Genomic DNA, 72089 nt, shown 5'->3' with positions numbered 1-72089 from the left:
ATTCTTGCAAGCATCTGTGCCTGCATATCTGGCGGTGGAGGAGGTGGAGCGTCTCTCCCCTCCTCTCGAGCCTCTCTATCCTCATCCCTAGCTTCCCGGTTAATTATGCCTCTAGGAGACATACTGTTCCAACAATCTACCCAACACGTAAACCCAATATGTACGCATGAACATGATATCAATGGCATAAGATGGATGTAAATTTAACTTAAAAACATGGACATGCTGAAATCATGACTTAATGCTTAATACATAACATAATTCAAAACTTTAAAACTTACAGACTTGAGGTGTGGCTTCGTGAGCTTCTCGCAACTGGCAGTAGGCATAACCCTTTACAAAAACCTGGCTCTGATACAAATTGTAACGTACTATATTTTGAACTACTTGAAATTCGCGGAAAAATAAAAATTTTTATAAATAAATCGTGAACCTTCAAAATTCGATAAAACAAACTGTCCATCCCAAAGTAGTTGCACAAAAGATCTCAAAGTAAAGTTTGCCAAGAGTATTCGTTTAAAATCTCATAAATAGTACATAAATCAGAGTATTTTTGAACATTCATAAAAGCTTAAAACATGGTGATCCTCGGGTTTAGCCTCCCGCTCAGTCCAAGCCAGCTCACTGGTCCTCACCCCTCGTCTCCTCAAATGCATCCTCATCTGCATCGATCAAGTCTAGTGAGTCTAAAGACTCAACATGTATAAACTGGGAGTAACGAGTACTACCTAATAAAATCACATGCAACTTCAAAATAGAACATACATACTAGAACTTGAACGTGCATATAAAAGCTTGAACTTACATACATACATAGACGTGCCATAACATGAAACTTTTTTTAAACGTGATTGCATACTTGTACATACATGAACATACATAAACTTCATCATTTTGCGTAGAGGCATGTTTCAAAGCAAGTGACCCATACATAATACGCCTGATCAGACTAAACCACAATACTGGGCTGACAGGGAAAATCCACTTCCACATACATGAGATCCCCGTTAATGCTTTAACGGGTGGATTGGTCCCTGGTCATGTTTTACCGCTTTCCAATCCTGATCTAAACCCGTTCATGCTTTAACAGGGTGGAGAGGTCCTCGACCACGTTCACCGACTTACAAACCCATTCATAAATTGGTCACATGACATTTAGCATACCTAAAAATAAAACATTTTCTCATTTGCACGTCGAACATACTTACTTGGTGTCGAGGGATTCGTTGGATCTCTCTTGGGGCCACTGCTGCACTTACTAACATGAATTCGAATACTTAACTGGTATAACTTAGACGTAATAACCATGCTTACACCCAAGTTCATTCATTTTCCTTAGGACTTCTAAAATTCCCGGGGCTCGACCTTATTTAATCATCACACTAAACTAAGACATAGAACCTCAAAGCATTCAATAAAATTTCCCAAAAAGGTGAAGTACACGGACCCTGTGCCCGGGTCCGGCTCCGGGTCCGTGTAGGTACTATAAAATGTGTCGTGCAGAAAAGGGAAGGCACGGACCCCGTGCCTAGGTCCGTGTAGATATTGTAAAAACACACCGAAAAGAAAGAAGGGCACGGACCCCGTGCTAGGGTCCGTGTGGAGGTTTGTGTAGGCTCGCAAATTTGACACTTCAAAGGAAACAAAGGCACGGACCCCGTGTAAGGGTCCGGGTCCGGGTACCTGCGCTGACTGAAAACCCACGAAAATTCAATACATGAGTTGCTTAACATTGTAAAATGGACCGACACCTAGAGACCCTTCCTAGGATGCTACTACATTGATACAACCGGTACAAACACCCCGAAACACGACGCCCATCCTAACACAGTACAATCTCATAATCACGAAAATTGACACCAAATCGTTTCCTACTTTTAATGAATTCAAATGCCTATCGACACTAACCGGCATACCAAATACCAACCAAACATCATACTAAACATACCTAAATGCAGCAACGATCTCCCGTCGATCCCCAACGAAGCCTGCAACAATAAAACTTCAAGAACACATCAATAACATAATTTTTCAGAAAACGCAGTTTGAGCAGTCCCACGTAAATGAACATATCTCACTCAATTTTTATCCAAATATTTCGAATTTTATATCAAAACGAAGTTATCAAAATTTTCTACGTTTCATATGTTGAAAGTTTTCCCAAATCTCAACCGAAAATTCGCAGTATTTAAAAGATCAGTAAAAATGAGATTTGAAATCCCAAATATGATTTCAAAAGTGATCCAAACATGATTGCTCAAACTTCTACACATCACACACGTATTTTCTCGCTTAAAAACATCGCAACACATAATATGACTAGATCGACGCAGGAAAAACAGAATATACATGCCTTTAAATCTTTAACGTTACGGAAATGACGACTCCGAAGCAGGAAGGATGCGAGAGACGATCCGGGACGAACGTGGCGTGATTTTCTTGCAATAAAACCAAAGAAAATTTGCTAGAAAAGAGAAGGGCAAGGGGCGGCTGCTTTCCTCTAAAGAACCCTAAGGTTTGCTCTCTCAAAAATAAATAAATCTGAATTGGAATAACTGTGTGTGTGTTGAACGGTTTCAGTGTGTGTAAAAATAGGTATGTGCGTGTGTTTAGGTAGTAAATTAGGGAAATAAATTGCTTAATCATCAATTAGCAATTAATTTAAAATACTAACTCTCCCCTAATTATAATAAAATCTCTAAATTTAAAATAACTTGCACAATTGTCAAAACTTTTAAAAGTTTAAAGATCATAAAATACTACATAAATAATTTGGGTTTTAAAAATGATAAAACCAAATAAATTATTTAAAATACCTCATCCTTAATTTAAAATAAAACACTACGCTTAAAATTGCCAAACTCGTCGTCGGTCTCTTCTCCTCGATCTCGTATCGGATGATCGCATGAAACATGAAACTCGTAAAACATTTAACGTGCATAACATAAACATAATTAATTTAAAATAATACATTTAAATAAATCATGACCACTAAAAATCATTTTAAGCTTAAATGAAAGATTTAACAATTAAGTAAATGCATGAGATTTACGTGTACTGATTTTGGGCTCTACAATTGTAATCGTCACGGTACAATTTCTCAAAATGTTTTAGCATCTTGTAACTTTAATTTAGAACTTTTATATGTGCTCAGTGGATGAGAGGAATCTGCCCATGATTTAAATATATTGACAGATGCTTTATCAAGAAATAACGGGCTTAAGGTACCACAAGGTATTTTTTTGTTCTATATGCTACTTATTTAAAAATGTTGTAATTTTCCGAAGATTACATATGTTATTCATTGGTTACTTGATTCTATAAATACTGTTCGATAGGTAAAAAAATTTTAGTGGATTGTGGATATGCAAATCCACGTCAATTCTTGGCTTTTTTTAGAGGTGTTCGTTATCATCTCGATAATTCAATGGCCAAGGTTGTCACCCTGAAGATGTAAAAGAGTTGTTCAATATTCGTCATGCCTCATTGGAAACGTCATTGAGAGATATTTTATATATTTAAATCGCGGTTAAAAATATTCAAAACTGCTCCTCCATTTCCATATACAACATAGGCGGAGCTTGTATTGACTTGTGCTGGATTACACAATTTTTTTCTGAAGGAATGTCGATCTAATGAATTTCCAGTTGAACTAGATAATGAAGTTCCACAACCTTCATCAAAACAAGTTTACGAAGATAACTTTGATCAAATATTTGACACTCAATAACAATAACGAGCAAATACAAACGTATGGAGGGATATTATAGGAAATCGAATGTGGAATGACGTTGATCATTGACAACAACGAACCTTAGAATTTAAAAAAAAAACTACTTAAAATTTATCAAATTTAATACTGTTTTGATTAGTTATTTATCTATATTGATATAAAATTTTGTTATATATATATTAAAATTTTTATATATGCTTATAAATTAAAATTTTATTGATTAATTATTTACGCATGTTGAATAGACTAAGGGAATGAAATTTTGATTTCGTTAAATTGAATTTTGATTTTTTTATATATTAAACATATATACTTTTTTAATAAGTAAATTTATTTATATTAAAAAATTTATTTAAATTGAAAATGTTATTTATGTTAAATAATTAATAGTTCAAAAAAAATACAAAATTTGCATCATCAATCACAAAATTTGCAAATATATTCAAAAATCTTGCAAAAAGTTCAAATAATTCTGTTTACAAATCTGTGATATTCTATAAAAATCAATAAAAATCTATCAAATTCACGGAAATCTATCATTTAAAAAATTCATCGAAAGTCATTAAATCTTTACGTTGAATACACCTCATGATGAGATCCGGGTGAATAGGGTGAGCTAGGTCGGGTAATCAACCGAATCTTTATATGAAGTTGATGAGGAAAAATGAGTTATAATGATGTCCTGAACACAGGTAAACAAACATGTGAATGGGCGTCGGAGGGATGTCCGACGTTGCCACTCTGATATTTAAGTTAGCAGGTGAAAAAGAAAAAAACCAGTGTGACTTTTACAGAGAAATAAATGCCATTGGTGTGTATATGTGTGTACATATGTCAATATATGTGAATGAAATAGATGCAAAGCAAACCTGCTATTTATAAGAAAGAAGATGATGATTTTTTATTATTTTCAGTGCATACTTACCACTTATAGCCAACTACATAAAGTTCCTGTCACGCCGTCTTGACTTTTCCATCATGGCCAGTCAGTAGGATTTTGTCAGGCACTCTTATCGAGATAAGATATCACCTGCTCCTGCACTCGAGTGCGATACTATTATCGAAGCATCCTGGGTAGAGAGTAATCACCCAGAAATACGCCCGAGAACTCGAGCCTCTGGTTGCCCGTGTAAATGACGTCTCAAGAACTCTCCTTACCATGATCCGGTTTGTACATTACTGTCCCAGGTCATCCATGACCCGGGCTCTTCCGGGAGTATCATCACTCCCTCCTTAAATATACGGGCTAGAGTCATACTCGTTGTTCCGATCAGTCATGCTTAGACTCCAACAGAAAGATAACCAATTTTGGTTATAAAAGCATCGAGGCTTCCTGCCTCCTGAACATGAGATAAAGTGCCGGGGCCTCATGCTCCCCGGGCTTGAGATAAGGTGTCGGGGTCTCATGCCTCCTGGGCTTAGAATATTTTTGTCGTTTCATACTCTCGAGCAGTAGGGCTGATGTCATGATGACGTGTGACCTAAAATCTGAACGACCCAAAATGCATCGAATTCCGAAAAGTTATCAGTATAAGAGCTTGTGTTTTAATATCTCCACACAATTTCCAAGATGCATCCTGATCGTCCGATTATTTTTAGATCAACGGTTGAGATCACTTCTCCTCTGCTTATATAAAATGACTCACCCCCTCATTTGTCACTTTCTTCGCTTTCGTATTTTCTCCGTTATCTTTTATTCTCCGGTGTGCTGCGTTTTTGCTCCGGCGATTTCAAGCTTTCAACGAGTCAACCTTAAACTCACAAGTTTCTTTCTCCCATTTTCTAAAAAATGTCTAACTCCACCTCTTCTACTTCTGGAGCAAATGCGCGATGCTCTTCTGGTTACGAGTCCACCGCGATGCGCTCTGACTCCCCCTTCACTTTCTCAAAACCATTTTTCCGCCCTCCTGTCCTCAAAACCCAAATAATTAAAAACAAAACTTTCGGCTTCTGGCCCGTCCCGAACTCTGCAAAAGGGTAAAGGAAAGCTAGGGCTTCCTCTCCTTCTCACTCCGAGATTCCTAGAGTTCCATGGTTTGCTTCGATGAGCAGCACTTTGCGCTCGGAAGCAGACGAAGAACTCCGAGCTCTCGGATCTATTTCTCCTTCTTACACTATTCTGATTCCCTGCCCCTCTGATAGGGCCGATCACCCTCCTCCTGGTTTCACTACCTTCTTTAGGGACCAGGTTAGAAATGACCTTCGATTTCCCGTCCGCTCCTTTTACATCGAGGTTGCCAAGTTCTTTGGTGTACCTGTGAATCAATTTCACCCCAATTCTTTTCGGATTATGGCCTCGGCCTATATCCTCGTCAAAATGCACAGTCTTTAAATAACCCTCTCGTTTTATATTATTTTTTGGTTTTCCGGATGGGAGATAATGTTTTCTCGTTATCTGCCCGACTGAAAGCTTGCTTCCAAGATGATATTATTTCTTCTCAGAAGGGCTGGAAATGATGCTTCTTCTATATTCGCCTCCCAGCTCCACTTTCTTTCTTGACTGGTTTTCTTCCTACTCTATCTTCACAACCCCCTCTTCCTTGGTCTTATAAGTTTGAGGAGCCTTACACCCGAAGCCCAGAGTTGGTAGAGAGGAAAAAATCTTCTTCTTCCTCTCTGTTGACCGAGAAGAATCTAATAGCTTACCGGTTGAGTGACCAGTCTGAGGACCCTATAGACAGGGTAATTGACGAAGTGGCTGGCTCGGACGCTCAACCCACTAATTTCTTCCCTTGCACTTTCTTGCTTTCTATTCTTTCTTTTTATTGTCCCTATCTTCTTTTTCTTTTTTCTTCAAATAATTCAGAGATGCAGGAGGCTTTTGCCAGGAGGTGGGCAGCTGAAAAGGAAGCCATGGAGAGAACACTGACAGCCCGGAAGGCAGCTGCTGAGAAGAAGAAAATGGTCCGGTCGATTCTTGGTGAAACTCAATCATCTGCTGAAGCTGAGGAGGAAGTGGCCAGGCTAAACATTTCTACCCAGGCTGAAAACCAACAAGCGGGGAAAATGATTCAGTCTGACTCCCCAGAAGATTCAGCTGATCACGGTGTCAAGCCCGAAATTGATCCTCCTCGAGGACAATAAAGGCATAGATCAAAGCACCTCCCGAGCAACCCAATCCACTCCTCTGTTAGAGTAGGTGCCCGTCGAGCCAAGTGTTGGCCGAGGGTTCATGTTGAAACTCTATGTATAAACAATCTTTATTTTAATAATATTTGAAATTATTGTTTTGGCACATCTTTATATGTATACCCATGCTAGTTGCATAGATAAAGTCCTTGAAAATACAAATAGTAGAAAGAATATGAGATGCTCATATTATGAGTATCATGAAACTCATATTTGCAATACTGTATATTCTAAACAGTTCCTAGTCGATTCAGCCGTCGCTAAGAAGGATATAGGCTGCTCGAGTTCGAGACTAGTATCTGCGATGTGAGTACCATATTTCATTGGTAGAGGACATTGTGATGTCCGAACATGCAGATAGGTGCTCCTTGTAGAGTGCACTGAACAACCCTCCATAAAGGACTTTCCAAGTGGTTCTCACTTATCGAGTGGAAACGTCCTAGTTTATGGTTGTACACCATTAGTCCTTATGACCCGGGACAACATTGAGACTCTATATGCTAGCATTGCACTTTGATTTGTTTACCGACTCATATGGGGTCATCGGGTGGCAAGGTTGGGTGTTTTGTCGAAACATATAGGAGTCGATGCATTGTAGTCGGGGATTCACCGCATACCTTCGGGTATGGATTTCCTATGTGTGTAATTTGAAATATCTGATCAGAGTATGGTGCTAATTAAGAAAGGGGTTTCTTAGATTACGCCATCAATGCAATTACGACATGACACATAGTATCGATTCTTTGACAGCTCTCGATATACCAATAGCTGTCGAATCGGTCGGGATATATGAGATGAAGGAACCGTACTGTACGCTAACCATAATAGAATGGTTCTTGCAGGCACTATCATTTGATACCTAGGGAATCATGTAAGCGATGCTGCTAGACATTTAACATGATTGGTTGGGTACTATCAGACTTAAGTTCTGACGTTCTTATTATCAAGGAGTTGATAATTAAGAATGGAACAATTGGGGTATGCTCATATAAGGACATGTTTAGTCCCGAATCACATTAAGATGTGAACCCACGGATAGTTGTATCAATGAACCATTGAGGGCCACACAAGTTCTAACTTTCTAGATCCCGTTGAGAAGGAAATTAGTTCAATGTGTTGAACGGCTTATAAAGGAGTTTATAAGCACAAGAAAAATTAGAAGTATGACTTCTATGAGGGAAATATAACTTTTAACTTGTGGAAGTGTTCCTAAATTAAAAGTTGGCCAAGTGAATAATGTATTTGAAAATTGTGATTTTCATAAACATTATTATGGACTAAATTAAATTATTTCAAGTGTTGAATTAATTAAACACTAGTGGACCTAGTAGAGTCTATATAATTAAATTAATTCAAGTGTTGAATTAATTAAACAACATTGGGCCTTGTAGAGCCCAATTAGAGATAATTATTAAACTAGTGGGCTTGAGTAAAATCAAGTAAGGTTTAAATTGTCTTAAATATGTTTGAGATATTTAAATTAAAGTCCATGGGCCTTGTAATTGTTACAAGCCCAAACAAATTGCATGCTTGGAAGGTGAAGGGTTGGAGGCAACTTTTTCATAAAACAAAGCATGGCATGCACATGCTACTTTTTACTTTTGTAAACACCAAGAAAATTTATCCTCCACTTCACTCCACACACTATGGCCGAAATTTACAAGCATTTTTCATTCATTTTTGCTTCTTCACTTGTTGATGAATTCACCCTCTTCTCAAAGAAAAATGATTTGCATTTTCTAGTGCAAGTGTAAGGTGGATCTTTCTTGTTGGTGGTGGGCTTAATTTTTGAGCAATGAGTGTTTATTGGAAGCTTGTAGAATAGCCTATCATTCAAGAGCTAAGGTGTTTATATCTTAGTTGGAGCCATAATCAATCTTAAGTGATTGATAGGTAAGAATTTCTAAAACACCCTATGAATGTCATTTTGTGTTTTATTTTATTTGCTACACACTATAGTTTAGGGTGCTCATTTTTCTTGCATGAAAATTATTTTGAAACTTCCGTTGCGCAAGCGGGCACCTTAACCGATCCCCTCTCATCCTCCCCCACTGACTCAACCTCTCATCGAGCCGTGCCTCTCCAGCCCACCAAGAGGCAACATTTTCTCAGAGGGAGCCTCCGCCACCGGGGTCAAGATCCTTAAGCAGATGCTTCTTCCCGCTGAGGAAGCACATCTGAAGAGCTCTCTTCCAACCCTCAATCTCTTCGAGGGATCTAACCGGATCCTTTTCGTAAGTTCTGCTCTCTTCTCTTCCATGTTTTTTTTACTAACTCTTGTTTGGACAAGGTGTTCAAATGCTGATCTCGGCCTTTGAAGAGGTAGCAGCGGTGGCCACGATAGAAAGCGGTCGAGCTCGGGCCACCCACGACCTTTACGAGCAACTCCAAAGAGAGCTATCCCGAGTAAAATATGAGTCCTGGGTTTTGTTGGATAACTAGGGTACTTGGTCTTGGGCCAGGGTACGGGTCCCTGGTCTTATTGAATAACCAGGGTACGAGGACCTGGGCCAGGGTTTGGGTCCCTGGTCTTTCTGGATAGCCAGGGTACTGGGCCCCGGGACAGTGTACGTGTCCTTAGACTTGCTGAATAACCAGGGTACGGAGCCCTGGTCCAGGATACCGGTCCCTGGACTTATAGAATAACCAGGTTATAGGTCCCTGGGCTTGTAGAATAACCGGGGCCTCATACCTCCCGGGTTTAGATACAACGTTTCACACGCTATTTGAGAAAGAAAGAACTTCATTTATCACTTCAAGTATTAGGTACATTTCAAGAATAATATTTTTTCAAGCGAAAAGCATTTCAGGGTCTTTTCAAATATTTTCCCTAGCTATATTCTAAATACAACTCTCTTGTACTGAGTTTTTAGATTACTTTGTAAGGTCCTTCCCAACTTGGCTTTCAATTTAATTACTTCTCCAGCTGGATTGGGTTTCTTCAAAACCAGATCACCGACTTGAAACTCACGGGGTCGCACTCTCTGATTATAGACTCTACCATTCTTCCCCTATAAGATTGCATTATGATCGGAGCTTTCTCTCTTTTTTCTTCTACCAGATCCAATTCTTGAGCCCGGGATATGTCATTTTCTCTTGGGTAAGTTTGAATTCGGGCTGAAGTTTGTCTGATCTCTACTGGAAATACGGCTTCAGATCCATAAACAAGACTAAAAGGAGTTTCCTGGTATCAGTCCGTGGAGTGGTTTGGTAAGCCCATAGAACACTGGTAACTCTTCTGCCTAGTCCTTTCCAATTCCTTGCAGCTTGACCTTCAAAGATTGAACAATCGCTCGGTTGGTGACTTCTGTCTGCCCATTGTCCTGGGGGTAGGCTACTGATGTAAAAGATTTGACAATTTTCATTTCTTTACACTAGGACGTACTTTTTCCTCCTTGAAATTGTCGGCCATTGTCTGATATCAGCTTTCTGGGGAGTTCAAACCTGCACACAATGTTTTCCATAAAAATATTAATACCTCAGTTTCGTTAATTTTAGCCAATTGTTCGACCTCTACCCATTTGGAGAAATAATCTACTGCTACCAACAAGAACTTTTTTGTGCTCGGGCTATTGGGAAAGGACACACGATATCTAGTCCCCATTGATCAAAGGGACATGACATCCGAATAGGCTTCATGAGTGAGACCAGGTTATAGTTGAAATCACCATGTCTTTGGCATCCTTCACAAGTTCGGACCATTTTTTGGGCATTAGTGCTCATAGTGGGCCACCAAAATCCGGCCAATAATGCTTTCTTGGTAAGGGCTATGGAACCAAGGTGGTCCCCGCAACAGCCCTCATGAATTTTTTTTAGGACATAAGCAGTTTATTCCCCGGATAAACACTTCAACAGAGGACCCTGGAAAGATCGCCGATACAATTCTCCATTGATAATACTAAAGCGATGCCCCTGCCTCTTAATTCGTTGAGCTTGCTGGGGGTCCTCGGGCAATTTATTCATTAGAAGATAATCGAGAAAATGGGTCCTCCAGGAGTTTTTTGGAACAATGGTCGGGCTGGTTTCCAAGAATGAAACTAACTGGGCACTTTGAATGACCTCGCCTCCTCCTTTACCTATCAGGGAGGAGGCCATTTTGGCCAAGACATCAGCTTCAGCATTCTCATCTCTAGGAATTTGCTCCACACTCCAATCAGTAAAATTCTCAGATAGGTCTTGGATGATATTTAGATACTCTTTCATTCTCCCTTCTCGAACTTCATACGACCCTTTGACCAGTTGGATGACAAGCTGAGAGTCTAAATAGATAATGATCCGGGTGGCTTCGGCCTCCCGGGCAGTCTTCATTCCCAATACCACAGATTCATACTCAGCTTCATTATTTGATGCCCGAAAATCTAGCTTTACTGCCACTTTCATTTTTCCCCAGTGGGTGAAACGAGAACAATTCCTACCCCGCTGCCTTCTTTACTTGATGCCCCATACACAAACTGAAACGTTTGCTACTCGTTTTCTTAAAAAGTACTAGAAATTTTTTTTCCAAACCTCACATAGCATTCGGCCGAACCATAAAATATTTTTGACATCATTTTAAAATAAAACACCCAACTAACATTTGAAAATCGAAGGAAATAATTTAGCATGAAATAATCCAGCATTTTACTAAACCTAAAAATAACGTTTGAAAAGTATAGCCCATACTATAACCTCTCAAAAACCACTCATAAATCAATTGTCGTAAAAATCTTTAACGTAAAATCATAAACTTAACTGCGGAAAATAGAAGCGCTGGTCCTCAGGTTATGTGCACCGACAGTCCAGCAAAGTCACCCATCAAGTCCTCCAATATCATAATTATTAATATCATCTGTATCATACCCACCTAGTGAGTCTAAAGACTCAACACATCATATTCTTGATAAAAAGTAATACGTATACATATCACATACAACAGTGAAAAATACTTGTACTTAAAATATCGTTTTCATGAAGATGCATAAACTTAAACATTTTCGTAGACATTTTCATGATGCATAAACTTTAAATAAAAATATTTTCATAAACATTTTCATATCAATATATTCATAAACCTTTGCATAAACATAAACCTAAGCATATTCATATTCGTATCCATATTCATATCACCATATTCGTATTCATATTCATATCACCATATTCGTATTCGTATTCACATTCGTCATAAACATATTCATATTCATATTCATGTTTGTTAAATTCAGATCGTGATTGTGACTCGTATTCTTAATCGTATTGGGCGATGGATCCATCTAGAGAAAACCACAGTACTGGGCGGCGGGGGACACCAGCGACACTCTCACCGATAACTGGGCCCTGGCCAACGTACTAACATATTCGTATTCGTATAAATAAAAACACGATCGTCGGGTTCTCACTGGGACCGTAACCCTCACGATATCTCCAATATATTTAGTCACAATCCCTTCACGTCCTTCAACACTTCGTATTTCCATCACTTAATAAAAATCATGAATTTAATATCCTTTTCTTTTTTAAAAACAAGCATGCAACATATCTTTTAGCGTTACCGTTTTATCGTAAAAATCCATAAGCGTTTAAACTAAACATTTGAACATATTAAAAATCCATAAACATTTAAAATGACATTTTAACCTTAAACATTTAAAATAACATTTTGACATATTAAATCATAAACATATAAAATTCCCTAAACATTTAAAATATCATTTTAACATATAAAATTCCATAAACATCCATAACTAAAGAAAATAATCATATTAGAGCATAAAACAGCATTCAGTGCACAGCCATGACGTTTACTAATTTTTATGTGTAAAAAGACCGTTTTACCCCTGGACGTAGATTCTCATGTTTTTGACATTTTATTAATTCAATTGATTCTAAATACCCCAAATAATTATTTAAGCTTACATGAATTTTCTCATATTTTTATTTAACTTAAATCGAGGACTTTTAAATTAATCTTTAAATAAGACGTATTACTGCGTTTTAATCCCGAATTAAACCAAACCTTAATATAAAATTCCAAATTAAAAACTTAGACTTTCAATAATTATTTAAGCTTAAATATAATTTTTCATAATTTTATAATTCAATTAATTCGTTAATTAGCGTTTCGTGCGGCGATTAAATCCCGGATAAATCCAAAACTCGTTATTTTGATCCCAAACTTTAAACATAGCATTTTTATTATTTATTCTCCCCTTTCAAGTCATGAGCCACAACCGTAGACTCATGTATTCAATTTTAGCCTTTTAATTTTCGTTTTTTGACACACTAACGAACCCACCGAGCCATCTCTCAATTTACTCGAGCCACGCCCAAGCCACCTTGAGCCAAAACCTAGCCAACCCATCTAGGGACCCTACTGAAGAAGCCTAGCCCGAAAATCCTGCCCTGGCCTGCTCAAAAATTTCCTGGAAGTCGACCTAAAATTCTGCACGTGTGTGTGTTTGTAGTGTCCTTGTTGCATTGGGACTCCTAGCCGCCTAGGACTCTACCAGTCCTTAACCACCGACCACCCATGACCCTAACCTTTCCTGGACCACGTCCAGACCATACCCAGACAAACCCAAGCCCCTGGACGTGAGCAGCAAACCACTGAACCAGTGGCAGCATCCTCGCGCGTACATGCTTATCCATGCTTCATCATGTTCCTAATCGACCAGCAACAAACCAGGCAGCACCAGCCCCTGCCCCGACCCTTGTGCACTCACCTAGGACCCTTAGGACTCACCCAAGCCTAGCCCAAGCCCCCTCGACCGAGCGCACCACTCCGCACAGAACACAGAACCTGCGCACCCTCACATGCAACTCTCAAGTAGGAATCCTTTTCAACAATGACTCCTCCCAGCCCACTTAGCTCGAGTCCTAGCATGGCTAGGACTCTTCCCTTGACCCTCCCACGGCCCTGGCTAACCCTGGAACCAATCCATCACCAAGCCCAGCCGTGAAGAGCCCAAAACCGAACCCTATACTTCCCATGACAGCATGTTGCTTTTCCAATTGTTTCCGATTCGTGTGTGATGTTTAGGTGGTGTCTTAGGAGTCTAAATTCATGTAAAACAATGCTTGATCAATACCTATATCATGGCAGCCCTTAAACCATACACAAACATGATTTGTGAATAAAAAACTTTGCTTAAAATTTCATGTGATGTACAAAAACGAAAATACATCAAAGTGTCACTTGTTTTCCATGTTTTTCATGCATAAAAATATAATATGGTGTGATGATGTTTTGAAGGAAAGAATAGACGTGCCTTTGCGTATTTAACGCACGAAAAACCGTTGACGATATCGAAGAACGGGGCAAGACCTTTGGCTTGAATTCCTTCTTGCAACCTCTCGATTTTTCTCTTCAAATTGTGTGTGCGCGCCGTGTGTTTTGAGGTATTTTGGGAGGAAAATTTCAGAAAGTGGCGTGTGATTTTTGTATAGGGTTTAGGGTGTGTTTTTCACTTTAAATAATAATCAACACACTAATAAAAGCCTTGGCCAATTTAACAAGTTAATTAGGCCCATTAGTGTTTAATTAAAATATTAAAAATTATTTTGTTTAATAAAGTTTGTGACTTTATTAGCCGGATTGTCAAAACGTTCGCATTTTTGTTGAAAAACCAACATCGATAAAATTTACGTCCCGACGTATAAAATCACCTCAAAACCCCATATTTTCAAAAATAAGAAAAACATCACCCATAATTTAAATAATTAAAAACAATTAACCAATAAAAACATTTTCTATTTTTTTCAGCCTTCGGTCTCCGTTCCTCGATCGCAACTCGAATAACTTTTAAAAATAGATTTTAATGCAACCATGTAGAAAAATATAATTTAAACATGTCAATATGAACAACATAATTAATTAATGCAATTAAAAAATTAATTAAAATACAAAAAATTTAATAACTCGTGCATGTGGTTCGCGTGGACTTTTAAATTTTCGGGACGTTACATAAACACTCTCCATACTTCTTCTTATCCTGGTTGTGTCATTTCTGTAAGAAAGTCAGATAGAGCATGGGGTTTTATAGATATTCTCGGCTGATGTGTGATGTCATATTCTCCCAGTTCGATTGTCCAGTTGACCAATCTTCCTGAGATATCTGGATTAGTCATGATTTTTCTCAAGGAACTATTGGTGAGGACCACAATGTGGTGTGACAAAAAATAAGGCCTCAAATTTCTTGCAATTATTATCAGAGCAAGAGATATTTTTTCCAGTTCCGTCTACCTCAGCTCGGGTCCTCTTAAAGCATGGATCACATAATATACTGGCCTCTGATCTGTTCCTTCTTCTTGAATAAGGACTGAACTGACAGCACAATCTGTGGTCGATAGAGATCAAAAATTTTTCTCCCAACCCAGGCTTTAACAAGACTTGCAATCCGGCTAGATTTTTCTTCAATTCTTGGATGGCTTGCTCAACCTTGTCATCCCACCCAAATCTTTGAGCTTTTATTAGAATTTTGAAAAATGGGTAGCTCGGTGTACTGACCGAGAAATGAAACGAGACAGGGCTGTAATCTCCCGGTCAATTTTTGCACTTTTTTTACTGACCGAGGAGATGTCATATCGGCGATGGTTCGGACCTTCTCAAGATTAACATCTATCCCTCTCTCTGTTACCATGAAGCCCAAAAACTTTCCACTCCGGACCACAAAAGTGCATCTGGATGGATTCAACTTTACCACATACTTCCTCAGGGTTGAGAAAGTTTCCTCGAGATTGGGAATAAGAGATGCTATCTTCTTTGATTTAATCAGAATATCATCCACATAGACTTCAACGTTCCTCCCCGCATGCTCTTGAAAGATCTTATCCATCAAGCGTTGATATGTGGCTCCTGCATTCTTTAGACCAAATGGCATAACAGTGTAACAAAAAGTACCACAAGAAGCTACAAAGCTAACCTTTTCCTACTCGTCTTTAGCTAGGGGTATCTGGTGATACCCCTGATAGACATCCATAAAGCTCAGCAATTCACAACCAGAAGTAGAATCTACCAGCTGATCAATCCTCGGTAGAGGATAACAATATTTGGGGCATGCTTTCTTCAGGTCTTTGAAATCAACACACATTCTCCACTTACTCGTAGCCTTCTGGACTAGCACTACATTGGAGAGCCAAATTGGGAATTGAGCTTCCCGAATCTGGCCAGTTTTTAGAAGCTCCTTCAATTGGTCTGCAATTATCTTATCTTTTTTCAGACCAAAATGCCGCTTATTTTGTACCACCGGCCGGGCGTTTGGCAGGGTATTCAACTTGTGCTCGGCTACATGAGCTGGGATGCCCACAATTTCTGTCGGGGACCAGGCGAAAGCATCCACATTTCTTTCTAAACACTCCACCAATTGTGTCCGGGTGGAAAGATCCAGATCTCGGGCGATTTCCGGAAGTCTGGGAATCAAAGTCACTTTCTCCTGCTCTTATCCTACAATGGCCTGCACTTCTTCTACCACATTAACCTCCCCTCCCGGTCCTTAGTTGTTACCAGCCATTCTGGCCTTCTTCTTCTCAACTCGAACTGTCTCTACATAACATTTACAGGAAGATGGTTGATCTCCCCATACTTCTCCCACTTGATTTCTGACGGGAAATTTTATCTTCTAGTGGTAAGTGGATGCTACAGATTTCAATTCGTTCATGGCCGGTCGACCCAAAATAATATTGTATGATGAAGGAGCATCCACAACTGTAAAAGTGGTCATGACAGTTTTTCTGAATTCCCGGGTGCCCAAGGTTAAGGGCAAAATAAATTCTCCCTCCGGGTATACAGCGTGACCAGCAAAACCGAAAAGGGCGGTTTTCATTGGCTCTAACTAGTACCCTTGTAGATCCATTTGCACTAGGGCCTCCTTGAAGATAACATTAACAGAGCTGCCGGAGTCCACAAAAACCGTTATAACATCATAGTTAGCAACTCGAGCTTGGATTACCAGGGCGTCATTATGAGGAAGGTTGACTTCAAGGAGATCATCCGGGCCAAAGATAATAACCACTTCATTTCTCCTTGCTCCCTCGAATTCCAAGCAATATCTCCTACCTCTTGCCTTTTGAGCCCGGTGAGAATCACCATCAGTGGAGCCTCCGGAAATCATTTTTATCACCCTAAGGCAGGGGATGAAGTCTTCTTCTTTTCTGGCTCCTGATCTCTTATTCCGCTCGGCGCACCTCGCAAATCTTCTCGTGAACTGGGTCCAAGATGCTGAGTTGACCAGGGTGGCAATCTCGTCCTTTTGTTCGATGGCTTAAATCATGGGGTAGCAGGATGGATATACTCCCTTTCAGCATTCGACACTCACTAGTGTCATGAGAGCATACTTTGTGAAGGGTTCATAATTCTTTCTTCTTGGATTTACCGGGTTGTGGATTACGGTTCAAGTCTCGTAATCTTTCAGAGCCGCATTCTTGGACCTCCCTGTCCCAGACAATTTTCAGGGGCACATGATGGGAAAAATGCCCAGAGTTGACCCTCTACTGAACTCTCTCCGGGGGTCTGGCCACCCGGTTACTTCTCTCTCTTTTCAAAGCATCTCATTTTTGCTTTTGGGCTTCCTCCATGTTGATGTACTTCTCAGCCCGGGCCAAGAGATCCTCAAAGTCCCCGGGCGGTATCTTGGTCAACGACCGGAAAAACTCTCCCCTCCCGTAAACCCAGGGTAAATGCAGTAGTTTTGTTTCAGGGGCACAGGAGGGAACATCCAAAGCAACTCGGTTGAATCTTCGGATGTATACCCTCAAAGTTTCTTCAGGGCTCTGCCTCACTTCGAACAATCTGAAACTTGTTCTTTTGTACTTGTTGCTGCTAAAATTATGCAAGAACAGCTTTTGGAAGTCTTCAAAAGACTGGATTCTCTGAGGGGACAATACTTCAAACCATCTCTGGGCAGAATCAACCACAGTAGTCAAGAACACTTTATACTTAATCATATCCCCATAACAGTGTAACATAGCCATGTTTTCGAATCTGGCTAGATGTTCTTCAGGGTTGGCACTCACATCGTAATCCTTTATCTTTGCAGATTTGAAGTGCCCTGGCAGAGGTTCCCGGACGATGACATCAGAGAAAGGACATCTTTTAGGAACTGCCCAATTACTATTCTTGCCTCCAACCTGCCCCTCCAAAAGCTTCATTTTTCTCTTCAACTTCTCCAACTCTTCAGCTACAGTAGGAGACTTGGATCCAGCACTGGACTCCCTCTCCTCTGTTTTCACCTCTTCTTCTCTCCCCCTTGATCTCGCTCCTGCTCAAGCTCTGGCTGGGTAAAATGATGAGAAGGGGCCTTTCTTGTTATGGCCTTCTTGACGGCATTGGATATAATCCTAGCCAATTCTTCTGGTGACAAAGTGATAGTAGGTTGAGGTCCCGTGAGTGGAGGGACATCTTGACCAGAAAGAAGTGGATAATCTCCAGGAACTCGAGATTTTTCCTGGTTCATTCTTCTAGTGGGAGCCATATCTACGTCTTGAGCTCAATTTCCCACAGACGGCGCCGATAATGAGATCCGGAGTGAATAGGGTGAGCTGGGTTGGGCAATCGATCGATTCTTGATATGAAGTTGATGAGGAAAAATGAGCTGTAGTGATGTCTTGGACACATGAAAAAAAAAACGTGAATGAGCACCGGAGGGGTGTTCGGCGTGGCCACTCCGATTTTTAAGTTAGCAGGTTGAAAATGAAGAAAACCAGTGTGGCTTTTACAGAGAAATAAATTCCACTGGTGTGTATATGTTTGTACATACGTCAATATATGTGAATGAAATAAATGCAAAGCAAACCTGCTATTTATAGGAAAGAAGATGATGATTTTTCTTTGTTTTCAGTGCCTATTTACCACTTATAGCCTCTGGTTGCCCAGGTAAATGACATCCCGAGCACTCTTCTTATCATGATCCGGGTTGTCCATTTACTCGGGGGTATGACCTCACTTTAGATCTTTAAAGCGCACAAAAAATTTCACCAACACATTTCTATATATGATATAACGTCCATGGAGACTTTCATATGATCCCACAACCAAAATATCAAAATAACTACACCACAGGAGCGAAACAACCCCACAAATAGACGGTAATTGTGGTAATACAACAAGATCTCCACGACTCCACCACATTGACAATGATAAAGATATTATCGGATTGAGCTCTTACTATAGTTCAAATTGAGAACCGAGTGTACATTACAATTAAGGCATCAAATTTCCACATATATAAAATCTGTTTAGTATGATTTTAGCACAGCAGAAAACAGATAATGACAACTTCAAATTCTCAAATGGTGTTGATCAACCAAGTTACGTTACAACAATTATTAGGAAAAATGATCAAGTTGTTCAAATCTTTCTTCCATCTTCAAAGAGAGAAACAAATAAAACATAGCTAGTTCCAACTCGAAAGCATTATTTAAACATAATACTAACATGATACGACAGCAGTAAACCAAGAATCTCGCTGTGCAGTAGATTCACTGGCGCCACGCATCATCCGCTGCCAACAAGTAACTCTCTTAGCAACTTAGGAAACACATAATTTGTAGAAAAGATTTGTTAGTGAGGCCATAACCCCTCATCACGAATATATTCTCCACCTTGTTTCTCATCACTCTTGGATTTGTCAATTTAAAGATACTTTGGTCTTTTTCATGTATGACTCCTTTTTTAAAAATAAAAAAAATACAAACCAGAGCTTTCAAGCATTAAAGAAGTTCTAACCACAAGAGCACTGATGCTTTTGTTTATTATGTATGTATATGACTTACAGTCGACATAAAGTAAAAAGTAGTCGACGCCGGTCGACATGAAGTGAAAAGCAGTCGACCTCAGTCGACATTTCTTCAAAATCAGCATACTCGATCGTCATCAATTGATATAAATTGAAAATGAGAGTCGAAACCAGTTGATAGTCAGTCTATATGAACCAAAAAGTAAAAAATCAATTCATATTGAAAGAAAAAATAATTCTTGATTTTCAAGAATAAATTTGTTTCTTAATTTTATTTTTTCCTTATTGATATGATTTTGTAAAATAATTAGTTATGAGTTTTTCCTTTCTAGATATGTGATAAATATGATAATAATTTTATGATATGGTCTCATAATTTAAAAAGAGTTTATTTCTAATAAAACTATTGTTTCCATATCTTGTAGGATTTTTTTCGAAAATAAGCCTTAGGAGAGAATGATGCTATAAATAAGATAAACAAGCTGAGGAAAAAGACTTTTGACTTCGGACTGGGCTTTTAGTGGTTACGTACTTTTGCACTTTTGCACGCCATGAACTTCAGAGAAAAACAATTCACAAGGACGTTGTTGTTTTGAAAAGTGTTGTTTTACGTGTTGTTGTGATTGTTGGAGACATCTGCAGACAATACGCGTGGATGTGTTGACTGGATATCCTGTTTTTATTACTCCAGTTTTCGGCACCGTGTTTTTTTTCTTGTATATGTTTTAGTCTGGTTATTTATTTTAGAAAGCAATTGGTTTTTCTCAACGTATTAAGAAAATTAGTTTTCGCTAAAATCACTAGTGTTGATTTTTGTAAACTCAAGTTGTTTTCTAGTGATTATTTTTCCCTGAGATACTTGTGCACAATTATTTGTGAGTTATTATAGTTTAATTTATTTATTTGTGCGTTATATTATTTTGATGCGTGTTGTCACTAGGTGTTATAACATTTGAGACAACATCTAAATCTGATACACATAATTTTTTTAGGTTTTATGTTAAACAGAATTTTCCCTACACATGAATTGGAAATCAGTCAATATAAACTGAAATCAATGAATATCAGTCTATCCATGATTCCATTTTAAATTATTCGACAAAAAACTAAAAAAAATGAGCAGAACGATGGTAATAAAAATGCAGAGATATGGGGGAAAAAAAAGAGAGAAGAGAGAAACGTATATATACTCTACCTACCTAATATTTTAAATATAACTTTTTTATAAAATTAAAAAATATGTCATTCTGAATTTGTTTATAAAATATTACATACAGAAAAATGAAAATTTTAGTGGGGTGTATTCAATTCAGAGTTTCGATAACTTTTAATGACTTTTTCAAATGATAGACTTGTATGGATTTGATAGATTTTTATTGACTTTTACAGAATATCACAGATTTATAAACAGATTTATGTGAGTTCATGTAACGTACCGTACTTTTACTATTCAAAAATTTGCGTAAAAATTAAAAATTTTCTTAAATAAATCGTGAACAACCAGAGTTTGATAAAGTAAACTGTACGTCTCCAAATCTGTTGCAACAAAAGATCTAAAAATTTAAGTTTGACAAAAGTATTTGAACATTTCCATAAAACTAAAACTTGGCGGTCCTCGGGTCTAGCCTCCTACTTAGTCCAGGCCTGTCCCTTGGTCACCACCTCCAGTCTCCTCATAATCATCCTCACCTGCATCGATCAAGTCTAGTGAGTCTAAAGACTCAACACGTATAAACTGAGAGTAACGAATAATACGTAATAAAACCACATGCAACTTTAAAATAGAACATACATACTTGAAACTTGAACTTGCACTGAACATGAACATACGTACATAACTTAGACGTGCCATAACGTGAAAACTTTCATAAACATGCTTGCATACTTGTACATACATAAACATACATGAACTTCATTATTTTGCGTAGATGCATGTTTCAAAGCAAGTGACCCATAACATAATTCGCCTGATCAGACTAAACCACAATACTGGGCTGACAGGGATAAATCCACTGCCACATACATGAGATCTTCATTCATGCTTTAACGGGCGGATTGGTCCCCGTTCATGATTTAACGCTTTCCAATCCTGATCTAAACCCGTTCATGCTTTAACGGGGTGGGTTGGTCCCCGTTCATTATTTAACGCTTTCCAACCCCATACATACATTGGTCACAAGACATTTAGCATACCTAAAAAACTTGAAAATATTTTCTTGCACGTCGACATACTTACTTGGCGTTGAGGGATTCGTTGGATTTTATTTGGGGTCGCTGCTGCACATACTAACATGAATTTAAATACTTAACTTGCATAGCTTAGACGTAGGCGCACGTGCTAACCCCTGAATTCAATAAATAACTTATGACATTCTAGAACACTCGGGATTTGACCTCTTTTAAAATTATCGTACTAACCCAAGACATGAAACTCCAAAAACACAATTAGCATTTCCCAAGATATATGAAGTACACGGACCCCGTGCCTGGGTCCGTGTATGGGTCCGTGTAGGTTCGCAAAAGAAATGTTCGAAAGGAGAAGGGACACGGACCCCGTGCCCAGGTCCGGCTCCGGGTCCGTGTAGATGCGGTGAAATTTGTCGTGTAGAAGGGGGAAGGCACGGACCTCGTACCCTGGTCCGTGTGGGGGTCGGTGTAGACTCGCTAAAAAGACACTTCGAAGGATATGAAGGCACGGACTCCGTGTAAGGGTCCGTGAGAGGGTCCGTGTACCTATGCAATTCGGAAACTCACGAAAATTTAATACCTGCGATGCTTATCATTCTAGACTCGATTGTACGGACCATGAACCGACGCTCCGAGACTGATCCTAGTATGCCATGACGACGAACCAAATTCGTACAAACACCCGAAAGCAACGACGTCCACTCTACGACACATACAATTCAAAAACACGGCAATTGACACCAAATCGTTTCCTACGACCTCTAACGAATTCGAGTGCCTATCGCCACTAATCGACAACCCAAATGCCAACCCAATATCATACTTAGCATACCTAGACGCAGCAATGATCACCATCGATCACCAACGAAGCCTGCAACAATAAAATCTCAAGAAGACGTTAATAAACATATTTTTCTGAAAATGCAGTTTGAGCAGTCCCACGAAAAATATCATAACTCACTCAATATTTTACCCAAATATTTCGAATTTACTGTCAAATCGAAGGTATCGAAAAGTTCTACAATTTTCGTGTTGAAAGTTTTCTCAAAAACGCGATCGAAAAATCGCAGTATTTAAAAAGATAGTAAAAACGTGATTTATATTTGAAAATGGTTTCAAAAGTGATCTAAACATAATTGCTCAAACTTCTACGCATCACACATGTATTTTTTACGCATAAATAACAACACAACGCATAATATGATGAGATCGATGTAGAAATAACAGAATATACGTGTCTTTTGATATTAAAAATATCGATATGACGATACCGTCACAGGAAAGATGCGAGAGACGATCCGAGACGCTTGTGGCGCTAAAATCCTTGAAGAAAACACACAAAAATTTGCTGGAAGATGGAGAGGGGAAGGGGCGGCTGCAAGGATTCTTAGAACCTTAGGTTTTCTCCACTCCAAAAATAATAAAAATATGAATTGAAGTGTGTGTGTGTGTGTTTAGCGTTATTTAGTGTGTGTAAAAGTGTGTGCGTGCGTGTGATTAGTAAATTAGGGAGAGTAAAATTTGCTTAATTATTATATAGTACTAATTTTAAAATACTAACTCTCCCTTAACTTTAACAAAATCTCTAATTTAAAATAAAATGTGCATGTGCTAGTCTTTTTAAAGTTTTAAAATTCTAAAATTCACCTAATAATTAAATTAGGCTTTAAAATGCTAAAAACTTAATAAATGAGTTAAAATGCCCCAAGCCCAACTTAAAATAAAATACCACGTTTTAAAATTAACAAAAATCATCCTCGGTCTCATCTCCTCGATCCCGCATCGAATAATCGCCTGAAACATGAAACTTGAGAAAACATTTTAACGTACATCACATAAACATTAAAATAATGCAATTTAAATAAATCATGCATCACTAAAATCATTTTAAACTTAAATAAAATATTTAACAATTTAAATAATGCCTGGGTTATACGTGTACTGAATCTGGGGCACTACAGTTCCTCCCCCACTTATAAAAATTTCGTCCTCGAAATTAAATCTAACCAAACAGCTCCGGGTAGCGATTCCTCATATCCGCTTCTGACTCCAAAGTGGCTTCTTCCACTGATTGATTTAGCCACCGGATTTGACCAACTTGGTCACTTTGTTCCGAAGTCTTTGCTCCTGCCTGTCTAGGATTTGGATGGGTCTTTCCTCATATGACAGGTTCGGAGCCAACTTTAAAGGTTCATAGCTCAACACGTGCGAAGGATTAGCTAGATACTTCCTCAGCATTGAGACATGGAACACGTTGTGCACCCCGGTCAGATTCGGCGGAAGGGCAACACGATAGGCTAGTGTCTCAACTCTGTCCAGAATTTCAAACGGTCCAATAAACCTCGGACTGAGCTTGCCTCTCTTTCCAAATCTCATAACACCCTTCATGGGTGCTATCTTTATAAAAACGTGATCGCCTACGGAAAACTCGAGATCTCTTCTCCTCTTATCTGCATAGCTCTTTTGGCGACTCTGGGCGGTCTTCATTCTGTCTCGAATCTTGACGACCACATCTGCAGTCTGCTGAACTATCTCCGGACCAAGTTCTACTCTCTCACCAACTTCATCCCAATGTATTGGTGATCTGCACTTCCTTCCATACAACGCCTCGTAGGGAGCCATACCAATGGATGATTGAAAACTGTTGTTGTAGGTAAACTCCACTAGAGGTAGCTTTGATTCCCAATTTCCCTGGAAATCGATCATACATGCTCGCAATAAATCCTCCAAATTCTGAATCACTCGCTCAGACTGGCCATCTGTCTGCTGGTGAAAAGCGGTACTGAAAAGCAACTTCGTCCCCATTGCTGCATGTAGGCTCTTCCAAAAGGACGATGTAAATCTCGGGTCCCTGTCGGACACAATAGAAACTGGGGTCCCATGCAACCGAACTATCTCCCTGATATAAAGCTCCGCATACTGCGTCATGGAGAAAGTCGTCTTCACTGGCAGGAAATGTGCTGACTTAGTGAGTCGGTCCACTATAACCCAAATGGCGTTAAATCCTCTGACTGAACTCGGCAAACCAACCACAAGGTCCATTGTAATATTCTCCCATTTCCACTCGGGGATAGGGAGTGGCTTAAGTATTCCTGCTGACCTATGATGTTCTGCCTTCACCTGCTGACAAGTGAGGCATTCAGACACGAATCTGCGGATGTCTCGCTTCATCCCTGGCCACCAATACAACATCTGCAAGTCCTTGTAACATTTTGGTGCCTCCTGGGTGAATGGAATACGGAGATGCATGTGCCTCTGTCAGAATATCCTCTCTGATCGAATCAACGCTAGGCACCCACATTCTGCCTCTGTATCTCACAATACCATCTGACACTGTGTAGAGTACACTGCCCTTAGCTTCGTCCTTCAGCCTCCATTTCTATAACTGCTCAACTGAAGGCTGACCTGTATGAATACGGTCAAGCAAGGAAGATTGGATTGTCAGATTAGACAGCCTCGGAGCTCTGCCCTTGCGATAAACTTCTAAACCAAACCTCTGAATCTCAGACTGAAGAGGTCTCTGCACTGACAACTGTGCTACAAATGCGACTTTCCGGCTCAAGGCATCTGCCACTACATTAGTTTTCCCCTGATGGTAGCTAATTTCACAGTCGTAGTCTTTTACTAACTCCAGCCACCGTCTCTGTCTCATATTCAGTTCTTTCTGGGTGAAGAAATATTTGAGACTCTTGTGATCAGTGAATATCTGACACTTCTCACCATACAAGTAGTGTCTCCAAATCTTCAACGCAAAGACGACAGCGGCTAATTCCAGATCGTGCGTCGGATAATTTTTCTCATGCACCTTCAACTGTCTGGAAGCATAAGCTATCACCCGACCATGCTGCATCAACACTGCGCCTAACCCGAGCTTAGATGCATCGGTGTATAGCACAAAATCTCCTTGCCCTGTTGGCATGGCTAACACTGGCTCTGAAATAAGAGCTTGCTTCAAAGTATCGAAGCTCTTTTGACATTCATCGCTCCAACCGAATTTAGCATTCTTCTTGGTCAATGAAGTGAGTGGCACTGCTATCGAAGAAAACCCCTGAATGAACTTACGATAGTAACCGGCTAAACCCAGAAAACTGCGGATCTCTGAAGCATTCTTCGGTTCAACCCATTCCTTAACGGCTGCTACCTTCGTTGGATCCACCTCAATTCCGCTGCTAGACACTATGTGACCCAAAAACGCTACCTTTTCCAACCAGAATTCACACTTATTGAACTTCGCAAATAACTTACGACCATGCAAGGTCTGCAAAACTGTCTTCAAGTGCTGGCTATGCTCTTCCTGACTCTTCGAGTAAATAAGGATATCGTCAATAAATACTATGACGAACAGGTCGAGGTAAGGTTGAAATACTCGGTTCATGAAGGTCCATGAAAATAGCTGGAGCATTTGTCAGCCCAAACGGCATCACTAAGAACTCGTAATGCCCATATCTGGTTCTGAAGGCTGTCTTGTGAACATCTGCGTCTTTCACCTTCACCTGATGATACCCTAATCGAAGATCTATCTTAGAGAACACGGTAGCTCCCTGCAACTGATCGAACAAGTCCTCGATCCTTGGTAATGGGTATTTATTCTTGGTCGTCACTTTGTTCAGCTCCCAGTAATCGATGCACAGCCTCATGCTCCCATATTTCTTTTTCACAAAGAGCACTGGTGCGCTCCACGGTGAGAAACTGGGGCGGATGAATTCCTTGTCGAGAAGCTCTTGAATCTGCTGCTTGAGTTCTAACATCTCAGCTGGAGCTAATAGGTACGGTGCCTTGGAGATTGGCACTGTGCCTGGCATGAGATCAATCGCAAACTCCACCTCTCTCTCTGGTGGAAGACCTGTGACGTCATCAGGAAAGACGTCTGGGAAATCTCTGAATACTGGCACATTTGATAGTGACGGAGTGGGTATGTCAGGTGCTGAAATGATGCTGGCCAAGAAAGCCTGACACCCCTTGGAAATAAGTTTCCGCGCCTGCATGCAAGAGATCATGCGAGGGAAACTTCTCTATCTGGCAGGTTCAAAAAGAAACTGCTCCATGCCCAATAGTCTAACCAATACTGATCTCTTCAGAAAATAAATCAGGACTCGGTTCTTCGTCAGCCAGTCCATGCCCAAAATGATATCAAATTCTGGCATTGGCAACACTATCAAGTCTGTATACACTAGGTGGCCCTGCAGCTCGAGATCGGTGTCTCTGACCACGCTAGTAGCTGATATTTCTTCCCCTGATGGGACTGTTACTGAATAACTCACATCGAGTCCAATGGTCTTGATATCCAAGTGACTTGCGAACGTCTTCGAGATAAATGAATGGGTGGTTCCTGAATCTATCAATTCCTGAGTATCTATTCTCTTGATGAAAATATTTCCTGGGGGACACGACTTATATCACAAAGTTCTAATAGTATCCTTAGGCAGCAAAAGACACCAAACATTCCATCTAACATCCTAATAATCCCATTTCAAATAAACATGCAAGGCGAAAATTTAATACTGTATGGAATTAAATAAGTTACCCGTCAGCAGTGTAGTGTCTGGGTTTGCCTCCTGTGCGTGCATGGTGAACACTCTGCCCTGGGTTGGTAGTTTCCACTGTGGGCACTCCTTCAACATGTGGTCACTGGTTCCACATTTGAAACACTTGCCTGACCCATACAAACACTTCCCCGGATGCTGGCGGTTGCATTTCGGGCGCACCGGGTACTCTCCCGGCCACCGAGGAGCTTTCTGCTGTTGAATTGGGCCCTTGCACTTTGGCGGCCCCTGATATGGCTTCTTCCCTGGCGACCCCTGAAACGGCCTCTTAAACTGAGGTCGTTGTTGCTGTTGCTGCACTGGAGGCTGATAGGGCCTCTTGCCCTGCCTGTCTGCCTCAATATCCCTCTGATCCTGCTCTGTCGCCAAAGCCCTAGACACGGCAACTGCATAGGTAGTAGGACCAGCTACTCTCACATCACGGCGCAAGATCGGCTGCAATCCATCCATAAAATGCCTCAGCTTCCCCTGGGCATCATTAGCTATCAGGGGCACAAAATGACACCCCCTTTCGAACTTCCTCACGAACTCCACCACGCTGCTATCCCCCTAACGCAACCTCATGAACTCTCTGGTTAGGCGAGAGCGTACTTCCTCAGTGAAGTACTTTGAGTAGAAAACCTCTTTGAACCCATTCCAAGGCAACACCTGCAAGTTGACTGCCACTGACGCACTCTCCCACCATAGTCTGGCGTCCCCTGTCAGAAGGAACGTTGCACACCTGACCCTATCTGCATCGGTCAGTTCCATAAAATCGAAGATTACCTCGATGGACTTAATCTATCCTTCAGCTACCATCGGGTCAGTGGTACCCGAAAACTCCTTCGCATTCATCCTCCTGGATCTTTCATACACTGCCTCCGGTCTGGGCCTCTACCCTGCGTCTACTGCAGTCTGGATCCTTGCAAACTGTGCGAAGAACTGCGTCATACCTGCAAGCATCTGTGCCTGCATGTCCGGAGGTGGAGGTGGAGGAGCGTCTCTTCTCTCCTCTCGAGGCTCTCTGTCCTCATCCCTTGCTTCACGGTCGATCACACGTCTAGGAGGCATACTGTTCCAATAATTGACCCCACACGTAAACCCCACATACATGAATATAATATAGACAACATAAGATGCACATACTTGAACTTTAAAATATGCACATGCTGAAATCAGAACTTAATGCTTACAACATAACATAAATTTGAAACCTTAAAACTTATAGACTCGAGGTGTGACTTCGTGAGCTTCTTGCGACAGGCAGTAGGCGTAACCCTTTATAATAACACCGCTCTGATACCAACTGTAACGTACTATACTTTTACTATTCAAAAATTTGGGGAAAAAATTAAAAATTTTCTTAAATAAATCGTGAACAACCAGAGTTTGATAAAGTAAACTGTACGTCTCCAAATCTGTTGCAACAAAAGATCTAAAAATTTAAGTTTGACAAAAGTATTTGAACATTTCCATAAAACTAAAACTTGGCGGTCCTCGAGTCTAGCCTCCTACTCAGTCCAAGCTTGCCCCTTGGTCACCATCTCCAGTCTCCTCATAATCATCCTCACCTGCATCGATCAAGTCTAGTGAGTCTAAAGACTCAACACGTATAAACTGGGAGTAACGAATAATACGTAATAAAACCACATGCAACTTTAAAATAGAACATACATACTTGAAACTTGAACTTGCACTGAACATGAACATACGTACATAACTTAGACGTGCCATAACGTGAAAACTTTCATAAACATGCTTGCATACTTGTACATACATAAACATACATGAACTTCATTATTTTGCGTAGAGGCATGTTTCAAAGCAAGTGACCCATAACATAATTCGTCTGATCAGACTAAACCACTATACTGGGCTGACAGGGATGAATCCACTGCCACATACATGAGATCTCCATTCATGCTTTAACGGGCGGATTGGTCCCCGTTCATGATTTAACGCTTTCCAATCCTGATCTAAACCCGTTCATGATTTAACGCTTTTCCAACCCCATACATACATTGGTCACAAGACATTTAACATACCTAAAAAACTTGAAAATATTTTCTTGCACGTCGATATACTTACTTGGCTTTGAGGGATTCGTTGGATTTTATTTGGGGTCGCTGCTGCACATACTAACATGAATTTAAATACTTAACTTGCATAGCTTAGACGTAGGCGCACGTGCTCACCCCTGAATTTAATAAATAACTTATGACATTCTAGAACACTCGGGATTTGACCTCTTTTAAAATTATCGTACTAACCCAAGACATGAAACTCCAAAACACAATTAGAATTTCCCAAGATATATGAAGTACACGGACCCCGTGCCTGGGTCCGTGTATGGGTTCGTGTAGGTTCGCAAAAGAAATGTTCGAAAGGAGAAGGGACACGGACCCCGTGCCCACGGCTCCGGGTCCGTGTAGATGCGGTGAAATTTGTCATGCAGAAGGGGTAAGGCACGGACCCCGTGCTCTGGTCCGTGTGGGGGTCCGTGTAGACTCGGTAAAAATACACTTCGAAGGATATAAAGGCACGGACCCCGTGTAAGGGTCCGTGAGAGGGTCCGTGTACCTACGCAATTCGGAAACTCACAAAAATTTAATACCTGCGATGCTTATCATTCTAGACTCGATTGTACGGACCATGAACCGACGCTCCGAGACTCATCCTAGTATGCCATGACGACGAACCAAATTCGTACAAACACCCCAAAGCAACGACGTCCACTCTACGACACATACAATTCAAAAACACGGCAATTGACACCAAATCGTTTCATACGACCTCTAACGAATTCGAGTGCCTATCGCCACTAATCGACAACCCAAATGCCAACCCAATATCATACTGAGCATACCTAGACGCAGCAATGATCACCCTCGATCCCCAACGAAGCCTGCAACAATAAAATCTCAAGAACACGTTAATAAACATATTTCTCTGAAAACGCAGTTTGAGCAGTCCCACAAAAAAATCATAACTCACTCAATATTTTACCCAAATATTTCGAATTTACTGTCAAACCGAAGGTATCGAAAAGTTCTACAATTTTCGTGTTGAAATGTTTTCTCAAAAACGCGATCGAAAAATCGCAGTATTTAAAAAGATAGTAAAAACGTGAATTTAGATTTGAAAATGGTTTCAAAAGTGATCTAAACATAATTGCTCAAACTTTCTACGCATCACACATGTATTTTTACGCATAAATAACAACACAACGCATAATATGACGAGATCGATGCAGAAATAACAGAATATACGTGCCTTTTGATATTAAAAATATCGATATGACGATACCGTCACAGGAAGGATGCGAGAGACGATCCGGAACACTTGTGGCTCTAAAATCCTTGAAAAAAATACACGAAAATTTGCTGGAAGATGGAGAGGGGAGGGGGCGGCTGCAAGGATTCTTAGAACCCTTGGTTTTCTCCTCTCCAAAAATGATAAAAATATGAATTGAAGTGTGTGTGTGTTTTTAGCGGTATTTAGTATGTGTAAAAGTGTGTGTGTGCGTGTGATTAGTAAATTAGAGAGAGTAAAATTTGCTTAATTATTAATTAGTACTAATTTTAAAATACTAATTCTCCCTTAACTTTAACAAAATCTCTAATTTAAAATAAAATGTGCATGTGCTAGTCTTTTTAAAGTTTTAAAATTCTAAAATTCACCTAATAATTAAATTTGGCTTTAAAATGCTAAAAACTTAATAAATGAGTTAAAATGCTCCAAGCCCAACTTAAAATAAAATACCACGTTTTAAAATTACCAAAAATCGTCCCCGGTCTCATCTCCTCGATCTCGCATCGAATAATCGCCTGAAACAAGAAACTCGAGAAAATATTTTAACGTGCATCACATAAACATTAAAATAATGCAATTTAAATAAATCATGCATCACTAAAATCATTTTAAACTTAAATAAAATATTTAACAATTTAAATAATACCTGGGTTATACGTGTACTGAATTTGGGACACTACAATTCATGTAGACTTTTTTGCAAGATTTTTAAAGACTTTTGTGAATTTTTTTTTATAAAATTGTATACATTTTGTACTTAATTATAACATATTATTTTTTTTAATTTCTTTGAACCAATAATTAATTGACATATATAACATATTCAGTTTGAAATATTTTTTCAATATTTATATTAATAAATAAATTTACTTATTTAAAAGTTAAATCATTTAATCCTTATATGTGTATATATGTGAGTTTGCATGCATGTTTGTAAATTTTAAAAAAAACATCAATTGATTAATATCTAACCTTGTTTTTAATTGATAATATACTTGGGAAAATAATATTATTTATCATTGTGTGGATACAATTTTGTATAAAAATATCATAAATGTTAAAAAGAATTTAAAAAATCATGGTTGTTGCGAGGCTATTCAATTATTAAAAATCCATCCAAATCTTTGGGTTGAACCTAATACAATTTTTGACAATTTATAGTTGTACCTTAGGCTTTAATGTTAATATATATGTTAATGAATTCCATTAAGTTATTAAGTGGGGTGTATTCAATGTAGAGATTTAATGACTTTCAACAACTTTTTTTAAATGATAGATTTATGTGGATTTGATAGATTTTTATTGACTCTTATAGAATCTCACAGATTTGTAAACAGAATTACATTTACTTTTGTAGACTTTTGCAATATTTTGGTAGATATTTACAAATTTTTTTATTAATGGTGCAAATTTTGTACTTATATTTTGATAGATATTTGCAAATTTTTCAATATTTTGGTGTGTATATATATATATATATATATATATATATATATAATTTCGTTGAACTAATAATTATTTAACATAAATAACATCTTCACTTTGAAATAAATTTATTTATATAAAAGTAAATATGTTTAATATATGAAAAAATCACAATTCAATTTAACAAAATCAAAATTTCAATCACCGTGTCTATTCAACATGCATAAATAACTAAATCAATAAAGTTGTAATTTATAAGCATATATAAAAATTTAATCAGTATAGATAAATAACTAATCAAAATATTATGAAATTTTTATAAATTTTAAGCAGTTTTTTTTATGAAAAATCTAAGGTTCGTTATTGTAAATATGATCAACGTCACTCCACATTTGTTTTGCTATAGTATCCCTCCATGCATTTGCATTTGCTCGTTGATGTTCTTCAATGTCAAATATTTGATCAAAGTTGTTATCCTCGTAAACTTGTTCTGCCGAAGGTTGTGGAAATTCATTCTCTGGTTGAACTGGAAATTCATCAAATCGACACTTCTTTCAAAGAAAATTGTGCAATCCAGCACAAACTACTTCAGAGATTTTAAAAAAAAAACTGAAACCCGAAAAAATCGGGGATCACATCCCCGTTTCGGTTTTTCCCCGTGGGGAAGCTGTCATCTCTAATCCCTTTTATGTCCAAGATATATTTGCTTAAAGCAAGGAACTAAGAAAACTTCATTTCCAACAATTTTCTTAAATGGAGATTCATTTTCTTAAATTAATAATTGAAATACCATTATTCTATCTCAGACAAGGGGAAAAAAATACCACAACTCTGAATTAATCTTCAGTGTCATGTATCATCATAATAATCATCCCCTCATTTTTTAGAATTACATTTGCTAAGGTTCGAAGCTACTAATAGAAAATTTGAATTCGTTTTTACTATATATTTATATCTTAAGATTTATCTTATTATCGTTTGAAAAGTAAAATCACGTACACTACTGATGAATTCTATATATATTGGACATTTAAAAATTACTAAATTTGAATAAAATATAATTACTAAAGTATAATAATATTTTTCAATTCAATTGATTATTATTAGAAGGTTATCAATAAGTTAGATTTATATCGTGCCTAATTTTTTCAACTTTTTCCTCTTTTTTTGTTAATTAAAAAAATAAAATATAATATTACAAAATGATGAGGCATGAGATAATAAATAATAATGAGATAGTAATAACAATGGATGCCTTCGTCATGTTTTCTATGATATTTTTAGAGCTGGATTTTTTAGCTTGTGCTCGCTAAGGAATTTTTTTATCTTGTTGTTTTATTATTTTATAATTTATACATGTAGTGATAATCTCGAGGACTGTTGAGGATCGGGTTGAGTTTAGAAGGGGGGGTTGAATAAACTCAAGAGCAAACTTAATCGATTTTCCAGAATGATGTGCTAGAATCCTGTTAAAGATACTAGCAGATTTTGTTCAAGTTTAAAGACCAGCAGATCACAAGATAATGTGCGGAAACGATCTGTTGGTTAGTGGGTGAAAAATAATGAAACAGAAAAACAGTAGATGGCACAGAGTTTGTTTCTGGAAGTTCGAAAATGAATCTTCTACGTCTCCCCTTCTTCTGTTTCCAGAAGGTATCACTAAAAGACTTTGGTGAATACAGTACAGCAGTTGTACACACCCACTTCAACAGGACTTACCCTTCGCCTACTGAAACTCTTAGTTTTACAACTCAACTACTTGAATGATCTTAAGTTCTGGAAAGGACTCTTTTCCAGTTACAGATTCTTCTATTAATGAGATAATGAAGTGAATAGCTTAAGAAGAGATAATGAAAATAGCTAGCACAATATGATCTCAAGTGATCAAATGTATGCAATGAAGCGTGTGCTGCTCTTTCAGTGTTGAGCTTTTGAGATAGCTAAAAGTTATAGCGATGCTCGAATGATATTTTTCTGATTGAGATTCGTTCACTTATTTTCTTGAAAAGTCCTTCATCTCCATATATAGGCTTCATCCAACGTTCTAAAATCTGAACGGCTCTTTTGACTTTTCAGTGGTTCAATTTTATTGCTGAAAATGGACCGTGCAGAATACATTAAAGCAATCAGTCTTAGTTCATACCAAAAATGGTAAGCCGTCTTAAATGTTCCCGTACAATATTTAATGGCATTTAATGAAGCAATAAATGCTAGTATCACGTTAATAGATCAACGGTAATATTTAAAGACTTGAGATACACAGCTCTCTTATGAATACAGTGATAAGTGCTGCTATTTATATCTTAAGATTTATCTTATTATCGTTTGAAAAGTAAAATCACGTACACTACTGATGAATTCTATATATATTGGACATTTAAAAGTTACTAAATTTGAATAAAATATAATTACTAAAGTATAATAATATTTTCCAATTCAATTGATTATTATTAGAAGGTTATCAATAAGTTAGATTTATACCGTGCCTAATTTTTTCAACTTTTTCCTCTTTTTTTGTTAATTAAAAAAATAAAATATAATATTACAAAATGATAAGGCATGAGATAATAAATAATAATGAGATAGTAATAACAATGGATGCCTTCGTCATGTTTCTATGATATTTTTAGAGCTGGATTTTTTAGCTTGTGCTCGCTAAGGAATTTTTTTTATCTTGTTGTTTTATTATTTTATAATTTATACATGTAGTGATAATCTCGAGGACTGTTGAGGATCGGGTTGAGTTTAGAAGGGGGGGTTGAATAAACTCAACAACAAACTTAATCGATTTTCCAGAATGATGTGCTAGAATTCTGTTAAAGATACTAGCAGATTTTTGTTCAAATTTAAAGACCAGCAGATCACAAGATAATGTGCGGAAACGATCTGTTGGTTAGTGGGTGAAAAATAATGAAACAGAAAAACAGTAGATGGCACAGGGTTTGTTTCTGGAAGTTCGAAGATGAATCTTCTACGTCTCCCCTTCTTCTGTTTCCAGAAGGTATTACTAAAAGACTTTGGTGAATACAGTACAGCAGTTGTACACACCCACTTCAACAGGACTTACCCTTCGCCTACTGAAACTCTTAGTTTTACAACTCAACTACTTGAATGATCTTAAGTTCTGGAAATGACTCTTTTCCAGTTACAGATTTTTCTATTAATGAGATAATGAAGTGAATAGCTTAAGAAGAGATAATGAAAATAGCTAGCACAATATGATCTCAAGTGATCAAATGTATGCAATGAAGCGTGTGCTGCTCTTTCAGTGTTGAGCTTTTGAGATAGCTAAAAGTTATAGCGATGCTCGAATGATATTTTTCTGATTGAGATTCGTTCACTTATTTTCTTGAAAAGTCCTTCGTCTCCATATATAGGCTTCATCCAACGTTCTAAAATCTGAACGGCTCTTTTGACTTTTCAGTGGTTCAGTTTTATTGCTGAAAATGGACCCTGCAGAATACATTAAAGCAATCAGTCTTAATTCATACCAAAAATGGTAAGCCGTCTTAAATGTTCCCGTACAATATTTAATGTCATTTAATGAAGCAATAAATGCTAGTATCACGTTAATAGATCAACGGTAGTATTTAAAGACTTGAGATACACAAAATTCTGCTAGTGTTAATTTCGAGTTTTGTATTCCTTCTAGTTCTGGTTTAGCTAAGAAGTCACTTGTTAAGTAGATTAAGCAGTACTTGATAAGTGCTGCTACTAGTTTTAGCGCGGTACAAGTGCTTCTGGTTTTCTCCTTATTTATATCTACTGGTTTTATACTTAAGCCAGCATCTACTGGTTTTGTACTAGCATCTCCACAACAAAATTATGCCTAACAATTTCCCCCTTTGTGGTGATGCCAAAACCTAGATGTTCCTTAAAACATTAGTAGAACAGATTGAGAAGCAGATAAAAGCAATTAGTATCCAGAAAATCAAGACAAGAAAATAAAACTAATTTGTTCCAATATCTCTGAAAATAGCTTCATCTGGATCTTGATCCCTTCCAGAAGAATGAGGTCTGCTGCTACTTGCTCCAGTTCTATCTCCAAATCTATCGTCTTCCCCCTTTTTGGCATCACTATCCTTAAATTGAGTGATTAAATCATCAACTCGGCCTGTGAGGGTTTGGATTCCTGCATTCAGCATTTCAAGTATGTTGCTTGGCTCGAAACTCTGTCTGACATATTTGTAAGAGATTGAAATTGAGATTCAATCTTGGTATCAAGGAGTTCCAGCTTCGAATCCAAGGCTTCGACTTTGGTAGAAACTGCTGAAATTGAGGAGTGATGATCAGAAACGGTCTTGATGAGATCACTTTGACCAATCAAAATGAGACCTTGATTGTGGAAAATATTCTTCTTGAACAAACTGAATTCGATAGAAATCTCGTCGAAGAGTCACTGGTGTTCGCGACTTCTTTTGATATACGTTCTTGACTAGATTTGACGTGACCGCTATGCTCACTGTATTCATATGAGAGCTGTTTGACAATCTCAGATAGATTATGAAGTCCTCTTTGAAGAGTTTCCATGGCATGTTCAAGAGCAGAGGTCTCAGAAGGTGAAGGAGATTCAACAAGAGCACGTTGCTTGATATCTTCCATTCTGGCGATGCGCTCAGGAGAATGCTGAGAAGAAATAATAAGAGCAGTAGACGGTGCAACTTCTGCTTGAGTGATAAATGCTGGTTCTGGTTCGGCAGAGGGACCTTCTGAAGCAGTAGTTGGATCTGTTGGCCTTGTTTCTGGTTGTTGCAAATCAGCAGCAGGTTCAGTAATAGCTCTCGGCTCAACAACAGAAGGTGAAGTAGGCAACAGAGTTGCCATTTCAGCTTGATGAGCTTCTGAAAAATGTTTAAGCTCTGGAAGAGATGAAGAAGTAGTAGCAGTGACAGTAGCAGATTCTGGAATGGATTGGACTGGAGGAGGATCAGCAGAAGTAGTAATAACTGGCAGTGAGTCATCCTGTGCTGCTTGAGTCTGCACAATCGATTCGATCACTTCATCAACCGATGCCAGATCATGAACAGAAATAAGTGAGGATGATTGAGTAGGAGCTACTTGAGGTGCAGGAGTACTAGAGACATTGACTTCAGAAGAAGCTTTGGCCGGTTCCTCAACTGACTGAGTCTTCAAAATTGCGGGGACGGTATTGACACTAAATTTTGAAGGCTGAGAAAAAGCCTTCTCCTTGGTAACAATTTGCTCAGACAAAATTGTCAGCTGCTCCGACAAAAGTTGAATGATGTACTGATCATGAAACGCAGTAGGACCAGTAGAGTCAAAATTCGACTTCAACGTTTTCAGAACAGTGTCCATATTCTGCTGTTTGACTTGATCCAGAATGTAGTTTCGGCGATTGATGGCTTCTATCACATTTTTTGTCTTAGCAGCAGCAAAAACATTTTTCTCATTTTTCACAGTTTGAGCAAAAACACCGGGAGTGTTCAAAAAGATGATTGGATGGTAGACTCTTACCTTGAGCCAATCACCAAAAAATTTCATGTCTTCTCTGGTTGAATTATCAATTTCTTCCAGATGAAGATCGATTGCTGTTTGAATGGTTGATGTGGCCACCGGTGACTGAGACAACTCGGTAATATTGCCTTTCCCTTTTCCAGAAGTAGCAGGGACTACTGGTTTGAAAGCAGAAGAACCAGTAGCAGATTCTCTAATGACCACACCAGAAGTTGGTCTGAAAAATTGAGCAGTTGAAGGTCCTGATTCAATGGCTTTTGCTTTGGTGGATGGGACAGCTTGTGGAAAAACTTGTCGAAGAGGAACAGTCTCTAATTCAGCAAGAGCTGCTGTTTCTTGATGCGGATGGTGGTGCGAGACTTCTTCTTGGATGGGGTGGGAGCAGTGAAGCTTGTTGAGTGGGTGCTGCTGATTCTTCTGATTCCGTTTTGTCAGAATCAGACACAACCACAACTCTTTTTCTTTGATTTTCTTCTGCCCCCTCAATTAATGCAGTAATAAAGGATATTAAACACCAAACGACTCTTGGCAAACTTTCAATCTGAACCGTTGATAATGAACAGTCGCAAGGATCTTTATCTCCCTTGAATACCCTATAAATACGAAAATATGAAAACTTATTCTCAGGAAATGGTTTGGTAAATATGTCTGCTGCTTGTTGATCAGTAGGAATGTATTCCAGACGAATATCCTTCTTTGTACATGATCTCTAATGAAATGATGTCTGATATCAATGTGCTTCGTTCTGGAATGGAGTACTGGATTATGCGATATAGCAATTGCACTGGTATTGTCACAAAATATAGGTGATTCAGAGGCTTGAACTCCATAGTCTTTAAGTTGTTGTTGTATCCAAAGCATTTGAGAACAACAGCTTCCAGGAGCAAGATACTCTGCTTCTGCAGTAGACGTGGCTATAGAAGTCTGCTTTTGCTAAACCAGGAGATCAACCTGTCACCAAGAAATTGACAAAAACCACTTGTGCTTTTCCTATCCAGTTTACATCCTTCATAATCAGCATCTGAGTATCCAATAAGATTAAACGATGAGTCCTTGGGATACCAGAGGCCTACATTTTGAGTATCTTTCAGATATTTTAAAATTCTTTTACCAGCAATGAAATGTGATTGTTTAGGATTAGATTGAAATCTAGCACATATGCAAACAGCAAACATAATATCGAGTCTACTGGCAGTAAGATATAACAATGAGCCAATAAGACCACGATACTGAGTTACCTCTACTGGAGTTCCCCCTTCATCTTTATCAAGTTTGGTAGACGAGCTCATAGGAGTGGAAGCAGCAGAGCATGCTTCCATCCCAAACTTTTTCAGAAGTTCCTTTGTATACTTAGCTTGATTGATGAAGATTTCAGTATCAAGTTGCTTGATTTGAAGTCCTAAGAAAAATGTTAATTCTCCCATCATGCTCATTTCGAACTGTTCCTGCATTAACTTAGCAAACTTTGCACATAATTTGGGGTTAGTTGACCCAAATATAATATCATCAACATAAATTTGAACTAATAATATGTGTTTATTTTTGACTAGGGTAAACAAAGTCTTGTCCACGGTACCAACGGTGAAATCATGGTTAATAAGGAATTGTGAAAGTGTGTCGTACCAAGCCCTAGGTGCTTGTTTCAAACCATACAATGCTTTGTGTAATTTAAAAACATGATTCGGTAATAGGTGATCAGAAAAACCTGGAGGCTGTTCAATATAGACTTCCTCTTGTAGTAGACCATTGAGGAACGCACTCTTCACATCCATCTGATACACTTTGAAATTTTTGTAAGCAGCAAAGGCTAAAAATATTCTGATAGCTTCGAGCCTAGCTACTGGTGCAAAAGTTTCATCATAGTCTGTTCCTTCTTCTTGTCTGAATCCTTGTGCAACCAATCTTGCTTTGTTTCTGATAACTATTCCTTCTTCATTTAGTTTGTTTCTGAAATACCCACCGGGTTCCAATGACAGCTTGGTGAGATGGTCTAGGTACTAGAAACCAAACTTTATTCCTCTCAAATTGATTCAACTCTTCTTGCATAGCTTCTATCCAATTGGGATCCAGAAGAGCTTCTTCAATCTTCTTTGGTTCATCTTGAGAAATAAAAGCAGCATGCATGTATTCATTCATCATCTGTCTTCTGGTCCTTAGCGGAGCTGCTGGATTTTCAATCACCAAAGATGGAGGATGAGATTTTCTCCAGACAAAAGGATTTAGATTATCTTTATATAAAGCAGTAGATTGTTTGGAATATCAGCTGCTGGTTCTAGAGTGTCAGCTGCTGGTTCTGGAATATGAGTGTTTGGTTCTTGATTTTGAACATCCTTGATGCTTGCTTCTGCATCATCTTCACTATCTAGTTCCAGATGAACCCTGTCTAACCTGTTACTGAGATTAGATATGTTAGTAATCTCGGGAGCACTGCTGTCTTCATCAAAGACAACATGAATAGATTCTTCAACATTGAGTGTTTTATTATTGAAAATTCTAAATGCCTTACTAACTGCTGAATATCCAAGAAATAATCTTGCGTTCAGATTTTGAATCGAATGCAGCTAAATGATTTTTACCATTATTATGCATAAAGCATCTACAACCAAAAACGTGAAAATAAGATACATTCGGTTTACCTCCCTGTCCATATTTCGTAAGGAGTCTGATTATTCCTCTTGTTGATCATTGTTCTGTTTTGTGTGTAGCAAGCAGTATTAATAGCTTCTGCCCAGAAGCGCTGAGAGATGTCTGCATCTGCTAGCATTGTTCTAGCAGCTTCTTTAAGTGTTCTGTTTCTCCTCTCAGCTACTCCATTTTGTTGGGGCGTCCTGGCAGCTGAATATTCATGATGAATGCCCTGTTCATCTAGATATATCTCAAGAGTCTTGTTAGTAAATTCAGTACCTCGATCACTTCTGATTCTAATGACAGAAACTGATTTTTCATTTTGAACCTTTTTCAGAAGTTTGATCAGAAGGCTACTGGTTTGATCTTTTCCAGCAAGAAAGATTACCCAAGTAAATCTAGAGAAATCATCAACAACAACAAGGGTGTATCTCATTCCCCCTAAGCTTATGATAGGGATTGGACCAAATAAGTCCATATGCAATAATTCTAAACATCTTGAGGATGATTTGCTGCCTTTATTTTTGAAACTAGATCTTACTTGCTTACCAAGTTGACATGCAGAACATACATGATTCTTAACAAAATTTATGTCTGGCAATCCATCGACTAAGTTCTGTTTTCTGAGATTGTTGATAGACTTGAAATTCAGGTGATTCAATCTCTTGTGCCACAGCCAGTGTTTATCACTTAGAGATGCAACTAAACATGTAGGAGCAATGATATGATCTATGTTCCAAGAGATTTTATAGGTGTTGCCATTTCTAACTCCGTCAAAACAATAGAGTCATCAGCATTTTTAACTGTGCAAGTGTGCTTCTGGAATGCTACTGAAAATCCATTATCACATAATTGACTAATACTGATCAAGTTATAACAAATATTTTCAACTAGGAGCACATCCTTAATAGTGATGTTACCATGGATAATCTTACCCTTACCCACGGTTTTACCTTTTGAGTTGTCCCCAAAGGTTATCTCTGGTCCAGTACAACTCACTATTTCTGATAGTAGACTCTTATGTCCAGTCATGTGTCTGGAACATCCACTGTCCAAATACCATGTTGAGCTACTGATCTTGGCTTTCTTCACTTGTATCTGCAAACATAAATTTTAGTATCTGGTACACAATCTACTTGGGTGCAAGCCTTATTAGTCCCTTCGAAACCCACATTTGTACAATCTTTGTACTTCGGGTATCCATGGAGGTGTATGCAACAAAGGGTCTGTTATTTCTAACATAATGCTTCTTAGAATGTTGTTTTTCCCTTTGTTTCTGTTGTCTGGCCTGTATCTCTTCTGAACAGTCTAGAATTATAGTACTGATAGTTTTTAACCTTCATAGGAGGTTGTCTTCCTGAGTTGAATCCTCTACTGGATCCAGAACTCTGGTCAACTCTTTCCTTAGGTTCAACATAACCCAGACCATAATGCGTCCTTTTGTTCATCTGATTTACATTCCTTTCAATTGAAGCAGTAGGTACTTCTTGTTTCTGTACCACACTAAATTTCACAAAATGAATGTACTTCCCTTTGCACATATCCAGTTTTGGCTTAGTATTCGTTTCAGAAGTGCCTTCATCTTTACAAAATCCGAGACCACTCCTGTCTCCAGATTGTTTTGTAACTCTTGCATCTTTTCGAGTGAAATAGAGGACTTGTTCCAAGCATTCACCAGTAGCGATAACTTCTGGTTTTCAGAAAGCATCGTCTGGTAATCTGTTTTATTCTTTCATTCTCAGTTTTTAATTTACTCATCTCAACTTGTAAATCATTACAGCTGTTTACTTGCAAGCAAGTTAACTTACTGTTCTGATCTCTTATTTCTGATTTTCAACCTTAACTTCCTCGAATGATTGAGAAAGTCTTGAATACTCTTCTACCATGTCGTGTATTGCTTTGACTAAATCAGTGCGTGTAAATTCATCAGAGTCAAAGTCAATACCTCTCCGGATGTCGAGGTTGATTCAGTATTTGCATCAGACATTTGATCTCATCTTCATCACTGTCACTTGAATGGCTTCAGAACCAGAAGATTCGGAACTTGAGTCTGCCCATTTGGACTTACTTTCTTCTGCAATCATTGTCTTCCTATCTCTTCTGGTCTTTTTATCATTTCGTTTGACACCCTTCTTCTTCTGGTCATCTTTCTTTGGTTTTGGACAATCAGCAATGAAGTGTCCAACTTTTCCGCAGTTAAAACATGCCATATCACCAGATGGTGATTCCTTTTTGAAATTGCGGTTGGGACTTTGAAATGTTCTGTGATTCTTTCTAATGAATCTGGAAAACTTCTTAACAAATAATGACATTGCGTCATTGCTTATCTGTTCAGTACTTCTCTCAGAAGTGCTCTCTATAGCGGTAGCAGAAGATGAACTTGAGGCAACTGTAGCAGTAGAGTTAACAGTAGCTGCGAGAGCTTTAGTTGGTGGAATTGCTAAGGGCTCTTCTCCACTTCGACTTCAAGTTCAAACTCACATGCCTTCAGATCTGAGAACAAGTCATGCAGTTCTAACTTGTTTAGATCCCTGGAAGCTCTCATTGCCATCGTTTTGACGTCCACTCTCTGGGTAGGGCTCTCATTACCTTAATGCAATTTCTCTGTTGCCAAAATCTTTCCCAAGGGGCTGAGAGTTCATTGACAAGACTGCTGAAGCGTTCATCAAATTCATTCATATTTTCTCCAGCCTTCATCTTCATATTCTCAAACTTCTGCATGGCTACAGACAGTTTGTTTTCCTTAGTTTCTTCGTTTCCTTCACAGATTTGAATCAATTTTTCCCAGATTTCCTTGGCAGTAGGGCACATTTTGATTTTGCTGAAGGTATTTTTGTCGAGTGTCTTGTACATAATGTCCTTTGCAATGTTGTCAAGATTGGCTTTCTTCTTGTCCTCACTTGTCCATTCATATCTTGGTTTTTCCAGCATTTGAGGTGCACCTTCGGTGATAGCAACAGCTGGATTTGGCTTTAAGATCTTTAATGAACCATTTGTGATGACATACCACATGTCATCATCTTGAGCCGCAAGATGAGCTTGCATTCTGATTTTCCAGTCATCAAAGTCTTCTTTTGAGAACATTGGAATTTTGCTGAAATGAGCCATGTCTGTTAAATATTTTTCAGAACAAGAATAACCCGCTCTGATACCACTTGTTGAGGATCGGGTTGAGTTAGAAGGGGGGGTTGAATAAAATCAACGGCAAACTTAATCGATTTTCCAGAATGATGTGCTAGAATCCTGTTAAAGATACTAGCAGATTTTTGTTCAAGTTTAAAGACCAGCAGATCACAAGATAATGTGCGGAAACGATCTGTTGGTTAGTGGGTGAAAAATAATGAAACAGAAAAACAGTAGATGGCACAAGGGTTTGTTTCTGGAAGTTCGAAGATGAATCTTCTACGTCTCCCCTTCTTCTGTTTCCAGAAGGTATCACTAAAAGACTTTGGTGAATACAGTACAGACAGTTGTACACACCCACTTCAACAGGACTTACCCTTCGCCTACTGAAACTCTTAGTTTTACAACTCAACTACTTGAATGATCTTAAGTTCTGGAAAGGACTCTTTTCCAGTTACAGATTCTTCTATTAATGAGATAATGAAGTGAATAGCTTAAGAAGAGATAATGAAAATAGCTAGCACAATATGATCTCAAGTGATCAAATGTATGCAATGAAGCGTGTGCTGCTCTTTCAGTGTTGAGCTTTTGAGATAGCTGAAAGTTCTAGCGATGCTCGAATGATATTTTTCTGATTGAGATTCGTTCACTTATTTTCTTGAAAAGTCCTTCGTCTCCATATATAGGCTTCATCCAACGTTTCTAAAATCTGAACGGCTCTTTTGACTTTTCAGTGGTTCAGTTTTATTGCTGAAAATGGACCCTACAGAATACATTAAAGCAATCAGTCTCAGTTCATACCAAAAATGGTAAGCCGTCTTAAATGTTCCCGTACAACATTTAATGACATTTAATGAAGCAATAAATGCTAGTATCACGTTAATAGATTAACGGTAATATTTAAAGACTTGAGATACACAAAATTCTGCTAGTGTTAATTTCGAGTTTTGTATTCCTTCTAGTTCTGGTTTTAGCTAAGAAGTCACTTGTTAAGTAGATTAAGCAGTACTTGATAAGTGCTGCTACTGGTTTTAACGCGGTACAAGTGCTTCTGATTTTCTGCTTATTTATATCTACTGGTTTTATACTTAAGCCAGCATCTACTGGTTTTGTACTAACATCTCCACAACAAAATTAAGTCTAACAAGGACATTCTGCAAAATATATTAGGATGGAGTTTTGTTTTATATCTTGTTTATAGTGCCTTTTGTGAACTTTTCTGAAATTGAAAGTTCCCACCGCACGAATGCACAAAAATCGTGTTCTTGTTTTATGTCTGGGGTCTGCGTCTACTGATACTTTACCTTTCGGGAAATCAACAAACATTGGCTTAGTTCAGTCATACCTCTAAAATTTGAGGAACCCTCGACTTATCTTTTAAGAGGAGAAAAGCGTCGTCTTTGAATGAGAAAGAGAGATATATGAGTGAGAAATATATTTTATTAGATTAAAAGTCTATCAAAATCTCTAGAGTGATTAGAAGACGATTTTTGAGTTTCTATAGTTGTACTTAGAGTTTTAAGGTTTGTACATAAAGAATTATATTAGAATCATTGTAGATCTATGGAAATATTGGATACCTATAGATTTTTATAGATTTCTAAAAAGTCAAGTTTGAATACCACTAGACATTTTAAGACTCTAGAAAAATCTAATTTGGATACCACTAAATTTTAATAGAGTTTATAAAAGTCTATGTTCAATACCTCTAAACTTTGGAAACTCTAAAAAAAATCAATAAAAGTATTAAATTTTCAAGATTGAATACACACCCTAAAAGTCTATTGAAAATTTGAATACATCTAGACTTTTATAGACTTTTTAAAGGTCAATGTTGAATACCAATTGACAAAACTCTATGAAATTTGATTTTGAATACCGCTAGACTTCTATAGAGTATGTAAAATTTTAATTGAATACCTCTAAACTTTTAAAAATATACAAAAATCATTAAAAATCAATAAATCTCTTATATTAAATACGTCCCTCAGTGTAGATGATTTTAAAATGCCCTATCCTATTTACTTTAGTTTTGAAACCAAAGGTTAGATTTTCTACCACCCGAAAAGCCCTAAAATCGGTGATCCCCTAGGTCGTCCATATCACACCCAATAATGAGAGGGGTTTGCGTTGGAGTGATGGGGAAGCCGATGATACGGAGTCCTTCCGACGATAATAATGATGGGAGCTCGAAATCTAAACTTAGAGAGAAGAAGAATCAGTCGTCCAAGCTTAAGGCTTCGAAAGGTATGTGTTGTAAGTATTCGTGGGCTTTCTTGGATTTCACCATTACCTTTTGAGTTCAGGTTGATTGCGTGGTTTCAGATTGAGCTGGAATGTTCATTGCTGGTTTTTTAGTGTTCCCTGAGCATCCTATCTCATTCTAATTCTAATTTCATGATGCATTGGAGTTGATGAAACTGTAATTCTGGAAATTTGATTGCATCTTTGTTGTTGACGATCACAATTTTGTTGACAATATGAACGTAATTTGGTTGAAAGTTACATTTTAAGAAGATATTTAATCCTTTTTGTTTGAGTGGCAGTTTCCCCAATTGGGTCTTGCTCTATCAGAACCATGTATGTTTTAGAGCATTTCTTGATAAACGGATGAATGAATAAGGACAATTAGAAGAAAACGTGATCCTTTTGCATGATTTAGAAGAAAAATTGGAAGTAAGGTACCGTTGATGGGCTGACATTGGAACTTGTTTCCCAATTGCAGAGGATTCTGTTAAGAAAAAGAGCAAAGGAATAGATTTTGAAGCTTTGAGTCGACATGGATATAAAGGAGGATTATCTGTCTTGAAAGTGCCACCACCTAAGGAGCCTGAGCAGGAACAGGACTGGACTTGGTCCACAGGGAAAGAAACTCGAACGAAGGAGGAGGAAGAATCCTTGGAGGAACGACAGAAACAAGGGCATCAATTGCCTATGGGGAGGGGCTTGTGGACGTGCAGATATGTAAAGATAAAAGAATCTCTCTTTTCAGCAGAAAGAGAAGAGGAAGCGGGATCTTGGTCAAGCAAGCAGAGGGAAGAATTATGTTGAAGAAGAGAAGAGGATGTTGAGAGAAAACGGCATCTACTCTGGTTTTGATTCTTGATTATACTTTGTACTCGTTAGTTTTCCAACTTGTTTTACTGTCAACTTCTGTGTTGGAGGTTTTGTGTTTAGCTCTTGGGAGTTTGATAATCTGGAACTCACATCTTATGGCTTTGTAAATGCAGCATCCTCTTCCTCTAATGTTCTATATTTTGGGTGCGCCTATGCATGGCCTTTAATATTATTTTTTTAATTTTTTAACCACTTGGCTTGTCAGATTAAATGATATTCAGGCGAAGATGGGACTGGAATGATCAATTCTTAATAAGTCATTTAATTTTCTAAGACTTTAATCTGGACGATCTTCCCTCCTTACTTCCCCACCGAATCTGTCTTTGATGTTTCCTCTTGAACAATAACAGGAATACTATGAGTCTATGATTGAAGACTCCTGCAAGAAGCATTCTATAAAGCAAAAAACAGTTAAATTACAGGGAAAGTATCATGTAACAATTTTTTTAACACGATTATCAGATTTAATTTTTCCCCATTAAGAAAACAGCAGCACGAAACTCAAAAGAATCAGCTCGTTGCAACATCAGCAAAAGGCTGTGCTACACTTTGTTTTCTGCCTCCCAGATGCTTCACTAAGTTTTCTCTAATTGTTATTCCCGCGGGATTTACTTGCTTACAAATCTGTCCCATATAATCAGAGTCATGATAGCCAGACAAAGAAACATCTGAATTCAATCTGTCTCCACAATCAATTATGATATTATGAAGTAAAGAACAGACCAAGATAATACTAGGTAATTTCCTCTTATCCGGTCTCCACATAACCTTGTTAAGGATTCGCCAACCACCCTTCAGCTGCGAAAATGCCTTGACAGCAGCAGATCTTGCAGTTTCAAGAGACGTGTTGAACTCAGATCCAGACCCCGAGTGTTCATCTTTGTACGGCGTTACAAGCCAAGGAAGTAGAGGGTAACTCGCTCCACCAACTACATATTCTCTAACCTCCTCTCCATCAGATAATACTTTCACATTTCCGTTCAAACGTGCGCCACTTTCGCAAAGTTTGTAAAATCCAGAACACTTCAACAATCTAGAAACCGGCATGCCCCCAGGCCACCCCGTTACAATGTCCAAAAACCGCATCTCAGAATCAACAACACCTTGCACAAACATACTGTAATTGTTCTCTTGATCGCACCAATCGTCTGAAGTTTGAACAGCTGGGAGGTCATCACTATGTGAGTAGCATCTATTGCACCACAACAATTAGGCAACCCAGAAGATGATTCAAAACCGGATTTTATTCTCTCATTTTACTCGTGTCAGCCATCTGAGATGGTGCGGGCACGATCTTCCATGGCCTCTATAAATCTCCACGTAACTTGAGAAACAGTTGACTGGCCAACTCCAAAAGAAGCTCCAACGGAGACTTGAGATTCACCAGAAGCCAATCTTCGCAATGCGATAGCAGCTTGCTTCTCGACACTTAGGAGTCTTCCCTCGATGTTGATGAGGCCAGAAGGAGGTCTGGAGATAAGATCTTCTCTAACCAATGTAGCATATGTACTCGAAAGTTTTCTTGGATAACCGGAAGAAATGCTTGAAAAGTTCCTCCTCATCATGAGACACATTTGGACCTAAAGATAATTCTTATCCACGTAAAATAAAAGATTACTTCATCTTAAAATCTACAAATACAAAATTACATGATAGAAAATGCATTGAATACAATAAAGGCAAACACTACTGACAATAAGTTCTAAATTAGGCGATTACGCTATATTAACTATTGATGGCTTAAAAGTCTTCTTAAAAAAAAAAAAAACCTGAGTAAATTTTCTTTTTCAGGCAATCAGATAGCATCTAATTTGAAGGGGCATACAGGAACAGAGAATACGAATGTACAATGAGTAAAAGAATCATCGACCGATTAAAGTTCGAATAAAGCTCAAATTATTGCGAGTTTAAAGATAAATTCTAACACACACAATGCATTCCAAAAAATTCGAAATGAAAGCTCAACTCGAAAGGAAAAGTAGGATGTTTGCTTCAGATTCTTTATCAATAATTCCCGCAGTAACAAATTAACAAAAATGTGCATAGATTACTATTCAGCATATGTAATTACTGAATCAAGGCAGAGAAAATCAAGAACCCACATCAAAATTGGAATTACCGAGCTTGCTAAACGAGGTTCCCAAAAATGTAATCTTTCAGATCCAAGAAAGGATTACTACAGATTATAAGAAACGGTACCCACGAGACTGACTTGAAATTTACAGCTGTATTTCTATCAAACAAACCTGAAGGATAGGACGAAAATGGAGAAGAAACTGAAAGGTACCTTGGGAGGAAGAGTTCTTCTTCAAGAAAAACATCCCACCACTCAGAATCAATGGCTTTATTGTCGACTGGAACTGAGCTCACGATCTTGCTCTTGTTCTTGTTTTTCTTTTTCTTCTTCTTGCTTTTTGGAAATTTGTTAGAATTCATGTTTTGCTTGGGAGGAGCCATAGCTCTTGGAATTGAAATTGAACAGTGGCTGTTATTATTATTTGGTATAAACTTTGATTCTTGGCACGAATTGGTATTTTAATGGCCCACGGACCGCTTACATTGTACCAGGCCCAGCCCATGGAATTGGACATTTGGTATTATATTTAGGCAAAAATTTGTGTGACGTATTTTGTGAGACGGATCTCTTATTTGGGTTATTCATGAAAAAATATTACTTTTTATGCTAAGAGTATTATTTTTATTGTAAATATCGGTAGGGGTTTGACCCGTCTCACATATAAAGATTCGTGAGACCATCTCACAAAAAACCTATTTTTATATTTATATGCCAAACATGGTTTTTTTTTTTTTAAAGTATATATCACCAAAAACATTTCCATCTTTTAAATCCCAAAACGACAAGGCAAAAAACTTGTGTGAAACGGTTTCACGGGTCGTATTTTGTGAGACGGATATCTTATTTGGGTCATCCATGAAAATATATTATTTTTACGCTAAGATAATTAATTTTTATTGTGAATATTGATATAGTTGACCCGTCTCACAGATAAAGATTTGTGAGACCGTGTCACAAAAGACCTACTCAAACAACAATATTACCTAGTAATTGACTATTTTCTGAGGCATTAAATATATAATAAATTTATATTCATTTCAAATTATACGGTGTCTTATTGTTTTAGCGTAGTACCATTTGTTTTCTGCAAATACGAAGGTGATCACATATGCCAAAATAAAAATAATAGAACACAGAAAGTTGAAGACAAGTAGTACTCAATTGGATCAAAATACCATGTGCCGGCTAAACAACGACCCCAAAAAATTAATTATCCTTAAGCGAACCGTCATTTCTCAACCATAGCTGTAGAATCCGCAATATAACGACATCCGTCATTTCTCAACCATAGCTGTAGAATCCGCAATATAACTACATCAGCAATTAAACGAAAATATTTCCCAAACTTTCTCGAGTTTTAGGGTCCGAAAATGATGGCAAAAGTTCAAAAAATTTAAGGACATCATATTGAAATTAACGTTCATGTTAAACAACAACCAAAAAAATTGACCATCTTTCAGATCCGAGATAAGGTTTCTTTCCACAAATTATATTAATCTAGTGCATCTTAAACTATATTTTTAAATTTTGCTAAACACTTGCAATATAATCTTGCATATTGTTTACACTTTTCTCCGTCTCAATTTATTTCTACAATTTAATAAAATAAAATTCAATTTTAAAATTAAATGAAATAAATTCATTCCATTATGCATTTTTCAGTGAGAAGGGAGATCCAATACTGACCAACTAACATACTACTATTCTTCCGCGAGACTCAAGTCTCATCTTTGTCTTCTTCATTGATATTTTGTAGGTATGCAGCTGCAGGAGGAGTCTAAATAGTTTTGTATCTTCTATGATACTTTAGTGCTTCAGAGACCAAAAAATCAACGAGTCTATTGTTGGAACATCGTGTTTTCGTACCAAGACGCAGCGGAAGTTTAAAATTTTTGATTGGGCATCATGTGTTTAAAAACTTCTTTCATAGAGGCGTTTAGAATTATACCTTACGTTCTGGACTCCAACCTATGTTCGGTGTTTAGGCAGATATAGTCCTTCTTGTAAATCCCTACGAACGGATATCCTCTTTGATCATCTAATCAGGTCCATGATCAGAGACTATTTTCCTCGTTTGATTAGCACTAGAAAATCCAAACGATTTGTGCATTGAGACTGTAGTCTCCGAATTTCCAAAATCCGGTGACGGTTATAGCGTCAGCGCCGCGGTGGTGGAAGGAAATCACTTGGCCGAAATTTTCCCAAATCTTTTGAAATGGCCGAGAACTTTGAATAATGGGAAAGTTAATTGATTCACAATCTATCATTATTCAAGTTAATTAAGTCATTAATCAAAAATAAATTACAAGACTTAATTTGCTTGCAACTCAATATGGCCGTGAGTTTTTCCATCAGGAAGAAGATCCTTTTATATTTTTGTGTGCAATAATTTGTTGTATTCAATTATAAGTCCTAGTGGTGTATGTATAGAGGTTGACTCCTAATAATTTCATTATATTTAAGCTATTATATAATTAATAAATATGTATTTATTAACTTTTAATGATAGATGATGTAAAAATATCATATACACACATTTTATATCACCATATAAAATATATACATGTATATGTTCATTAAATTAAATAACTGTTATATAATTATAAATTAACTCTTTAGTTAATTTAATTCTAGATTCCTCTAGAACATTTATGGACAATTTATAAATGTTAATAGTCACCACTACTAGTACCAACATTTAATTAGTAATTCCAAATTCACTAAATAAATGATTTCGAACTCTTTATAACCCCGATCGACGATCTGAGAGCGCCGATGTATCAAGGATACAAGTCTTATTCATATAATGAAAATCGAAAATTTCGAATATCAAAATTTTCACTTGCATATTTGGCAGCTGCCTGTTTTGTGCCAGATTAGTGAACTCCTTCACAAAACATGCAGTTTCCACCCCCTCCTTCCTTGTTTATCAATCATGCTAACTTTCATTTTTTCCATCCTATAGAATCAGCTCAAAAACTCCTATAAGCTTCATGTTTGATCTCCATCAAACTATAGTCGTCAAATTCCACTCCTTGAAATTTGACTATCTCAACGGCAACACAGAATCCGAGAATTGTGTGACCCTCAATGGTTCGGAGATACATCTAGTCGTGGTTCACATCTCTATGTTATTTAGAAAAACATTTATTCTTATTCGGGTTTACCCTAGTTAACCCCATTCTTTACATCAACTCCTTAATCAAGCATATAAGAACTCATTTCTGATTGCATCCATCGGATCACGGTAAGAGGCGTCTAGTAGCATCGCCCCATGATCCCCTAGGTATCACGGATAGTGCCTGCAAAAACCTTAGTCATGGTAGCGTACAATATGGTCCCTTCAACATATATATCCCGGTCGAATCTGCAACGATTGGTATGGCATGCATGAACGTTCATTCGTTTTCCTCTAGCTTTTAAATTCTCAAATTGAAAAGCCCATTTCCGATCAATTATTGATAATCTAATCATACACGTGCATACCCAGGCACTACTTTGCAAAGAAAATAAAACAAGTGAGGTAGGCAAACATATGTGGTAGTCATTGTTGAGTGATAATTTATCATATCCCTATATATTTATGGTAGAGCATGCATGGACGTTCATTCGTTTTACTCGAACTTTTAAATTCTCAAATTGAAAAGCCCATTTTTGATCAATTATTGATAATTAAATCATTCACGTGCATACCTAGGCATTACTTGCAAAGAAAATAAACAAGTGAGTAGGCAAACATATGTGATTGCCATTGTTGAGTGATACTTTAACACTCCCTATTATAGATGGAATAGCATGCTATGGACGTTCATTCGTTTCCTCTAGTTTTTAAATTCTCAAATTGAAAAGCCCATTTCTGATCAATTTTTGACAATCCCAATCACGTGACCTCCCCTCAAAGCAACAATTACAAGGAAGCTCCCCTGCTACCCGATTATTGTATATATTAGTCGAGATAATGCTTGGACGTTAATTCGTTTTCCTCTAGCTTTTAATTCTCAGATTGAAAAGCAATTTCTGATCAATTATTTATAATCCAATCATTCACGTGCATACCCAGGCACTACTGCAAAGGAAAATAAAACAAAGTGAGTAGGAAAACATATGTGGTAGCCATTGTTGAGTGTATTATCACTCCTTATTTATAGATGGTATAGCATGTATGGATGTTCACTTCGTGTTTTTTCCAGCTTTTAAATTCTCAAATGAAATGCCCATTTTTGATCAATTATTGATAATCTAATTCATTCACGTGTATACACAGGCATTACATGCAAAGAAAATAAAACAAGTGAGTAGGCAAACAAATGTGGTAGCCATTGTTGAGTGATAAATTATCACCTCCTATTTATAGATGGTATAACATGCATATACGTTTATTCGTTTTCCTCTATCTTTTAAATTCTCAAATTGAAAGCCCATTCTGATCAATTATTGATAATCCAATCATTCACGTGCATACCCATGCATTACTTGCAAAGAAAATAAAACAAAGTGAGTAGGCAAATATATGTGGTAGCCATTGTTGAGTGATATTTATCACTCCCAATTTATAGATAGAATAGAATGCATGAATGTTCATTCGTTTACCTCTAGCTTTTAAATTCTCAAATTAGAAATTCTATTCGGATCAATTATTGATAATCCAATCATTCACGTGCATACCCAGACAGTAATAGCTAAGAAAATAAAAAAAAGTGAGCAGGCAAATATATGTGGTAGCCATTGTTGAGTGATAGTTTATCACTCCCTATTTATAGATGGTATAACATGCATGGACATTCATTCATTTTCCTCTAGTTTTTAAATTCTCAAATTAAAAAGCCCATTTCTGATCAATTATTGATAATCCAATCATTCACGTGCATACCCAAGCATTACTTGCAAATAAAATAAAATAAAGAGTAGGCAAAATATATGTGGTAGCCATTGTTGAGTGATAATTTATCATTCCCTATATATAAATGCTCGCAATCGGGGGGGTGGGGGCGGGGGCCATTAAGGCCTCCTACCATCAAAACAAGTATTACAAAGAAGCTCCTCTGCTACCGAATTATCGTATATAGTAGTCGAGATAAAGCTTGGACGTTCATTCGTTTTCCTCTAGGCTTTTAATTTCTCAAATGAAAAGATCATTTCTGATCAATTATTGATAATCCAATCATTCACGAGCATATCCTGGCACTACTTGCAAAGAAAATAAAACAAAGTCGTAGGCAAACATATGTGGTAGCCATGTGTGAGTGATAGTTCATCACTCCCTATTTGTAGATGGTATAGTATGCATGGACGTTCATTCGTTTTCCTCGTAGCGTTTAAATTCTCAAATTGAAAGCCCATTCTGATCAATTATTTATAATCCAATCATTCATGTGCATACCCAAGAATTACTTGCAAAGAAAATAAAACAAGTGATAGGCAAATATATGTGGTAGCCATTGTTGACTGATAATTTATAACTCCCTATTTATAGATGGTATAACATGCATAGACGTTAATTAGGTTTCCTCTAGTTTTTTAAATTTTCAAATTGAAAAGCCTATTTCTGATCAAGTATTGATAATCCAATCATTCACGTGCATACCTAAGCATTACTTTCAAATAAAATAAACAAGTGATTAGGCAAACAATATATGATAGCCATTGTTGAGTGAAAATTTATCACTCCCTATTTATAGATGGTATAGCATGCATGGACGTTCATTCGTTTTCCTCTAGCTTTAAATTCTCAAATTGAAAAGCCCATTCCTGGATCAATTATTTGTAATCCAATCATTCATGTACATAACCAGGCATTACTTGCCAAAGAAATAAAACAAGTGAGTAGGCAAACATATGTGGTAGCTATTGTTGGGTGATAATTTATCACTCCCTATTTATAGATAGTATAGCATGCATAGACGTTCATTCGTTTTCCTTTAGCTTTTAAATTCTCAAACTGAAAAGCCCTTCTGATCAATTATTGATAATCCAATCATTCACGTGTGTACCCCGACATTACTTGCAAAGAAAATAAAAACCAGTGAGTAGGAAAAACATACGTGGTAGTCATAGTTGGTGATAATTTAGCAGTCCTATTTATAGATGGTATAACTTGCGTGGACGTTCATTGCGTTAACTCTAGCTTTTAAATTCTCAATTGAAAAAGGCCATTTCTGATCAATTATTGATAATCCATCATTCATGTGCAGACCCGTCATTACTTGCAAAGAAAATAAAAACTGTGAGTAGACAAACATATGTTGTAGCTATTGTTGAGTAATATTTATCACTCCCTATTTATAGATAGAATAGCATGCATGGACGTTTCATTCGTTTTCCTTCTTGCTTTTAAATTATCAAATTCCAAAAGCCAATTTCTGATCAATTATTGATCTCCAAGCATTCACGTGCATACCCAAGCACTACTTGCAAAGAAAATAAAATAAGTGAGTAGGCAACCTATGCGGTGGCCATTGTTGAGTGATAATTTATCATTCTCCTATTATTAGATGGTATAGCATGCATAGACGTTTCATGTCGTTTTTTTCTAGCTTTTAAATTCTCAAATTGAAAAGCCCATTTTCTGATCATTATTGACAATCCAATCATTCACGTGTGTACCCCGACATTACCTTGCAAAGAAAATAAAACAGTGAGTAGGAAAACATACAGTGGTAGTCATAGTTGAATGATAATTTATCAATCCTATTTATAGATGGTAATAACATGCAGGGAGCATTCATTTGTTTACTTCTAGCTTTTAAATTCTCAAATTGAAAAGTCAATTTCTGATCAATTATTGATAATCCAATCATTCACGTGCATACCCAAGCATTACTTGCAAAGAAAATAAAACAAGTGAGTAGGCAAACATTGTTTGTAGCCATTGTTGAAATTATCACTCCCTATTTATAGATGGTATAGCATGCAGTGGACGTTCATTTTGTTTTCTTCAAGCTTTTAAATTCTCAAATCGAAAAGCTCATTTCCGATCAATTATTGATAATCCAATCATTCACTTGCATATTAGGCACTACTTGCAAAAATAATAAAACAAGTGATTATGCAAATATATGTGTAGCCATTGTTGAGTGATAATTTATCACTCCCTAGTTATAGATGGAATAGCATGCATGGGCGTTCATTATTTTTCCTCTGGCTTTTAAATTCTCAAATTTTAAAAGCCCATTTATTATCATTATTTATAATCCAATCATTCACGTGCATACCCCGGCATTGCTTGCAAAGAAAAATAAAAAAAGTGAGTAGGCAAATATATGTGGTAGCCAATGTTGAGTGATAATTTATCACTCCATATTTATAGATGGTATAACATGCATGAAAATTCATTCGTATTCCTCTAGTTTTTTATATTCTCAAATTGAAAAGCTCATTTCTGATCAATTATTGATAGTCCAATCATATCAACGTGCATATGCCCAGGCATACTGGCAAAGAATATTAAAGACAAGTGAGTAGGCAAACATATGTGGTAGTCCATTGTTGAGTGACAATTTATCATTCCCTATATATAGAAGGCTCGCAATCGGGTTGGGGGGGGGGGGGGGGGGGGGGGGTGGGGGGCCGCATAACGGCCTCCTCCGCTGAAAGCACCATTACAAAGAGCTCCCCTGCTACAGAATTATCGTATATAATAGGTCGAGATAAAGCTTGGAAGTTCATTCGTTTTCCTCTAGCTTTAAATTCTCAAATTGAAAAGCCCATTTTTGATCAATTATTGATAATCCATAATTCACGTGCATACCTAGTCACTACTTGCAAAGGAAATAAAACAAGTGAGTAGGCAAACTTATATAGTAGCCATTGTTGAGTGATAATTTTTCACTCCTAATTTATAGATAAATAACATGCGATGGACGTTCATTGTTTTCCTCTAACTTTTAAATTCTCAAATTGAAAAGCCCATTTCTATTCAATTATTGATAATCCAATCTATTAAAGTGCATACACAGGAATTAATTGCAAAGAAAATAAACAAGTGATTAGCAATATATGTGGTAGCCATTGTTGAGTGTAATTTATCACTCCATATTTATAGATGGAATACATGCATGGACGTTCATTCGTTTTCCTCAAGTTTTTAAATTCTCAAATTTAAAAGCCCATTTTGATCAATATTTATAATCCAATCATTCACGTGCATACCAAGGCATTGCTTGCAAAGAAAATAAAACAAGTGAGTAGGCAAATATATGTGGTAGCCCTTGTTGAGTTATAATTTATCACTCCCTATTTATAGATGAAATAACATGCATGGACGTTCATTTGTATTCCTTTAGTTTTTAAATTCTCAAATTGAAAAGCCCTTTTTGATCAATTATTGATAGTCCAATCATTCACGTGCATAGCCAGGCATTACTTCAAATAAAATAAAACAAGTGAGTAGGCAAACATATGTAGTAGCCATTGTTGAGTGATAATTTATCACTACCTATTTATAGATGGTATAGCATGCATGGACGTTCATTCGTTTTCCTCTAGCTTTTAAATTCTCAAATTGAAAAGCCCATTTCTGATCAATTATTGATAATCCAAGCATTCACGTGAATACACAGGTATTACTTGCAAAGAAAATAAAACAAGTGAGTAGGAAAATATAAGTGGTAGCCATTGTTGAGTGATATTTATCACTTCCTATTTATGGATTGTATAGCAGACATGGACGTTCATTCGTTTTTCTCTATCTTTTAAAATCTCAAATTGAAAAGCCCATTTCCGATAAATTATTGATAATCTAATCATTCAAGTGCATACCCAGGCATTACTTGCAAAAAATAAAACAAGTGATTAGGCAAACATATGTGGTAGCCATTGTTGAGTGATAATTTATCACTCCCTATTTATAGATGGTATACAATGCATGGACGTTCATTCGTTTTCTCTTGCTTTTAAATTCTCAAATTGAAAAGCTCATTTCCGATCAATTATTGATGATACAATCATTCACGTGCTTACTCAGGCATTAAGGCAAAGAAAATAAAACAAGTGAGTAGGCAAACATACGTGGTAGCCATTGTTGAGTGATAATTTATCACTCCCTATTTATAGATGGTATAACATGCATGGACGTTCATTCATTTTTCTCTAGCAATTTAATTCTCAAATTGAAATGCTCATTTCTGATAATGATTGATAATCCAATCATTCATGTGCATATCCAAGCATTACTTGCCAAGAAACAAAACAAGTGAGTAGGCAAACATATGTGGTAGCCATTGTTGAGTGATAATGTATCACTCCCAATTTATAGATGGTATAGCATGCATGGACGTTCATTCGTTTTCCTCTAGCTTTTAGATTCTCAAATTAAAAAGCTCATTTCCGATCAATTATTGATAATCCAATCATTCACGTGCATACCCAGGCATTATTTGCAAAAGAAATAAAACAAGTGAGTAGACAAACATATGTGGTAGCCATTGTTGAGTGATAATTTATCAGTCCCTATATTTATGGCAGAGAATGCAAGGACGTTTATTCATTTTCCTCTAGCTTTTAAATTCTCAAATTGAAAAGCCCATTGTTTTTCAATTAATGATAATCCAATCATTCACGTGCATACACAGACATTACTTACAAAGAAAATAAAACAAGTGAGTAGCCAAACATATGTGGTAGCCATTGTGGAGTAGTAATTTATAACTTCCTATATATAGATAGTATAGCATGCATAGACGTTCATTCGTTTTCCTCTAGATTTTAAATTCTCAAATTGAAAAGATCATTTCTAATCAATTATTCATAATCCAATCATTCACGTGCATACCCAGGCATTACTTGCAAAGAAAATAAAACAAGAGAGTAGACAAACATATGTGATAGCCATTGTTGAGTGATAATTTATCAGTCCCTATATAGAGAAGATAGAGCAAGCATGGACGTTCATTCTTTTCCTCTAGCTTTTAAATTATCAAATGGAAAAGCCCATTGCTTATCAACTATTGATAATCCAATCATTCACGTGCATATACATGCATTACTTGCAAAGAAAATAAAACAAGTGAGTAGAAAAATATATGTGGTATCCATTGTTAAGTGATAATTTATCACTCCCTATATATAGATGGTATAGCATGCATAGACGTTCATTCGTTTTCATATAGCTTTTAAATTTTCAAATTGAAGCTTATTTCTGATCAATTATTGATACTCCAATCATTCACGTGCATACCCAGGAATTACTTGCGAAGAAAATAAAAAATGTGAGTAGGCTGACATATGTGGTAGCCATTGTTGAGTGAGAATTTATCACCCCTATTTATAAATAATATAACATGAATAGACATTCATTCGTTTTCCTTTTGCTTTTAATTTCTATTGAAAAGCCCATTTCTGATCAAATATTGATAATTCAATCATTCACTTGTATACCTAGGTATTACTTGTATACCAATCACGTACATTCCAAACTCCCAAAAACCAAAACCAATAAAAAAACAAAGTCACATACATTCCAAACTCCAAAATTAATTGGTTAAAAAAACCCTAAATAAATTGGGAAATATGCAAACGAAAAAGGAATACAATGAACCATAATCAAGAAATAAAGTATTTTTCAATTTTGAAGTCAAACATAGAATAAACTTACCAGTGGAGAAGATGAGAAATTGAATGCAAAATAAAAGAGTGGTAAAACCTTGAAACGTAAAAGTGAAAGTGAAAGGGAAGAGAAAAGAAAAAGTACCGATTTACTTGGATTTGAGAATATGAATCTTTAATATAAATAAAAATAATTACTATATATATATATACATACATATTATATCTATATATATTTATATATTAATTTAAATGGGTATTCGGGTCGGGTGTGGGGATTATATCAAACCCGCCTCCATACCCGAACCCGAAAATCCCCATACCCGATTACCCAATTATTTAATCGGGTCTAAAAATCCCTCCACACCCTCTTCTATTCGGGTCGGGTATCGGATCCTCCAACGGGTTCGGAGGAAATTGCCATCCCTAATTCACATCCCTCAAAATATTTTTCATTTTCTTTAAAAATCATAATAAGACATCTTTCCAAAAATAGCATTTTAAACAGTAAAAATTGCACAGCTTTACAATAAATCGTAAAAATACATATTATCATCAAAATTATCATTTTAAATCACATAATATCTTTTAACATTTGTTATGATCCTTCGGGACGCTGCCAAGCGTTTTCGTATTTTCCTAAGTGTAAAAAGACCGTTTTGCCACTGGACATAAAAATTCTCGAATTTATCTTTTTCTCACTTTTAATGACATGATATTATAAATAATTATTTAAGTTTATATGAATTTTCTCATATTTTATTTGGCACAAATCGAGACTTTTGAATTAATATTTAAATAGGACATATTAACGCATTTTAATCACGAATTAAACCAAACCTTAATATAAAATTCTCAATTTAAAAACTTAGACTTTTAATAACTATTTAAGCTTAAACCTAATTTTTCATAATTTTATTAGCTTAAAACTAGGTGTTTCAATTAATTCGTTAATTAACGTTTCGTGCGGCGATTAAATCCCGGAAAATTCCAAAACTCATTATTTTGATCCCAAATTTTAAGCATAACATTTTTAGTATTTATTCTACCATTCCAAGTCATGAGCCACCCCGGGGACCCATGGATTCAATTTTTTGTTCTTAAATTCGAAATATGACACCTAAACGAACCACCCGAGCCATCTCCCAAAATACTCGAGCCACGTCCGAGCCACCTTGAGCCAAACCCGAGCCAACCCATCTAGGGACCCTCATGACCAAGCCCAGCCCCAAGAACAAGACCCTAGCTCGCTCAATCACTCCTGGAACCGAGACCCACTATGCATGCGTGTGTGCGTGAGTATCATAGGAACATTAGGACTCCTAGTTAGCCTAGGACTCTTCCAGCTGAGCCACCACCGAGCCCAACACACCCTAACCCTCCCTGGACCACGCCCAGACTCGACCCAGACCAGCCCTTACCCTGGAACCCACGCACGAAGCTTCTGAATCAGGAAGACAACCTGCGCGCGTTCCTTTGCTGCCTTGCGCTTCCTCACGTTTTGTTCAACCGGCAGCGAGCCCAACACTCCAGCCCCTAGCCCGACCCCTGCCCATCATCCTAGGACCCTGATGAACCTCCTATCCCAGCCCAAACCGAGCCACAGCCCCTAGAATTCTCGGCCACACCAGAACTCCCTCGAGAAGAGCTCCAACCAGCGTGGACTCCTTCCCCAGCCCCAAGCTCGAACCCTAGCCTCCCTAGGACCCTACGTAGCCTTCGAACCTGACCCTGGACAAGCCCCCAACCTGCCCTGGCCAGCCCCCACGCCCCATGCAAAACCATCGAGCCCCTTGAACCATAGCATGCACAATAAACTCCAAAAACTCACGGCTATTTCTGAAATAATTTCTACGGTTCCAGCTTCTGAATCCTCAATTATTTTGTCAAGTTTGGCTATAAACTTTCATATTTTATCATGTTTTGGCGGCGCATCCGTCGGATTTCAAAACGTTTTTCAAATAAGCGCGAAATCGTTAAAACTTTGAAAATACGCAACGTACCGTAAAATAATCGAACTCATGTATTTTTCATGTAATAAATTAAAACACACGTATTATGATTTGTAGATTGTTTGAAAGGGTTTAAAAAACGTGCCTTTGCGTTTATAACGCTCGATTTTTCGATCTTCGGCGAGGGTGCGAAGTTGGACGACCGGACGACGAAAACTCCAAGCCTTTTCTCCTTCCCTTAAATTTGAAAATTGTATGTGGTGTGTGAGGTGTTGCACGGCTGATTGAGGAGTTGTGGTGATAAAAGACGTAGGAGTCTTATTTATAATTTAATTTACAAGTTAAATATTTTTGGTTTTGGGCTTGCATGATTAAGGATAATTGGGCCTACTTAAATTAATTAAATTGAGCCCAATAACACTTAATTAATTAAATAATAAAATTTTAAAAATAAGTTTTCATAAAATAATATTTTTGATCTTTTAAAACTCCTTGTTTGCCCAAAACCGGCTTCCCGGGAAACATCGAGCTCGACACGTAAAATAATTCGAACTCCAGCATTTTTAGGAAAATTAAATTATTTTTAAATCAAATTAGGAAGCCTTGCCATTATTAAAAATAAATAAATATTCTTGTCTTGGTCGTCCTCGGTCTCCTTTTCCCTGCCTATTATCGAATATTCGGGTAAAATCCTTAATTTCATGAAATCGTGTCGTATTATCATTTAATCATGCAATCATACTTTTAATCATATTATAAAAATCATGCAAGCATAAAAACAATTGAATAAACCAATTAAGCAATTAAAATAGTTTTGCATGCATTTGGTTTATGTTGACTGATTTTTCGGACGTTACAGGTATATCATGCATGGACCTTCATTCGTTTTCCTCTATCTTTTAAATTCTCAATTGAAAAGCCCATTTCTGATCAATTATTGACAATCCAATCATTCACGTGCATACCCAGACATTACTTGCAAAGAAAATAAAACAAGTGAGTAGGCGAACAAATGTGGTAGCCATTGTTGAGTGATAATTTATCACTCCCTGTTTATAGATGGTATAGCATGCATGGACGTGTTCATTCGTTTTCCTCTAGATTTTAAATTCTCAAATTGAAAAGCCCAGTTCGGATCAAGTATTGATAATCCAATCATTCAAGTTCATACCTAGGCATTACTTGCAAATAAAATAAAACCAGTGAGTAGGCAAACATAAGTGTAGCCATTATTGAGTGATTATTATACTCCCTATTTAAAGATGGTAGAGCAGCATAGACGTTTATTCGTTGTTCCTCTATCTTTTAAATTCTCAAATTGAAAAGCCCATTTCCGATTATTGATAATCCAATCATTCACGTGCATACCCAGACATTACTTGCAAAGAAATAAAACAAGTGAGTAGACAAACATATGTGGCAGCCATTGTTGAGTGATAATTTATCATTCCCTATATATATATGGTAGAGAATGCATGGACGTTCATTCATTTTCCTCAACTCTTAAAATTTCAAATTGAAAAAGCCATTTCGATCAATTATTGATAATCCAATCATCACGTGCACTACCCAGGCGCTACTTAAAAAGAAAATAAAACAAGTTAGTAGGCAAACATAAGTTAGCCATTGTTGAGTGATAATTTATCAATCCCTATTTATAGATGGTATAGCATGCATAGACGTTCATTCGTTTTCCTCTAGCTTTTAAATTCTCAAATTGAAAGCTCATTTCTGATCAATTATTGATAATCCAATCATTCACGTGCATAATTAGGCATTACTTGCAAAGAATATTAAAGAAAGTGAGTAAGCAAACATATGTGGTAGCCATTGTTGAGTGATAATTTATCACTCCCTATTTATAAATGGTATAGCATGCATAGACGCTTATTTTTTTTCCTCTTGCTTTTAAATTCTCAAATTGAAAAGCTCATTTCTGATCAATTATTGATAATCCAATCATTCACGTGCATACACCCGGCATTACTTGCAAAGAAAATAAAACAAGTGAGTAGGCAAACATATGTTGTAGTCATTGTTGAGTGATAATTTATCACTCCCTCTTTATAGATGGCATAGCATGCATGGACGTTCATTCGTTTTCCTCTAGCTTTTAAATTCTCAAATTTAAAAGGCCATTTCTGATGAATTAATAATAATCCAATCATTCACGTGCATACCCAGGCATTACATGCAAAGAAAATAAAACAAGTGAGTAAGCAAACATATGTGGTAGCCATTGTTAGTGATAATTTATAACTACCTATTTATAGATAGTATAGCATGCAGGACGTTCATTCGTTTTCTTCTAACTTTTAAATTCTCAAATTGAAAAGTTCATTTCGGATCAATTATTGATAATCCAATCATTCATGTGCATACCTATGCATTACTTGCAAAGAAAATAAAACAAATGAGTAGGCAAACATATGTGGTAGCCATTGTTGAGTGACAATTATCACTCCCTATTTAAAAGAGTAGAGCACGCATAGAAGTTTATTCGTTTTCATCTAGCTTTTAAATTCTCAAATTGAAAATCCTATTTCGATCAATTATTGCTAATACAATCATTCACGTGCATACCCAAACATTACTTAAAAAGAAAATAAAAAAATGAGTAGGCAAACATATATGGTAGACATTGTTGAGTGATAATTTATCACTCCCTATTTATAGATGGTATACATGCATGGACGTTCTTTCATTTTTCTCTAGCTTTTAAATTCTCAAATTGAAAAGCCCATTTCTGATAAATTATTAGTAATCCAATCATTCACGTGTTTACCTAGGCATTAATTGCAAATAAAAAACAAGTGTGTAGGCAAACATATGTGGTAGCCATTGTGGAGTGATAATTTATCATTCTCTATTTATAGATGGTATAGCATGCATGGATGTTCATTCGTTTTCCTCGATCTTTTAAATTCTCAAATTGACAAGCCTATTTCTGATCAATTATGATAATCAATCATTCACGTGCATAACCAGGCATTACTTGCAAGAAAGTAAAAAAAGTGTGCAGGCAAACATATGTGTAGCCATTGTTGAGTGATAATTCATCACTGCCAATTTATATGGTAGGGCTTGCATGGACTTTCATTCGTTTTTCATTAGGTTTTAAATTCTCAAATTGAAAAGCCCATTTCCGATCAATTATTTATAATCAAATCATTCGTGCATAACAAATGAGTAGGCTAACATATGTGGTAGCCGTTGTTGAGTGATAATTTATCACTCCCTATTCATAGATGGTATAGCATGCATGTACGTTCACTCGTTTTTCGCTAGCTTTTAAATTCTCAAACTCAAAAGCCCATTTCCGATCAATTATTGATAATCCAATCATTCACGTGCATACCCAGGCATTACTTGCAAAGAAAATAAAACAAGTGAGTAGGCAAACTTATGTGGTAGCCATTGTTGAGTGAAAATTTATCACTCCCTATATTTAGATAGTAACATGCTAGACGTTCATTCGTTTTCCTCTAGATTTTAAATTCTCAAATTGAAAATCCCATTTTTGATCAATTATTGATAATCCAATCACTCACGTGCATACCCAGGCATTACTTACAAAAAAATAAACGAGTGAGTAGGCAAATATATGTGGTAGTCATTGTTGAGTGATAATTTATCACTCCTATTTATAGATGGTACATCATGCATGGACGTTCATTCGTTTTCCTCAAGCTTTTAAATTCTCAAATTGAAAAGCCCATTTCTGATCAATTTTATAATCCAATTATTCACATGCATACCTAGGCATTACTTGCAAAGAAAATAAAACAAGTGAGTAGGCAAACATATGTGGTAGCCATTATTGAGTGATAATTTATCACTCCCTATTTAGAGATAGTATAGCATGCATGGACGTTTATTCATTTTTCTATAGCTTTTAAATTCTCAAATTGAAAAGCTCATTTCGGATCAAATATTGATAATCTAATCATTCTCGTGCATACCTAGGCATTACTTGCAAAGAAAATAAAACAAGTGAGTAGGCAAAATTTTGTGGTAGCCATTGTTGAGTGATTATTTATCACTCCCTATTATAGATAGTATATTATGCATGAACGTTAATTCGTTTTTCTCTAGCTTTCAAATTCTCAAATTGAAAAGCCCATTTCGGATCAAATATTGATAATCCAATCATTCACGTGCATACCGATGCATTACTTGCAATGAAAATAAAAAAATATGACTAGACAAAGATACTTGGTAGCCAATGTTGAGTGATAATTTATCACTCCCTATTTAGAGATGGTATAACAGGCATGGACGTTCTTTTATTTTCCTCTAGCTTTTAAATTCTCAAATTGAAAAGCCCTTTTCTGATCAATTATTAATAATCCAATCATTTACGTGCTTAACTAGGCATTACTTGCAAAGAAAAAAAATGAGTAGGCAAAATATGTGGTAGCTATTGTTGAGTGATAATTTATCACTCCCTATTAATGGATGGTATAGCATGCATGGACGTTCATTCTTTTTCCGCTAGCTTTTAAATTCTCATAATGAAAAGCCAATTACTGATCAATTATTGATAATCCAATCATTCAGGTGCATAACCAGGCACTACTTAAAAAGAAAATAAAACAAGTGAGTAAACAAACATAAGTGGTAGCCATTTTTTAGTGATAAATCACTCCCTATTTATAGATGGTATAACTTGCATGGACGTTCAATCGTTTTCCTCTAGTTTTTAAATTTTCAAATTGAAAAGCCCATTTCTGATCAATTATTGATAATCCAATCACTCACGTGCATACCTAGACATTACTTGCAAAGAAAATAAAAAAGTGAGTAGGCAAACATATGTGGTAGCCATTGTAGAGTGATAATTTATCACTTCCTATTTATAGAATGTATAGCATGCAAGGACGTTTATTCGTTTTCCTCTAGCTTTTAAATTCTCAAATTGAAAAGCTCATTTCTGATAAATTATTGATAATCCAATCATTCACGTGTATACCTAGACATTACTTGCAAAGAAAACAAAAAAGTGAGTAGGAAAACATATGTAGTAGCCAATGTTGAATGATAATTATCACACCTATTTATAGATGGTATAGCATGCATGGACGTTCAATCGTTTTCCTCCAGATTTTAAATTTCAAATTGAAAAGCCCATTTCTGATAAATTATTGATAATCTAATCACTCACGTGCATACCCAGGCATAACTTGCAAAGAAAATAAAAAGTTAGTAGGCAAACATATGTGGTAGCTATTGTTGAGTGATAATTTATCACTCCCTATTTATAGATGGTATAGCATGCATGACGTTCATTCGTTTCCTCTAGCTTTTAAATATTCATAATGAAAAGCCAATTTCTGATCAATTATTGATAATCCAATCATTCAGGTGCATACCCAGGCACTACTTAAAAAGAAAAAAACAAGTGAGTAGGCAAACATAAGTGGTAGCCATTGTTGAGTGATATTTATCACTCCTTATTATAGATGGTATAGCATGCATAGACGTTCATTCGTTTTCCTCTAGCTTTTAATTTCTTAAATTGAAAATCCCATTTTTGATCAATTATTGATACTCCAATCATTCACGTGCATACTAGGAATTACTTGCAAAGAAAAAAAAATGTAAGTAGGCAAACATATGTGATAGCCATTGTTGAGTGAGAATTTATCACTCCCTATTTATAAATGGTATAGCATGAATAGACGTTCATTCGTTTTCCTTTGGCTTTTAATTTCTCAATTGAAAACCTAGGCATTACTGCAAAGAAAATAAAACAAGTGAGTAGGCAAACATACGTTGTAGCCATTGTTGATTGATAATTTATCATTCCCTATTTATAGATGGTATAACATGCATGGACGTTCTTTCATTTTCCTCTAACTTTTAAATTCTCAAATTGAAAAGCACATTTCTGATCAATTATTGATAATCCAATCATTTACGTGCTTACCCAAGCATTACTTGCCAAGACAAAAAAACAAGTGAGTAGGCAAACATATGTGGTAGCCATTGTTGAGTGATAATTTATCACTCTCTACTTATAGATGGTATAGCATGCATGGATGTTCATTCGTTTTCCTCTAGCTTTGAAATTATCAAATTTAGAAGCCCATTTCCGATCAATTATTGATAATACAATCATTCACGTGAATACTCAGGCATTACTTGGAAAGAATATAAAAAAATTGAGTAAGTAAACATATGTGGTAGCCATTGTTGAGTGATAATTTATCATTCCCAATTTATAGACATAGAGCATACATGGACGTTAATTCGTTTTTCTCTAGGTTTTAAATTATCAAATTGAAAAGCATATTTCCAATCAATTATTGATAATCCAATCATTCACGTGCATAACTAGGCATTACTTGCAATGAAAATAAAACAAGTGAGTAAGAAAACTATGTGGTAGCCATTGTTGAGTGATAATTTATCATTCCCTATTTATAAATTGTATAGCATACATAGACGTTAATTCGTTTTCCTCTAGCCTTTAAATTCTCAAATTGAAAAGCTCATGTCTGATCAATTATTGATAATCCAATCATTCTCGTGCATACCTAGGCATTACTTGCAAAGAAAAAAAACAAGTGAGTTGGAAAACATATGTGGTAGCCATTGTTGAGTGATAATTTATCACTCCCTATTTATAGATGGTATAAAATGAATAGACGTTCATTCGTTTTTCTATGGCTTTTAAATTCTCAAATTGAAAAGCCGATTTCTTATCAATTATTGATAATCCAATCATTCACATGAATACCCAAGCATTACTTGCAAAGAAAATAAAACAAGTGAGTAGGAAAACATATGTGATAGCCATTGTTGAGTGATAATTTATCACTCCCAATTTATAGATGGTATAGTATGCATGGAAGTTCATTCGTTTTCCTTTAGCTTTTAAATTTTAAATTGAAAATCCTATTTTTGATCAATTATTGATAATCCAATCATTCACGTGCATACCCAAGCATTACTTGCAAAGAAAATAAAACAAGTGAGTAGGCAAACATATGTGGTAGCCATTGTTGAGTGATAATTTATCACTCCCTATTTATAGATGGTATAGCATGCATGCACGTTTATTCATTTTCCTCTAGCTTTTAAATTCTCAAATTGAAAAGCCATTTTCTGATAAATTATTGATAATCCAATCATTCACGCGCATACCCAAGCGTTACTTGCAAAGAAAATAAAACAAGTAAGAAGGCAAACATATGAGGTAGCCATTGTTGAGTGACAATTTATCACTCCCTATTTATAGATGGTATAACATGCATGGACGTTTATTCGTTTTCCTCTAGCTTTTAAATTCTCAAATTGAAAAGCTTAGTTCTGATCAATTATTGATAATCCAATCATTCACGTTTATATCTAGACATTACTTGCAAAGAAAATAAAACAAGTGAGTAGGAAAACATATGTGGTAGCCATTGTTGAGTGATAATTTACCACTCCCTATTTATAGATGGTATAGCATGCATGGACGTTCAATCGTTTTCCTCTAGCTTTTAAATTCTCAAATTGAAAAGTCCATTTCTGATCAATTATTGATAATCCAATCACTCACGTGCATACCCAGGCATTACTTGCAAAGAAAATAAAAAATTGAGTAGGCAAACATATGTGGTAGCCATTGTTGAGTGATAATTTATTACTCCCTATTTATAGATGGTATAGCATGCATAGAAGTTCATTCGTTTCCTCTAGCTTTTAAATTCTCAAATTGAAAAGCTCATTTCCGATCAATTATTGATAATCCAATAATTCACGGGCATACACATACATTACTTGCAAAGAAAATAAAACAAGTGAGTATGCAAATATATAAGGTAGCATTGTTGAGTGATAATTTATCACTCCCTATTTATTGATGGTATATCATGCATGGACGTTTATTCGTTTTCTTCTAGCTTTTAAATTCTCAAATTGAAAAGCCCATTTTTGATAAATTATTGTTAATCCAATCATTCACGTGCATACCCAGGCATTACTTGCAAAGAAAATAAAACAAGTGAGTAGGCAAAATATGTGGTAGCTATTGTTGAGTGATAATTTATCAATCCCTATTTATAGATGGTATAGCATACATGGACGTTCATTCGTTTTCATCTAGCTTTTAAATTCTCAAATTGAAAAGCCCATTTCTGATCAATTATTGAAAATCCAATCATTCACGTGAATACTCAGGCATTACTTGCAAAGAAAATAAAACAAGTGAGTAGGAAAACATATGTGGTAGCCACTGTTGAGTGATAATTTATCACTCCCAATTTATAGATGGTATAGCATGCATGGATGTTTATTTGTTTTTCTCTAGCTTTTAAATTTTAAAATTGAAAATCCCATTTCTGATCAATTATTGATAATCTAATCATTCACGTGAATACCCAGACATTACTTGCAAAGAAAATAAAACAAGTGAGTAGGCAAACATATGTGGTAGCCACTGTTGAGTGATAATTTATCACTCCCAATTTATAGATGTTGTAGCATGCATGGATGTTCATTCTTTTTATCTGGCTTTTAAATTTTCAAATTGGAAATGTAAGATCCGATTTTTTTTGCCATGCAATTATAATTGTAAGGAAATTGTAGGATTTGATTTTGTATATTAATAAGATATGCACCTTGGGAATTATTTGTTGGAAATATTCAAGTCAATGATATTTACACTTGTGCATGTAAGTTTTGATATTTAGGAGAAATAATTCAAGACCATGGGAGATTGTGCAAGGCAAAGACTTAAGGAAATTGAATAATGCCTGATTTGGTGGGAAACAACCCAAGATTTCGAAATTTTGCACTAGGATATAGGACTCATTATTGTATTGGATAGATACCTAGCTACTTGGAAGCAAATCATCAAAGATTGCTCAAACACTTCCCACCTAGCAACATGAATTTCGAAATTTCCAAGAGCATAGGATTAGGGAATAAATCTCCCAACTTAGGTAGCTAAATTTCGAAATAATGGCAAGAATATGGGAGTCAAAATTGAGAGATTTGAACCAATTTTAGGCATGATTGGACTACCATATTAATCTCCACCATTCTCCCCTATAATATCACATCAAGCCTAGCATTCCCTACCCCATATTTTTGAAAATCCCTTTGCTGAAATCTCGAAATTTTCAGCATTCCCTAGCCGAAACTCTGCCCAAATATCGTCCCGAAATTAGCCTAAAGATCAAGCCGAAGTGCCGCCGAGTGTAGAGTAAGGAACGACCCATTCCCGAAGCCAAGCCACCACGTTTTTAGCATCAATAATATTGTAAGTGGGCTGTTTTAAATTTCGGTTTTATGCATATGAAGTTTTTGTTTTTATTTTTGTTTTATTTAAAAATTCGGTCGAGCTCCGTCTCCCGTCTATGCGTTTTTACGAAAAATTTGGTACGTTATGTGGACACTGTAAGGATTCCCTGAAAATGGGTGGAATTCCAACATATGGCCCTCAACGGTGGGATAGAACCGTTTTATGGCCTTGCCTCCTTAGAGGATTAAAACTTAGGGACTGACGTCAGTAAACCGTTAAAGGTGAAAAATCGCAGTATTGTTATGTTACGGATACGATGTTACGTTTATGAAAAGCATGCTGTAATTATATGTATGTTTCAAAAATGTTATAAAATTGTTATGTGGTGTTCAATATCCCCAATTTACTGAGTATTTCCAAAATACTCCCCCCTTACAACCCTACCCAGATAGGCCCGAAGAGGAAATCGAGGAAGAAGAGTTCGAACAATTTTTGGGATGGTGATGGTTCGAGAATTAGATTAAGTTTATAGTTCATTATTGTTATTCAAATTTATGTTTCCGCTTTAACTCTGTCGTTTTTATGAAATTTCGGTATTGTAAGACAATTGTTATTTCATTTGAAATTATGATATATAAACTGGTTCGGTTTATACTGTGCTACAGAAGGCTTGTTGTATCGATTGTGTGATTGTTAAACAACACCGATGTCAATCCCAAGTTTCAGGGCGTGACATTTAAGTGGTATCAGAGCTGCCAGGTTCATAATCCGGGTGGGAAAGAAATTTTTCGGGAAATATTTTCGGTGAGATTTTGAAAATCGGCCAATGCTATCCCATCCTAAACGGCCCAACGAGCGATTTCACCACTTCGTCATGAGGTAGGGGCAGGTGAAATCGCGAAATTCCTTCGTTTAGGCCTCCGAAACGTCGTTTTTGCCGTTTTCGGAAATATTCGTAGACCCTATAACTTCTCCTAGAAAATTCCGAATTCGATTCCGTCGATTGTTCTGGAATCCTCTCAACATATGTCTCGAACCCATATGTCTAATCCCAAACTTTCCATTTTTGGAAAAAAAAATATATTTATGTAATTTTCGAAAATTTCATATATATTGCATATTGTCCCTTGTTATATACTGTCTCTTTCGGATTCTGAGCATTTCCATTTTTTTGATTTCAGGAAATTGCTCCATCTACTCCCATGCGACCCCGCACCCGTGCCCAAGCTGCCATTCGTTTGAAGGAGCTTGCCCTGCACTATCAGTCCCGTCAGATTCGGAGACTTAGAGCCAGACTGAGTGAGAGGAGGAGGGAGGTCGAAACTTTAGCCACTGAGAAAGAGGAGATTTGGGTGCGCCTTAACCAGTCTATCTATCAGGGTGAACTCATTAGGGGTGATAACATGGACCTAAGAGATGTCATAGAGCAGTGCAAGTCTCAACATGGAAGGTTACGAGAGGATGCGGAATGTTATTGCAAGGAGCTGGAGGAAGAGAAACAGCAGAATGCCAAAGGCAAGAGGAGGCTGGAGAATTCGTGTGAGGCCATGAACAGCCTCGCGTATGTAAGCCAACGTCTGACCCAACAGGTGGAAGCTCTGAAGGACCAACTAAAGCAGAAGAAACAGTACCATCTGCAGTATCAGCAACATTGGAATGATGAGATGGACGCGGCTGATGCAGAGGTACAGGGACTTAAGGCACAGGTGGCACAGCTCACAGAAGAGAACGCCCAGCTCACTCATATGGTGGAGATACTTCAGAGGAAGAGCCAGATGAGGAGCCGAGGAAGAGGAGGAGCCGATAGAGATCGACGAGCCTATAGCTGCCATAGGAGATGGAGAGATAGATCATTAGAGTTTCTTAGTTACCTTATTACTAGGAGTTTATCTTTCCATTGTTGCTATTTTATTTCAGCCAGTACGATT

The 72089-nt window shown here is 37.0% G+C and overlaps 1 protein-coding gene and 2 pseudogenes across 1 annotated transcript; 1 reads left to right on the top strand and 2 right to left on the bottom strand.

Annotated features, from left to right (window-relative positions):
• Nucleotides 1-10690: 10690 nt before the first annotated feature.
• Nucleotides 10691-11242, bottom strand: LOC142556404 (uncharacterized). The gene has a single exon (XM_075667864.1). It carries the CDS (start codon nucleotides 11240-11242, stop codon nucleotides 10691-10693), a length of 552 nt encoding a protein of 183 aa, XP_075523979.1.
• Nucleotides 11243-45352: 34110 nt separating this feature from the next.
• On the top strand, nucleotides 45353-46527 carry LOC142556403 (uncharacterized; annotated as a pseudogene).
• Nucleotides 46528-46699: 172 nt separating this feature from the next.
• On the bottom strand, nucleotides 46700-48843 carry LOC142556431 (protein ANTAGONIST OF LIKE HETEROCHROMATIN PROTEIN 1-like; annotated as a pseudogene).
• Nucleotides 48844-72089: the final 23246 nt, after the last annotated feature.

The sequence above is a fragment of the Primulina tabacum genome, chromosome 9 (assembly GCF_025594145.1).
Source record: "Primulina tabacum isolate GXHZ01 chromosome 9, ASM2559414v2, whole genome shotgun sequence".
NCBI lineage: Eukaryota > Viridiplantae > Streptophyta > Magnoliopsida > Lamiales > Gesneriaceae > Primulina > Primulina tabacum.
The sequence above is the reverse complement of the archived record's forward strand: the minus strand, read 5'-3'. Positions and strand labels throughout refer to the sequence as shown.

Bases quoted from the DNA above. Each gene is read 5' to 3' on its own strand.
- LOC142556404 (XM_075667864.1), bottom strand. From the start codon at position 11,242: ATGAAAGTGGCAGTAAAGCTAGATTTTCGGGCATCAAATAATGAAGCT.